Source organism: Rhinoderma darwinii, chromosome 1 (assembly GCF_050947455.1).
Source record: "Rhinoderma darwinii isolate aRhiDar2 chromosome 1, aRhiDar2.hap1, whole genome shotgun sequence".
Taxonomy (NCBI): Eukaryota; Metazoa; Chordata; class Amphibia; order Anura; family Rhinodermatidae; genus Rhinoderma; species Rhinoderma darwinii.
Window position 1 is genome coordinate 413247690 of NC_134687.1, and position 61141 is coordinate 413308830.

The following is a 61141-nucleotide window of genomic DNA, read 5'->3' on the forward strand; positions in this document are numbered from 1 at the left end:
AAAAAAAAAAAAAAAAGACACAAGGGTAAACTTGGGTTACCAGGATTTAAAGGTTCGAATTATTACGGGCATTGCTTTACATAACGTAAAGGCGATTTTGTACATGTACTTTCTTGTATATTTGCACTATTTCTCAAGTTGTGTTTGCTTATTTCTTTTACATTAAATATGTATAATACTGTTACCTGTCACAGCTGGCGGTTTTGTAAGGTAAATACCTACATGCCCACTTATGTTGGTAGGCCGGCATACGGGTGTTTACTTTAAAAGTTTACATTATTTTCAATATTGGTATTTATAAATAAAGGCTGTGGCCGACCCCGAGTCAACCCACGTTAAAAGGAAACAAGTATGGTGTCCTGTGTCAATTCTTAATGTTAGGTTATCCCTAGCTGAGTTGTTAGTGGGTCTAATGATATAAATGCAGTCCTAACACAAGCAGCTGTCTCTGCAACACACACACTGTTCAGTAGTTTTACTGGGGGGGAAAGGGCAGCTTCTTCAGCTCGCCACACTTCAAGTCCTTCCTCGGGGCCATAGCCCCCAACGTTGCCAGTACCTGCAGACAAGACTTCTCACTTTTTCCGGTGGACCTTGCCTCACACACTCACGGGCCAGCAGCTACCAATGACACCAATAAGATTATGCAGAGACAAAAAAACAGGGGGACACAAAGGACTGGACAAACGGGTAACAGAAGACAATGACCAGCCACAACAGGACAGCAGGCATTTATATGGAGATTGGAATGCACTGTAATTTAAAGGGGCAGTATCCCCCCCCCCCCCTTACAGTATGCCACCCGCTTACTTGAGTGCTGTCTTGTGCTTGCAGCAATCATTCATTATTGAATTTTAAAGACTGCCTAATGAATAAGTTCAAACTGAAACTTTTTTTTTGCTTGTTTTTCCTGTAACAGGCAAAGGCTAGTACATTGTAATATAAAGAATGTTCAGAAGATGGCGCCATATGCACAATATTAACCTATGCCGCAGAATTTAGAAACATACCCGGGTGCCAAAATGTTATAATAATTAGTATTTTGCGCTGATGAAATTACCGATGGTAGTTAGCTAGAATTGCGCCTAATGTGTTGAAACGTGCACACGTCTTTATAAATCTGGTGCATTTGGAGTTGTCTGATTGTTTGAATTTCTTTTTATACCACACTATGAGCAGCGATACATTTGCTTTACTAATGTGCGCCTTTCTTCACCTATGCCTTTGATAAATGGGTCTAAAAGTACATTTACAGCTTGACCACGGCAACTTTACTTTTACATTTTCTTTTTAGAGTGAGGAGACAAATGTTGCAAATTTGGCCAAATTTTACATGTGACTTTTTTACCTGTGCAATTTCGGCTAAAATAAGGTAAAAACAAAATAATAAATGAGGGCCATAGTTATTAATAAATATTCTCAATTAAGATAAACTCTTCGATTCTGATTTAAGATAAACGCATGATTTAATGTAATAATTTTAGGAACATAATTCAAATCAGTTTTTAAGAGAATTATAATCAGAAAGGCCCCCTTCAGATCATGTATATACCCTACGCATATCGTGTACATTGAAAAGCTTACAATAAATGTGTCCATAGGGCTATATTAGCCTTTTTAATGTAGCAGGGGGTCAAATCCGCAGCAATATCCACACGTAATGATTTTGCTGCGGAAACACCACAACAAATCCGCTACGTTTGTGGGTACCCTAAGGCTATGTTCACACTGAGTATTTTGGGGGAGGAATATCTGCCTCAAAATTCCGTTTGGAACTTTGAGGCAGATTTTCCTCTCCCTGTACGCCGATTTTCGCGGCGATTTTCGCGCTGTTTTTCGCCCGCGGCCATTGAGCGCCACGGGCATAAAACAGCGCAAAATACGCTTTCTCTGCCTCCCATTGAAGTCAATGGGAGGTCAGAGGTGGAAGCGCCCGAAGATAGGGCATGTCGCTTCTTTTTCCCGCGAGGCAGTTTTACTGCTCGCGGGAAAAAGACGCCGACGCCTCCCATTGATATCAATGGGAGGCTTTCTCGGGCCGTTTTTGCAGAGTTTTGCGACGCGGTTTCCGCGTCAAAAAACTCGGCAAAATACTCCGTGTGAACATAGCCTAAGGGCTAATCCTTTAATGCCTTTTTTATGATATGTATGTTTTTTGGGCTACTTATCAGTTTTGTAATATACTTTGATTAAAAATGTTAATGTAGATTAATCTGGATCTGAAGCAGGTTTTTATATGCAACGCCACAACAGCAGGACTTGTAAGTCCGCAAAAACAGATGGGTTTTTTTTGCCGTCCATAGTGTTCGGCAGAAAAAAGCACCGTCTGGGATTTAGTTCTCCTGCGAACTTTGCACTGCTCATGCGCCAAAAAGGACATGCGCAGTGCAAAGGGAAGAGTAGGCAGCCGCGGCATATTTTCAATCTCAAAATATGCAGCCACAGCCAAGTGAGCAAGTCTGAGTGAGGTTAGTGCCGGGAGTGGAGCACTCCAGTCACCTGACCTGAGTCACCTGACCTCACATCAGTGATGTGAGGTCTTTTGACTGACTCAGGTCAGGTGACTGAACTGGTTCATTCCCGGGCCGGCACCGGCCTCACTCAGACCACTGACCTGCTAAATGTGAGTCACGTCAGGCAGAGCAGAGATACCGCTCTCCGCTCTGGGGCCTATGTGGCCAGGGGCGCTTTGGGCCCTATGTGTGGGACTATCTACAAGGGGTGGACTGCGTGGCACACTCTACGTGGGGGCTGTGTGGCACTCTCTACAGGGGGGGCTGTGTGGCACTATTTACAGGGGAGCTGTGTGGCACTCTCGAGAAGGGGGCTGTGTGGCACTCTCTACAAGGGGGGTGGTAGTCTCTACAAGGGGGGCTTTGTGGCACTCTGTATAAGGGGGCTGTGTGGCCCTCTGTACAAGGGTTGGCTGCGTGTGGCACTCTGTACAAGGGGGGGGTTGTGTGGGACTCTCTACAAGGGGAGGTTTGTGGCACTCTCTACAAGGGGGAGCTGCGTGGCACTGTGAACAAGGGGGGCTGTGTGTTTGGCACTCTGTACAAGGGGGGCTGTGTGTAGCACTCTGTACAATGGGGGGCTATGTGGCACTCTGCACAAGGGGGCTGAGTGGCACTGTACAAGGAGGGCTATGTGGCACTATCTACAAGAGGGGGTGTTTGGCGCTATCTACAGGGGGCTGTGTGTGTTGGGCTATCTACAGGGGGCTGTGTGTGTTGGGCTATCTACAGGGGGCTGTGTGTATGGTGCTATGTACATGGGGCTCAACTGGGGTATTATTACTGTGTGGGGGCATGGTTACTGAGGGGATACTATTATTGTGTCGAGCACTAAGGAATTATTATTACCATCTGTGGCACTGTGGATTAATATAAATGTGACTACTCCTTAACAGTTAAGCGAGCTATTACATTTATACAGTCTTACGATTACAATCGGCCCTTTGAAAGCAACCATAAGGCTGATGTGGCCCTCGGTGAAAATGAGTTTGATACCCCTGACATATGCTATTACAACTGCTGCCATATAATGTGATTACAGAAAACAGGCGGCATTGCTCATTTTGGAGAGTCTATTTTACTTTCTTTATAGCAAAAAAAATGTTGCCATCATTTTTGTGACACTTGCAGTGCTGCTAACTATAGTGAACACATAGATGGACATGTGACACGTACTATAGCTCCATGGGCCTCCAAATTCATATGGAGGTGTACAGTTTTTTTCTGATTCAATATAAATTGTGCCATGTTTCATCACACGCTATATTGTGGAGTTATTCTCCTCTAAAACGATTGCTTCTAAGCGGAGAATCATTCTGAAATATGGAGCAGTATGTAGCGCCATACGTTTGCACGCGTATGCAGCTTCCTACACACGGTCTTGTTTTTTACGTTTCAGGGTGTCATAAAAAAAATTTAAATCACTGTTTGGTACATAACATTTAGCAGTTAATTTATAGACTTTTTTAAGCAAAATGCAAAACATTTAATACCACCATTATTATTTTTTTACCACAGTTATCCAAAACTTCTTAAATTATGTTTTCAATTTATTGTACAGGTTGTAACAATTACGGGAGATATATATGTATTTTATATGTTATATAAATTTTATTAAATAAAAAATAGGACCCTGGCATCCCGTGATCAAGCAGCTGACACCCACATACGCCCCCCCCCCCCTCCTGCTATGATGCAACGGAACGTCATGGTGTGGGAAGGGTTTAAGGGAGAATTGGATTTATGGCATGGATTCTGAACCACAAATGTGTGAAATTTACAGTGCATTACATATAAAAAAAAAAAAAAACATCCACGAGGAAAGCATACTGCAGATTTCAAAAATCGCATCATGCTCATTCTAGTGCGGAACTAAATATAAAAGTTATGGCTCTCAGAATATGTTGACACAAAAAAAAAGATTATTTAAAAAAATATATTTTGGAACACCTGCAGAGAAAGCATTGTGTATAGAGGATGTTGCAGTTAATGCCAAGCAAGGACTCACATCAACAGACATTAGCACTTCTTCTTCTTCTTCTTCTGAAGTGCAGTGGACTACATGTCCCAGCACTACTTGCTTTTGTATACCACTGCAGCCTAGGGGAAAAGCAGCAAAGGGGAACACCGATTGGCTGAGCAGAGAATGGTGGGACAAGGCTTTTGGGCAGGGAGGAGAGACAGTGGCCATCTTGGGGAGAGACACATGGTCAGGAGATAGGGAGACTGTGAGTGCATTGCAGAGAGAAGAGAGTCCTGCACTGGGGCACACAGCACAGAGATCCATAGACAGTCCTGACAGCCCACCAGCTCACTGTACGAGAGGAAGAAATGCTGCTGCAGCAGCATCACCTCTGCAAAACAACCTGAATCCAGGGAGGTACCCTGGTCTGCATCACAGGAGGATTATGCCCGACACTCCGTTGGCGTCCACACATCTGAACGCTGCGGCCCCAAGCTGGATCCTGGGGTAATATCATCTTTGAAACAAGAAGTAGCGAGTACACATTGTTGGAACTTATTGTGCTGAGATTGAGGACTTAGTGAGAGAACTGATCTTGAGAGGAATTTCAGTAATTAAGTTCACCAATGGTTCCTGAAAAGCGTGCCAACGTCCGCGGCAACAGGGCCCCAACGTTTGGACTGTTTTCATTGCATTACTGCAGCAATTAGTAAGGCCCCATGCACACGACCGTATTTTTTCCCTCCCGTAAATACTGGCGTAAATACGGGTCCTTTGTCACACGTTTTTAACCCTCATGTAACCCGTAGTTATGGACCCGTGCCCATAAATACGGGTCCGTTGTCACCCTTATTCCACCCGTATTTACGGACCTGTAAAAAAAAAAAGGAGGGCTGGAAATGATGTCACAATCATGTCCAAACCCCTTAAAAGGGTCACATGATCGCTCAGACGCCATTTTATCTGGCATTTGAGCATTGTGAGAGCTGTGTGGGATTCCTGTGCTAATATATTTTGGGATCTTGGCATTTTTTTTTCATAGCAAGGATGTCAGACACTCGTGTGGATGATGCTGTGCTGGCTTGTCTCGCGGCGATTTGAACAGCGACCTATGCAGGACGAGGAACCGTTGGGAAGAAGAGGAAGTATTGGGTTCACCCCAATGTCTCCCATAGGCCCAGGAAGGGCCATTTCCATACCCTATACGATGACCTGCGGAGGCACCCGGAGAAGTTTCACAACTTCTGCCGCATGTCGATCTCCAGCTTTGACCGTCTGTTGTCGGACCTCCGTCCTGGAATCACCTTACAGGACACCAACATGCGACGGTGCATCTCTCCAGAGAAACGGCTCATCGTCACCCTCAGAAAAACACATAATGTCCCCTGTGCCCATTCCTGCCATGCCCTGCTACAGTTAGTATAACCGTACTTGTCCCCAGTGCCCATTCCCGTCATGTCCTGTATAACCGTAGTTGTCTCCTGTGTGAACTGATGTCCGGTCACCCTGTACCAGCAGTACTAGTTTTTGCTGGGTTGCTCAACCATTTCGCAGATCATTCGTCTGACCTGCGAAGTCACCTGGCAGCGTCTGAGAGCGTCAGAGATGCCACAGCCCAAGGCAGAAGATAGTCTACGGATTGCTGAGGGCTTCTACCAATCTGCACAGTTTCCCAACTGTGTCGGCGCGCAGGACACATTCGTGTGAAGAAGCTGCCTCACTCTGGGTCCCTATATTACAATTACAATTCTTTGTGGTGCTGTTGGCCTTGGCTGACAGCGACTACTGGTTTGTGATTGTTGATATAGGGGCCTATGGGAGCTCCTCAGATGCTGGCATCTCCAGGGCTTCCCAAATGGGTGAACGTCTTCTGTCCAACAAGCTCACCATTCCTGAACCTAGACAACTTCCTGGATCTTCAGGATCAGCAGTGCCATTCGTCATCATGGCAGATGAAGGTTTTGGGCTATCACCCCATGTGTTGCGGCCATTCCCCCGCCATGATCCTGATGACCGGAGGCGCAATTTTAATTACCAGCTCACCCATACGAGACGGTGTGTGGAATGTGCCTTTGGAATTCTGAGCAACAAATGGCATTTATTCCAGAGCCCCCTTTAATTGGATCCCCAGAATGTGATGCTGGTTATCCAAGCCAGCGTCATTCTCCACAATTTTTGCAGCATTCACGAGTCAGCGCTACACATTGACCTGGACGATGAACCTGCAAATTCTTGCATCCCTGTGGACAACACCCTGCATGGAAGACCCGGAGCAGCAGGACTGTTGACGCGGGAATTCTACGCGAACTACTTTGTGTCCTCTGCTGGGGCAGTCCCTTGGCAGATAGATGCAATCCATGGCGGAACATAGTTGGATATGGGAAGTTGTCATTTTTTAATTGGTTCAGGACTGTTTCTTTTAGTTAGTGAGTTGATCCTGGTTGGAGTTATTAGTTAGGGACTCGCAAGCCAATGAGGACCCTTGACGTGGGTTGCGAGCTTGTATTTCTGCCACAATATCATTGTATGTTATGTAAGGTAATGATTAAAGGCATTGTGTGCAGAAATACATACCAATACCTCATTACAATTATGATATTTTCACTTTTTCAATAACTAAAAATGCAAACACAATACACAGAGTTCACACTTGACGTCGATGCAGTGTAGATACACACTGCATATACGTCCTGCAGTGGCATTTCTATAGGGGCCAAAGCACTTGTCCGAACGCTGTTTTCAAATCATTTGTTCCTGCTCTCTATCAAACTCTTCAATGGCAATATTGAGTAGATTTACAGGTAATTCAGCTTTTTCTGCCTTTCACTTCAAAAGTAGAGAAGGCTGAAATAACTATGATGCCTCCAAACATGTATGTTGGCGAAACACACGGAGCTAGAAGAAATGAGGGGAAATAAACTCTCCTACGTGCGCTGTGGCCACTTCCAAACAGAACATAGCCGGGGGACCCGGCATTAACAACCCGCTACATCAGCTATTATTTAAATAGCTATTCCCTGGATAGTCGTCAATTCTTAAGAGGCAGGATAACCACTTTTACATCAAACAGATTGTAATCTGCCTAAAATGTTTATAAAAATGAAAATGATCATTTTTGTTGTTGATTAAAAATAACACACGTTCACAAATGCATGTTGCTAAAATCCATACCAATATGAAGTATAATGTGGAAATCTACATACATTTTGGATACAGTACCACTAAACATACATTCCACATACAACGTACGTAACCATACATTAATCTGAAATGTATTGTACCTAATAAGCAAAAAAAAGAGACAACGCCAATTATTTTGGTGCAATAATTTTATAAGGTTAAAAAAAAAGCACCATTTCCAGAAAAATAACAAACTTTAACAGTCACATAACATTAAAAAACTACAAACAGGCAAAGTCCTCAGTAGAAGGCCCTGCCACATTACCATCTTGCGGTTCCCCTCCCTGCCATTGCTGGTAACTGTATTGGCCACTGGGAAAACGGCCGGGGGCACTGAACGTGGACCGATCCTTGGAGAATTGAGGCTGTAAGGAGGGAAGATATCCACGATAGGTGGAGGCACACGGCGGCGGTGGGGGTGGAGGGGTGAGAGGTGCTACATGCATGACATGCCCGCTCCGATGAAACTCTATTGCACTGCAGCGTTATATCGGAGCAGGATTGATCATGAAGGCCTCCAGGACTCCAAGTATTGCCGATTGGCATCGAAGTTGCCTTTCGCAAGGCATCCGTTTCAGGTGTAGAGCCACTGTACGCCAAAATACGTCTTCCACACTGTCCTCTGCTCGTCACTGGAGATAGGCCAGCACCTGGGCGTCTATGGACGACCTTGTCTCCTCTTCTTGACGTCTTTGATGTCGTATCTTGTTGTCCAGGCTGATCCGTACTTTCGACTTGGGTGTAGGGATTTGCGGACCCTGAAGGAGACTCCACCAACGTCACGTCAGAGTCCCCTTCCTGAAGGTTATCGGTAGTTCTATTTTAAAACATTTTTTATTGAATTAGTTCAATATAGCTAGCTAAAATATTATTAAAGCTTTTTTTAAGAAAAAAAAGAAAAAAAAAAGATGGATGGAGCTATGTGATGGTACTTGGGGGACATAACATATCCCCATGCGTATAAAATAAACACAATAGCAGGTCTACTAGCAACATATCAAGGTGTGACGAATGGGGATATGCGATGTCACACAGGTATCTGGGGGACATAACATATCCCCATGCGTATAAATTAAACACAGTAGCATGTCTCCTAGAAACGTATCAAGGTGTGACGGATGGTGATATGCAATGTCCCACAGGTACTTAAAAAAAAAATTGATTGCAATAACATTTGGCGGGAGGGGGTGGCAACTTACCTAGTTTGCGGCACTCTCTCACCGTAGCCGATTCCCATTCCTCCGGGTAGAGGGACTTAACGACCTTGTTCCAAGCTTGCTCTTTGGCGACTGTTTCTTTATACTCTTCCAGCAATTTATCCCATATCACCGGGTAGTCCTCAATGAAGAGAATGAGGCTTTCCACTTCAGACTGGGGAATCCCCTGACGTCGCCTAGCAACGCTCCCATAATTATGGGTGCACACACGTAGCCACCCGTAATTACAGGAGCCCCATAGACTTCTATGGGCCTGCCCGTGTCGTAATTACGGCCTGAAATAGGACATGTAAGCAAACGGGAAGGTACCCGTGGCCAATAGAAGACTAGGGTCCGTAATTACGGGCGTTTTTACGGTCGTGTGTATGGGGCCTAATTGTGTATTATATGCAGTTAGTTAGGAAGTGTGTGCTAACTATTACCAGCAGTACAGGACTCAGATAAAGTTGAACACAATTCTGAAGCAAGCAACCATCAGCCCCCTGCTTCAGAATAAGTTCAGAGTGGAGGAGCAGATGGAGCTCCCAGGCACAGCGCTACTTTAAGCGCTGTGCTCGGGGAAGCCCTTGACGTCACTGTCCATATATGGACAGTGACGTCAGTGGCTACTGATTGAGGGGAATCCCCGTTGCCGATAATCTGGCCGGGAATTCCGCTCCTAGAGGAAACCCCTGAGGTCACTGTCCATATATGGAAATTGACGTCAGGGGCTCCTCCTGGAGCGGAATCCCTGGCCAGAATTGGCAACGGGGATTCTGCTCAAGGAGTAGCCACTGATGTCACTGTCCATATATGGACAGTGACATCAGGGCTTCCCTCTAGGAGCGGAATCCCCGGTCTATGCTCTGGCTGGGGATTCCGCTCCTCGAGGAAGTCCCAATGGTGCTATCTATATGGGAGGGGTGGCGCTATCTTCAAGCGGGTGTACATGGACACTACAGGGAACACTGTGGTCCATGGGCACAGTGTTACTATCTACAAGGCCAATAACACAAGGGGCAGCTAAGGGGGCATTATACTGTATAAAGGCAGCTAGAGGGACATTAAACAGTATGGTGGCAGCTATGTTGGCATTAAGCTGTATGGGGCAGATTTGGGGGCAATAAGCTGTACGTGGGCAGCTATGAGGCATTATACTGTATGGGGTGTAGCTATGGGGGCATTATACTGTATGGGGGCATCTATGTGGGCATTATACCGTATGGGGGGAATTATACTGTATGGGACAACAATAGGGGCATTATGCTGCATGGGGGATGTCACTGTAAAGGATCTGCCAGACACAGCTTCTGTGTCAACGCCCGTGGTTAATCAGTCTGCACCTGCTCCTAAATCTGATAGAGTGACTCGATCATCTACCACTCAGGCTGGGAGGCTGAGAAGTGGGAGAGCCTATCACAGCCTGGCCAGACGGAGCTAGCTCCCGCCCTCTGTCTATTTATACTTTCATTTCCTGCTCCTCCTTTGCCTGTGATTCTGCCTGTTTCCTGGCTCTGCTGCTGCTGCTTGTACTATTGACCTCTGCTTCATATTGACCCTGGCTTTACTGACTACTCTCCTGCTCTGCGTTTGGGACCTCGTACACTCCTGGTTTGACTCGGCTTGTTCACTACTCTTGTTGCTCACTGTGTTTCCGTGGCCGACTGCCCCATTTCCCTTAGCTTCTGTGTACCCTTGTCTGTTTGTCTGTCGTGCACATATTGAGCGTAGGGACCGTCGCCCAGTTGTACGCCGTCGCCTAGGACGGGCCATGCAAGTAGGCAGGGACTGAGTGACGGGTAGATTAGGGCTCACCTGTCTGTCTCCCTACCCCGTCATTACATAATCACAGGCCATATACCTTTTCTACCCTGGTCCCTGACACAACTATGGACCCCCTTGAGACCCTGGCTCAGCAAATGCAGGGCCTCTCCCTACAGGTCCAAGCCCTGGCTCAGAGGGACAACCAACATGTTGCTACCCTGGTAGTGCCCCCCACCTCACCTCTTGAACCCCACCTCAAGTTGCCTGACCGGTTCTCAGGGGACCGGAAGACTTTTTTCTCCTTTCGGGAGAGTTGTAGGCTCTATTTCCGTCTAAGGCCCCACTCCTCAGGTTCTGAGAGCCAGCAAGTGGGTATAATTATGTCCCGGCTCCAGGACGGGCCCCAAGAATGGGCCTTCTCCTTGGCTCCTGACGCCCCTTGGAACTTTCCTCTGTTGATCTTTTTTTTCTGCTCTCGGGCTCATATATGACGAGACTGACAAGACTGCCTTTGCCAAGAGTCAGCTGGTGACCTTACGTCAGGGTAAGAGACCCGTTGAGGAGTACTGTTCTGACTTTAGGAAGGGGTGTGTAGCTTCTCGGTGGAATGACCCTGCCTTGAGGTGCCAGTTTAGATTGGGTCTGTCGAACGCCCTGAAAGACCTGTTAGTTAGCTATCCCTCTTCTGACTCTCTAGATCAGGTTATGGCTTTAGCGGTACGTCTTGACTGACGTCTCAGGGAACGACGACTTGAAAGTTTTTGTGCTTTCTCCTCTGGCTCCCCCATGATGGCTCCCGAGGTTCCGTTGCTTCGTTCTTCCACGGAAAACTTGCATGAACCAATGCAACTCGGTGCCTCCGTGTCTCCCCAACAACGTAGAGAGCTCCGCAGGAAGAATGGTCTCTGCTTCTACTGTGGGGATGACAAGCATCAAGTGAACAACTGTCCTAGGCGTAAGAATAAGCAGCCGGAAGAACTTCCGCGCCTAAGTGAGCAGCGGGGAGGTCACTTGGGCGCACAGGTATTTCCCGTAAATATGAAACCTAATAAGATCTTGCTTCCCTTTCAGGTTTCTTTTGAGGGTAGGTCTGCTACCGGCAGTGCCTTCGTGGATTCAGGGTTTTCTGCTAATATTATGTCTGTGGAATTTGCTATATCTCTAGCTATGCCATTGATTGATTTGCCTAAACCTGTCCCGGTAGTGGGTATCGACTCCACTCCACTTGCTAATGGTTATTTTACGCAGCATACCCCTGTTTTTGAACTCCTTGTTGGCTCCATGCATTTGGAGCAGTGCTCTGTACTGGTGATGCAGAGATTATCGTCCGATTTGATTTTAGGCCTTCCCTGGTTGCAGATGCATAATCCCACGTTTAACTGGAATACTGGGAATCTTACCAAATGGGGTAATGAATGCATGACGTCATGTTTTTCTGTTAATTTTATTTCTCTCCCTGAGGAGGTGGACACTCTACCTGAGTTTATTCAGGACTTCGCTGATGTTTTTTCTAAAAAGGCCTCCGAAGTGTTACCTCCTCATAGAGAATACGATTGCGCTATCGATTTGGTACGAGGAGCTAAGCTCCCTAAGGGTAGGATATTTAATCTCTCTTGTCCCGAACGTGAAGCCATGAGAGAGTATATCCAGGAATGCCTGGCCAAGGATTACATTCGCCCCTCTACTTCTCCGGTAGGTGCTGGCTTCTTCTTCGTAGGGAAGAAGGATGGTGGTCTTAGGCCGTGCATCGATTACCGAAACTTGAATAAGGTCACTGTAAGGAACCAGTATCCCCTTCCTTTGATTCCTGATCTCTTCAATCAGGTTCAGGGGGCCCAATGGTTCTCTAAGTTTGATCTACGGGGGGCTTATAACCTTATCCGTATCAGAGAGGGGGATGAGTGGAAGACTGCGTTTAACACGCCCAAAGCTCATTTCGAATACCTCGTCATGCCCTTTGGGTTGTGTAATGCTCCCGCGGTCTTCCAGAATTTCATAAATGAGATTTTAATAGACTACCTGGTGGTATTTCTTGTAGTGTACCTTGATGACATACTTGTGTTTTCCAAGGACTGGTCCTCCCATATTGAGCATGTCAGGAAGGTGCTCCAGGCCCTTCGGGAAAACAAACTGTTTGCTAAAACCGAAAAATGTGTGTTTGGGGTGCAGGAGATACCATTTTTGGGTCAAATCCTCACTCCTCATGAATTCCGCATGGACCCTGCCAAGTTTCAGGCTGTGGCTGAATGGGTCCAACCTGCCTCCCTGAAGGCATTACAGTGCTTCCTGGGGTTTGCTAATTATTCCAGGAGATTTATTGCTAACTTCTCGGTCATCGCTAAGCCTCTTACGGATCTTACTCGCAAAGGTGCTGATCTCCTCCACTGGCCTCCCGAGGCGGTCCAGGCTTATGAGGTCCTTAAGAAGTGCTTTATCTCGGCCCCAGTGTTGATTCAGCCTAACCAAATGGAGCCATTCATCGTGGAGGTTGACGCCTCCGAGGTGGGAGTGGGTGCTGTCTTGTCCCAGGGTACCAGGTCCCTCACCAATCTCCGACCCTGTGCCTACTTCTCCAGGAAGTTCTCGCCCACTGAGAGTAACTATGACATTGGCAACCGTGAACTCTTAGCCATTAAATGGGCATTTGAAGAGTGGCGCCACTTCTTGGAGGGGGCTAGGCACCAGGTAACGGTCCTTACCGACCACAAGAATCTGGTTTTCCTAGAATCTGCCCGGAGGCTAAACCCGAGACAAGCTCGATGGGCGTTGTTTTTTACTAGATTCAACTTTTCGGTCACCTATAGGGCTGGGTCTAAAAATATTAAAGCTGATGCACTGTCGCGTAGTTTCAAGGCCAGCCCTCCTTCGGAGGAAGATCCTGCTTGTGTTTTGCCCCCAGGTATAATCATTTCCTCTGTTGATTCTGACTTAGTCTCCGAAATTGCGGCTGATCAAGGTTCAGCTCCCGGGAACCTTCCTGAGAACAAGCTGTTTGTTCCCCTGCAATTCCGGCTAAGGGTACTCAGGGAAAATCATGACTCTGCCCTATCTGGTCATCCAGGCATCCTGGGTACCAAGCACATCATTGCCAGAAACTATTGGTGGCCTGGGTTGCCTAAAGAAGTTAAGGCCTACGTCGCCGCTTGTGAATTTTGTGCTAGGTCCAAGACTCCCAGGTCCCGACCAGCGGGCTTACTATGTTCTTTGCCCATTCCCCAGAGACCTTGGACCCATATCTCCATGGATTTTATCACCGATCTGCCTCCATCTCAAGGCAAGTCGGTGGTGTGGCTTGTAGTAGACCGCTTCAGTAAGATGTGCCACTTTGTGCCCCTCAAGAAACTACCCAATGCTAAGACGTTAGCTACCTTGTTTGTCAAACACATCCTGTGTCTCCATGGGGTTCCTGTCAATATAATTTCTGACAGAGGGGTACAATTTGTTTCATTGTTTTGGAGAGCTTTCTGTAAAACTTTGGAGATTGATCTGTCCTTCTCCTCGGCCTTCCATCCTGAAACTAATGGCCAAACGGAGAGGACTAATCAGTCTCTAGAACAATATTTAAGGTGTTTTATCTCTGACTGTCAATATGATTGGGTCTCATTCATTTCCCTCGCCGAATTTTCCCTTACTAACCGGGTCAGTAACTCGTCAGTGGTCTTCCCCTTTTTCTGTCATTTTGGGTTTAATCCACGGTTCTCCTCCGTTTCATCTGGTGGTTCCAACAATCCCGAGGTAGATGTCGTTCATCGGGAACTGTGCACAGTCTGGGCCCAGGTTCAGAAGAACCTAGAGGCGTCCCAGAGCATACAAAAGACTCAAGACAACCTAACCAAAAACCTCGCACCAAAAAATGGCATGTAATGGGGTCCCCTATAGCAATTAAACCTAGAAACGAACCGATTGGGACATATCCCTTAAAGAAATATTGTACTCAATGTAAAAAGTACAAAAAAATATCTTTATTAAATATAATGACAAATAACACAATAATAGGAAAAGAGAAATGATACAGCATACACGGAGACATATACAACAGGGTCAGATGTACAAGACCATGACCGACAGAATCAACCGTCCACTAATGACCTCAAACACGCTCGAATAATAATGAACAATACACAAGCCCAGGGGTGTGTGGTATAAATCCCACATATAGCACAGTGCTACCAGCTGGAAATAACAATATACAGAAGTACAATCATAGCCTATACAATATCAGAGCCTACACAGTATATAATAATACGTAGGAAGAGCAGCTTATAGGCATATAGCAGTATACATATGATAATACGTACAGAGCCAACACAATATATAATAATACGTGGAAGGTGCAGCTAGATAAATGTGCATATAATAATGCGTACAGAGCCAACACAGGTGAAAGGTGCAGCTACTGACGTATATAAATGGTATTATGGCTCAGATAGCCAAGAAAGGTATAGCTGCCACAGCTAGACAAAATAGCCCAATAATTTGTACAGGCTGAAAAAGCACGTACACATACCCTGAGACATGTGGGGAGCGTGAATGATCAGAAGAGCTGGATGGGTGAACAGACGCCTCGACGCGCGTTTCGCCCGATAGACCGGCTTCGTCAGGAGGCTCAAAAGACTCAGGCAGATAGAAGACGTTCTGCTAACCCCTTGTTTGTGGTCGGGGATCTGGTGTGGCTGTCTTCAAAAAATTTGCGCCTTAAAGTCCCGTCCAAAAAATTTGCTCCCCGGTATATAGGGCCGTACAAGGTCATTGAAGTCCTTAACCCTGTCTCCTTCCGACTGGAGTTACCCCCGTCTTTTCGAATACACAACGTGTTTCATGCCTCCCTCCTGAAACGCTGCTCCCCGTCCTTGGCTACCTCGAGGAAACCTCCAGTCCCTGTTTTCACCCCTGAAGGGGTAGAATTCGAGGTGGCCAAGATTGTGGACAGCAGGATGGTCCAAGGCTCCCTCCAGTACCTGGTCCATTGGAGAGGATACGGGCCTGAGGAGAGGACTTGGGTACCCGCCCGGGATGTTCACGCTGGGGTATTGCTCAGGAGGCTCCATCTTCGGTTCCCCAATAAGCCAGGTCCACCTAGAAAGGGTCCAGTGGCCCCTCATAAAAGGGGGGGTACTGTAAAGGATCTGCCAGACACAGCTTCTGTGTCGACGCCCGTGGTTAATCAGTCTGCACCTGCTTCTAAGTCGTTGTACAGTTGTACGCCGTCTCCTAGGACGGGCCGTGCAAGTAGGCAGGGACTGAGTGGCGGGTAGATTAGGGCTCACCTGTCTGTCTCCCTACCCCGTCATTACAGTCACGATGCGGGGTGTGGACCTACTGGGCTGTACTGCGTCTGGCCGAACAGGTACAATACAATGTCTATAGTCCAGAAAGGGTACCTGAGGCAATGCAGACAGTAGCGGTGATTCAGGCTTAAGATGAGGCTCCGGCAGCAGACAGGCACCCGGCGGGTGTGACACAGTAGATGCAGCGGAAGACACAACTCGACTTCAAGTCTAGACGGCACAGAGGCAAGGTAGCTGGGCTAATTGCAGATTCACTGCAACTGGACGCGCACTGGCCCTTTAAGGCCGTGCACGCGCGGGCGCGCGTTCCCTGCGGGAGACAGTCTCTGAGACAGTCTCTGAAACAGGAAGTGAGTGCCGGCGTCTCTCAGGAGGGAGATGCCGCCGAGAACTCACACGTCCATGGCCGCAGCCGTCAGAGGGTCCACGGCCATCGACGTTGCAGGGGCAGCTATGGGGCATTATGCTGTATGGGGGAATTTGTTTGGGTATTATACTGCATGGGGGCATCTGTATGGGCATTATACTTCATGGTAGAATCTGTGTGGGCATTATACTGTATGGGGAAATCTGTGTGGGCATTATACTGTATGGAGGCCTCTGTGGGGCTGTATACTGTATGGTGGCGGCTATGGGGGCATTATACTGTGTGGTGGCAGCTATAGGAGCATTATACTGGGTGGTGGCAGCTATGAAGGCATTATACTGCATGGTGGCTGCTATGGGGGGCATTATACTGTGTGGAGGCAGCTATTAGATATTATGCTGTGTGGGAGGCACTAAAGGAGCATGATACTGTGTGGGCTGAACCGGGTGTGTATGGATGGGTATTGGGTGGGATTAGAGGTGTGGTTTAAAAGAAAAAAAATTTGGCACGATGCACTGAGAGCGCCGCATCGGTTGTCCCTCTTTGTGATACTTGAAAGTTGGAAGGTATGCCCATAATATTTAATGGAATATTGATATGTGTTATAACAGCCAGGCTTCGCATGTAGTCCATTCCCACCACTAGGGGGTCAATTACACTGTAACTGCTTACTGTTATGTGATTTGTGCTCTATTTCTTTATTTGCATCATACTTATTCAGATCACCATTGTCTACCTTTTCCTAAATAAAACTGCTAAATAGTTTCACTATAATCGCTTGTGAGTGTGTACGGAGCTCAGGCTGGGGTTTCCCAAGTCGACCCCTGGCAGAAGAGGAAGATCCTCCTGCTTTCCTTTAGTGCTCCTAGGAAAATTCAGGTGGAGGCACTACGCCATAGTGAGGTGAGAACTACAATACAACCTGCCTACAGAGGACGGCCCAAAAGGGTGTTACAGTGGAATCAGAGCTGAGAACGACAGAAATAGCCGCCATGGAAACTTTCACCGAGGGAGAGGTGTACACGTGCTGTGAGGAGATGAGCGCTGCTGAGGAACATAGTTTTGTAGTGTGCAGAGAAGTCTTTGATGCGTCTAATGACGACATACTGCATGTAGTGAACAGGCTTCATGGGATTGTCCATCCCAAAGTGATTGACCGCCGTGGAGAAAAAGAGAGGCACTTGTCAGGAGCTCTAATAGCGACGGAAAGGGATTTAGAGAAAGAATACTTACCATCTGTTATAGCTTTGCCACCAGAATCTGGTCGGCAATGGAAGATTATATGGCCTATGAGGCCTGCAGCAACCTTGCATCAGGATCCATTCTTTCAGAATAGGAGGCCCAGTAGATGTTTACCTTCTTCTCCACCTCAGGCCAAGTCAGAGAAGACTTCTGCTACTGCTGATGTGCTGATGGCAGCCATGGAGAACTTAGTCAGCCAATTTGCAAAGATACAGCCTGAGGGGATCTACCGCCGTCTGACAACCTTCTCAGGTGTCTCCCCTACCCCAGCTAGAGAAGAAGGGTGTGACACATGGAGAAATGTTTCCCTGCAGTACCTAGAAGAGTGGCAGTGTACTGATATTACAAAGAAGCCGAGAATAGTGGAGAGTTTGAAGGGTCCGGCCAGTGGCGGATTATCATATGGGCGATTCGGGCGGCCGCCCGGGGCCCGAGGCTCCCAGGGGGCCCATGGCAGCCCGAACCGCACATCATCTTGCAAAGTTACTTATTCAGCGCGCTAGCGCTGCTAACTAACGAAGATGAGGGGAGGAGCAGGGAATTGGCCGGGAAAGGGGTAGGACACGCCTCCCTGACAAGTGCGGGCCGCCGCCATTGAGTAACAGAACAGCGAGGGACGGCTGTTCTGTTACTCCGAATCTGCAAGACGGTCGGTCACCGGCGCTGAGGTCAGTACAGCAGGCTTATCCTCCTTCCCAACTGGTTCCCGACCGCTGGCTGTATTTTTACGGCCAGCGGTCAGGGACGGGTCCTTAAAACCCGAGCCATAGACTTTCTACGGCTCGGGTTTTAACTTGCTGCCCGCGCGATCGGGTCTCCGGCTGTCAGTGACTGCCGGGGACCCTGAGGAAAACACAGAAGCAGCTTTCGCTGCTTCTGTCTTCTCCGATGTCTTCTTACACAGCGTTCAATGAACGCTGTGTATAGGAATAGAGACAGCAGCAGCGGCGCTGTCTCTATTCCTCCCGGTGATCATGTGACTGTTCACATGATCGCCGGGTGCCGTTAGTGGCAGGCTGCTGCTGGGTCTAACTAGACCCAGCACAGCCCTATTAGTGACAATCGTCACTATGAGAGGGCTGATTTCCCCTGTAACTGAAAAAATATATATAAAGTTCCCCAAAGGTCTTTTTTGACCTTTGAGGAACAGACCACAGTAATAAAAAAATAGGAAAGTAAAGTGCAAAATAAATGAAATAATAAATACACATAAAATACCCACCCCCAAAAAAAACCGTCCCCCCCCCCCGCCAATCATTGTTGTAACGCTAGCGCTGACCCAATTACCCTAATATAGACATGTAATATATTAACATTTACGGTAAACAATGACGATTACAAATAAAAGGTCTATTTTAGGGTAAAACTATGTTATTACCAAAAAAAATAGCTGAAACGTAAAAAAGCTTATTTTTTTACTATTATTTTCAAACTTTATGAATAAAAATTCTAAAATAGCAAAAAAGGTGTGTATAAAAACGCTAAAAAAAAAGAAACATGCATTGTCTACGGAAAAAACGTCGCAAAAATCACGTCGTTTTTATTTCTTTTTTATAAAAATGTGTGTTTGGTGCAACTTTGTAATTACGTTTTATTAAAAAATATTTTCACTTTTTGAGATACGGCTGCTTTGTATCCTGTATCCGTCAGGTCAGCAGGACTGACGGGATCAGTGAAACGGGCCCTGCGCTAAATTATAATCTTCGATGTGATAGATTTGAGGTGGATCCTGCGTGTCACTGATCCCGTCAGTCCTGCTGACCTGACGGATACAGGATACAAAGCAGCTGTATCTCAAAAAGTGAAAATATTTTTTAATAAAACGTAATTACAAAGTTGCACCAAACACACATTTTTATAAAAAAGAAATAAAAACGACGTGATTTTTGCGACGTTTTTTCCGTAGACAATGCAGGGTTCGTTTTTTATTGTTTTTATACACACCTTTTTTGCTATTTTACAATTTTTATTCATAAAGTTTATCTATATGGGGCTGTGTGTAACGCTCTCTACGGGGAGGATGTGTGATATATAGAGGGGGCTGTGTATGGCGATATCTATGGGGGTGTGTAATATCTACAGGGGCTGTGTGTGGCACTATGTACAGGGGGCTGTGTGTATGTGGTGTTTTACAGTGTGTGGTATTATATTCAGGCGCGCAGTGTTTGGTGCTATTATATTTAGGGGCACAGTATGTGGCACCATGATAACTTTATTTTCGTTTATAGGTGTGGAAATGTTGGAAAAGTGAGGAGACGTCTGAGTGGCAAATTCTGCAGAAATGAGTCATGGCCAGGAGAAGTCGTCATGAGTGCTGGACCGGATGGAGAAGAAAAGAGGAAGAAAACTACTAGAATCTGAGACGTCGTCACCTGTGAGTCACTAGATTTATAGAGAATCTGTCACCTCTCCTGACATGTTTATTATAGGAATCCTTGTATTTAACAAAAAGTCTTTCTGCGGTCCAGGACTGATAGACAATTCCCCTTGTCAGGAGGTTGTGTCCCTGCACAGTGTGATACTGTCAGTATGTAGGGACACAGCCCTGTGACAAGGGAAATCGTAACACTGTTAATGCTTGCCCAAAAAAGTAGTGTCAAAAATAGTTACGGCGCGGCAGGGCGGCGGTGAGGAAGGGGGGCCCAAGTTTGGGTAACAGCCCAGGGCCCATGGTCTACTTAATCCGCCACTGGGTCCGGCTACGGAAATGGTACAGGCTGCATGGCGAAGCAAGCCTCAAGCAACTTCCCAAGACTATACAGCTGCTCTTGAGGATGCTTTTGGGTCCCCAGAGGATGCCACAAACCTGCTTTATAAACTCTGTACTACATACCCAGATCCTGGTGAAAAAATGTTTTACTATCTTTACAGACTAGACAAAATGGTTCACAGATAAGTATCCAAAGGCGGGTTTAGCCCTGGAGAAGTTGACCGGTGCCGCCTTGATCAAGTACTACGGGGGATAACCATCATAGCACTAGTTTGCCCAGAGTCTGAAGCAGACCAGTGATCAGTGCCTATTATAGAGGAGACGAATGCGAACATCTTCCGTACACTGGCACAGTGGTGCAGAGAAATCGGGGGCAATAATTATTCACAGACCCCCACCATTCACCCTGCCTGTCTAGATGCTTACGTGAGAAAGTAGGAGGAAAAAGAAAGGGACCTACGTCCTGAATGTTTCAATCCCTGTTTTGAAGATAGTGACCTGAAGGAGGAAGAAAAGGGCTGGAGCATGGTGCCACCTTCTCAATAGGAGACTGGGATCTGGGCCTGCTACAAGGAGTGGAGCACCACATCTGATTGAATGATGAGAAGCCTTTCCGAGAGAGGTCCCGAAGGCTAGATCCTGCCAAAATTGAAGATGTCAGGCAACACCTAAGGGGCCTGTTAAATACTGGAGTCATCATAGAGTCCAGCAGCCCATACACTGCTCCCATAGTGGTTGCTCGGAAGAAAAATGGGGATATCCTGATGTGCGTGGATTACCGCACTTTAAACAGATGCATGGTTCCTGACCAGTACACTGTGCCCAGGATTGATGAAGCTTTGGATTGCCTACAGGGCAACCAGGGGTTTTCTGTGCTAGATCTCCGGAGTGGTTATTACCAGATACCCCTGAAAAAAGAGGATCAAGAGAAGACCGCTTTCATATGCCCCATTGGGTTCTTCCAGTTCCAGAGGATGCCCCAAGGAGATACTGGTGCTACCGCCACTTTCCAAAGGTGCATGGATAAGGTAATGGGAGACATGAATTTGCGGAAAGTACTGTTCTACTTAGATGACCTGATCGTGTTTGGGCAAACCATAGAAGAGCACAATCAGAGATTGTTTAGGGTACTGGATCGGCTAAAGAAGGCTGGGCTCAAGTTGTCCCTCGACAAGTGTCGATTCTGTCAGAAGACTGTGAAATATGTGGGACACATTGCCAGCCAGGAAGGGAACTCTACAGACCCAGCCATGGTGCAAGCTGTAGTCCAATGGCCCAAGCCCATCAAGTTGGGGGAGCTCAGGTCTTTTCTTGGATTCTGTGGGTACTACTGAAGATTTTTACCACAATACTCGAAGGTCACAAAGCCTCTAACTGCTCTCACCCAGGGGTATCCTCCTCCTAGAGGGACAACTCACTCTAAGAAGCCAGCTAAGCAGGCCTACTTCAAGGTTAATGGGCCGTTTGGAGAAAGATGGACACCTGCATGCGATAAGGCATTTGAAAAGCTTAAGTCCTGCTTAACACAGGCTCCGGTGTTGGCCTATGCGGATCCCAGCAAGCCATACGTGCTACATGTGGATGCTCCGTTGAGGGGCTCGGAGCGGTCCTGTATTAGGAACATGGTGGTTCTCTACGACCAGTCTATTACATCAGTCGAGGATTGATTCAGAGTGAGCGCAACTACCCAGCACACAAGCTTGAGTTCCTAGCATTGAAGTGGGCAGTGGTGGACAAGCTTACATGACTACCTCTATGGGGTACATTTTGAATTTCACACCGATAACAATCCGCTGACTTATGTGAGGACCATAGCTAAGCTTGATGCAACTGGGCACGGGTGGCTTGCATCACTGGCAGTGTACGAGTTCAGCCTGAAGTACCGTCCGGGCACCACCAACATCGATGCTGACGCCCTATCCTGTCTGCCCAGGCAGCTGCTGTATGACGAAGAAGAGGCCTGGATAGAGGTTCCTGCCCCAGAGCTAAATGCCATGTGTCGCAGACACCAAGCCAAGACTGTTTCTTTACGGGGCTATGCCAAATTCTTAGGGGTATCAAAAGAGGCTCTTCCATCATTGTTTTGTCAGTTAACTAAGGTGAACACTGAGTCCCTGCCTCAATTGACAAGAAACCAAGTAGCGAGGGCGCAACAGGAAGATCCTTCTGTGGGAGTGGTCCAGTGGTCAGTGAAAAGGGGCCAGAGACCTGAGAGGAATGCTCTGAAGACAGAAGAGTCCATCTTGCTTGCTCACCTGTCAGAGTTTCTAGTAGTAAGAAATGGACTGCTGTATCGAGAGGCCAAACAGCAAAATGGAGAGGTGAGAAGACAGCTGGTGCTACCTGCCCAGTTTAGGGAGATGGTCATGAAGGCTTTGCATGATGACCACAGGCATCTTGGCATTGAAAATACAACTGGTCTTGTTGCAGACAGATTCTACTAGCCAGGAATGGAAGCAGACATTGAGGTGCTCCTACCATTCTGAGCGCCAGCGTGTGTCCAAACAGCCGTTTAGTACCACATATAAGGTATTGCCATAATGTTGGAGTGCTTTTTCTCCTTTATGCCTTGTAAAAATTGATAATTTCTAAGTTTTTGGGAAAAAATGTAGATTTTCATTTTCACTTTCTATTTCTACTAAATTCAGCAAAAAAACTGTGGGGTCAAAATGCTCACTATATCCCTCGATAAATTCCTTGAGGGGTGTAGTTTGCCATATGGTGTCTTTTTGGGGCTGTTTCCACTGTTTTGGCCCTACAAGGCCTCTTCAAACCTGACATAAATCCACTAGGTGCTTCTTTGGCTCTGAGGCCTGTGTTTCAGTCAATTTCCACACTAGGGCCACATGTGGGATATTTCTAAAAACTGCAGAATCTGGGCAATAAATATTGAGTTGTGTTTCATTGGTAAAACCTTCTGTGTAAGGGTATATTCACACTTCACGCTGTAAACGTCCCGAAAAACGGCCGAAAAATGAGAAGCAGATCGACTCCAAACATTTGCCTATTGATTTCAATGAGGAAAATGGCGTTCTGTTCCGACGGGCCGTTTTTAAAAAAACGGCCGCGAAAAAGAAGTGCATGTCACTTCTTCAGCCGCAAAAATCGTGAGTGGCTTAAAAATACGTCTGAAAATCAGGAGCTGTTTTCCTTTGAAAACAGCTCCGTATTTTCAGACGTTTTTTGTTAAGCATGTGAACATACCCTTAGGGGTTGCTGGATTCATTTATTGGATTTATATATATATTAGGTTGCACGCGACATGATTGTATGGATTATACTGTATTGTACCTTTCTTGTATACCTGGCCAGGTGGTATTTTAAATTGTTATTCTAGGCAAGCCTGGGAATGTTTTTCACCTACTTTTCTAATATACAAATAATAAATTACTTAAAATATGTATAATTGTTCTACCCTGTCGCGTGCTCGATATATCCTGGATAGCTTTTTTCTTTTTTGTTTTTCCATAATATTACTTAGCTAGGACGGCACCGTGTGGCAATATTAGCTACATTTGTTTAGGGTTTCTATTGGATAACCTTCTATTGGATAAAAATTCGGTAGGTAAAATCAGTATTTAGTTGTAACAAACACCGACATTTTTAGAAAATGTGCAAAAATCAGCATTTTCTAAATCTAAAGAGGCTCTGTCACCAGATTTTGCAACCCCTATCTGCTATTGCAGCAGATCGGCGCTGCAATGTAGATTACAGTAACGTTTTTATTTTTTAAAAACGAGCATTTTTGGCCAAGTTATGACCATTTTTGTAGTTATGCAAATGAGGCTTGCAAAAGTCCAAGTGGGTGTGTTTAAAAGTAAAAGTCCAAGTGGGCGTGTATTATGTGCGTACATCGGGGCGTTTTTACTACTTTTACTAGCTGGGCGTTCTGACGAGAAGTATCATCCACTGTTATATCATCCATTGTTATAATCAGCGGGGCAGCCCCATACAACACGCCTACGACGCGATCGGTGGTGCCGATGGTGGTCATGGCAGCCTGGGTGCCTAATGAAGGCCCCCAGGTCTGCCATCTTTGTAGTCCTTTGAAGCACCACCTATGCCAGCATAGCGATATGCTGCAATACATTAGTATTGCAGTATATCATGCATGCGATCTAACGATCACTGGTTCAAGTCCCCTAGGGGGCCAATAAAAAAATTGTAAAAAACAGTTAAATAATTTTTTTTTGGAACGTTAAAAAAGCTGAGTATTAAAAGTTAACATAACTAGTATTAACGCATCCATAAAAGTCCGAACTATCACAATATGGCATTGTTTAAACCGCTCGGTGAACGCCGTAAACAAATATATATATAAAACACGCAAACTGCTGTTTTTTGGTCACCTTGGCTCCCCAAAAAAATTTAATAAAAGGTGATCAATAAGTGGCTTGTACCATAGTATTAGTAAAAACGACAGCTTGTCCCTCAAAATTTAAGCCCTCACATTGCTAAATTGACGGAAAATTAAAACAGTTATGACATAAAACATATTTTTTTTCTAAAAGTAGTAAAACATAGAACAAAACATATAAATTTGGTATCGCCATAATCGTATCAACCTGTAGAATAAGGTGAACATGTAGACATGTATGGCGTAGTCGCTGTATTTTGCCCATTTCGCCCCACAAATATTTATTTCCAGCTTCCCAGTACATTATGCGGTACAATAAATGGTGCCATCAAAAACTACAACTTGTCCCGCAAAAAAACAAGCCCCCCATACGGCTATGTAGACGAAAAAATAAAAAAGTTATGGCTTTTGGTAGGTGGGGAGGAAAATCGAAAATGAAAAAACTAAGATTGGCCATGTTCTTAAGGGGTTAAAAAACAAAATATCTAAATTACACTACCCTGTCATATTGGAATATCCCTAAATCTACATAGCATTGTGCTCCTTCCCTATTAGCTATGTCTCTTCTTTTGGGTATGTTCACACGGGTCAGATTTGCTGCGGAAAACTAAGTAGCAAATCTGACCCAGGCTTCAACGGGAAATCTGGTCGAAAGTCTGCAGCAAATTGTGTTTCATTTGGTATAGATTTTCGGATTGATTTGCAGGTGCAGACAACAAAAGTGGGGATAAAAGATAAGAAGACTATACTCACCTACCCTGTAGCGATGCCTTACTTCTCCCCCGTCTGGTCTCTGTGCTGCTGGCCTACTGGAATGAGGTATTTGTCCAATGTGACCATTTGCAGCCTGTGACTGACTACAGTGGAAATATGTTTTGAATTTTTTTTTGTATACTTGCTATTTTTGCTGCGAATTTGCAACTTTTCAACTGGAAAAATCGCGATATTTGCTGATTTTCACTTCCCCCATTTAACTCGATGGCTAAAATTCACAAAAAATCTGCGACCATTCCGCAACATAAATTGACATGCTATGGTTTAAAGAGAAACTTTCACCTGCCCATACATGTGCAGCTGTGTACAGCATGTAATAGGCAGGGCTGTACAAACCTTGTCTCACTATAAAAAAAAATCTGTTATTTAGATATCGGTGCCGTTATATTTGGTGCCCGATATGTAAATAACCCCCTGAACTGTCAATGGGGCATGCAATTGACAAGGAGGCACGTAACATAGCTGTGACACTGTCCACTCAGCTACAGACAGTGTCACAGCAAGAGCTGGAGAGAGGCGAGCGCGCGCACGCTCTCATTCTTCAGCTCTCGGCATACAAGGACAACAAGACTGTGTCTTGTCATCCTTGTATGCCTTGTATACAGAGAGCTGAAGAGTGAGAGCACTGCTGCACAGCGGCGGAGCTGTGCCCGCGCGTGCGGGCTCTCACAATCTTCAGCTCTCGGCATTGCTGAAGAGTGAGAGCACTGCTGCACAGTAGCTTCAGAGCTGTGCGCATACATGCGGGCACACGCTCTCTTCAGCTATGCCGAGAGTTGAAGAGTGAGAGCGCGCCCGCACACATGCACACAGCTCTGATCGGGCATTGGTAGCGAAATGCTACCGATGTCTTTGATAGTACAACCATTTTAAAATTGGTTCCCACTTTGCATTCCCTTTCAGACCAACATGACTACATTTGTGTTGTGTTTTTCAGTAGCTTGTATTGATCCTATAAAGCATTTTACTTGCATAGCCATGGGAAGCCTCTCACTCTTAAGCTATGCCGATAGAGAGCGCCCGCACGCATGGGCACAGTTCTGCCGCTGTGCAGCAGTGCTCTCACTCTTCAACTCTCTGTATACGAGGCATACAAGGATGAGAAGACACAGTCTTGTCGTCCTTGTATGCCGAGAGCTAAAGAGTGAGAGTGTGCGCACGCTCACCTCTCTCCAGCTCTTGCAGTGACACTGTCCGTAGCTGATTGGACAGTGTCACAGCTATGTTACACGGCCCCTTGCCAATTACATGCCCCATTAACAGTTCAGGTGGTCATTTACATATCGGGCGCCAAACATAACGGCACCGATATCTAAATAACGAAGGAGGTTAGGAAAACAATTATAGTAAGACAGGTTTTGTGCAGCCCTGCTTATTACATGCTGCACTCAGCTGCAGATGTGTGGGCAGGTGAAAGGTTCTATTTAAAAAATATGTAATGTAAGGCCAATCTCTCTAGGAGAAATTTTCCTCAGCGTGTGGATGACATTTTTAAAATCGAATCCACTATAATGTTACTGTAATACGCTGTGGATTTTCCGCCAGCAAATCTGGATGGAAAATCTGTAACAATTACGTTACATGTGAACATAGCCTTACACTGTCTTCCTTAGCTGCTTCACATGGGCATACAGTACATAGCACTTTCTTTTTTAAGCAAAACCATACTGAATGGAGGGTCCGTTTATCTACATTCAGTATATAGTCTATATGCTTATTTATTATTATGTGACTAGTTCACTGTTGTAAAATACCCTTCTATATCAAACATGAGAGCAGAGCCTGTAGAGCATCGTGGAATATGTTTATGATATAAAAAGACAGTTTTGTTATGTAGCGCAATTGAATAAGGTTCAAAAACACCAAACAATCAATGTATCAAAAATATGTGTTGGATGATATGATTTGGTCCTTATAATCCAGCAATAGCAACCAAAATTTCCATCATTTTGTGTCTATAATATAATATTGTTTGGAATCCTTTGCAAGCACTGTGATTACGGGGCAATAGCAGAGCAGGTTTAAGCATCACCACCAGTAGGTGACTCTTCTGGATCTCCGTACTACTAGCTCCTGCGAAGATCTGGCGGTGTACCTCATTAAAGGAAATAAAGGCTAATAATGACTATTGATATGTGCCAACTGCATTCCTGCCTCCCTGTATTACCAATCAAAATAGATCCCCTGTGCTCAGCGTAAATCCATGTTTTTCCTGGAGTGTTGTGGTAAAGAAGGTACGACAGACCTGAGGTTTTCTTTAAGTCTGGGGGGGGGAATCGCCACCAAGACAAAAATGTAAGGCTCATGAATAATATTAACATAGGCAAATCATCATCATGCTCAGTCACAACCAAAATGACGAAAGGGTGCTGGACGTCACTGCTTTTATATTCCAAAATGAATGGTGGAATCTGATTGGTTGTTATGGGCAATTACAACACTTTTCCCTTGCACTAGATTGGATAAATCTCCCCAAATAGTTTTTTAGTAAGTATCAGACACCTCTTGCAGCGGCTTATCATCTGGTAGAACGAAAACTTAGGAATGTTGAAATTCAACAAGCCGATCCTCATTACCCCCAACATCTGCCTTCAGGGTACAGTCAGTAGGTTACATTAGATAGAGTCTGGATCCACTGACATTATTCTAATATATATAGGCAACTCGGGTCTGTTGTCACACAGACTTTTTGTTACATGACAACTGCAGTGCATAGGTATACATTTAGGGCAAGAGTCCCATGTTCCTACATTTTTCTTTGTACAGACATGTTTATTTGAATTGAGAGAAGGCAAAGCTGCTGCCAGATACGGCTGAAATCCAACATGCTTAATCCTCCCCGCGCATCTGCCTTCGAAGGACTTTCAGGTTGACCGACTTATCTCTAATGTGTATGGCCATTTTAAATATCTGTCCTTGGTTTAAAGGGGTATTCCAGCCTAAAGCATTTTTCACCTAAACAGATCTTCAGAAGACCCCAGTCCCCTGTTCCCCCTAGTCACAAGACAGCAGCTAGAAGGAGTTTGAAGCAGCGGTGCTGCTCCATTCAGAGTCTATGGAAACAGCGAAGCTTAGCGCCTTTGTATGAAGCGGCACTGCGCATGCCCAGCCTCAGCTCCATTCAAGCTCCTTCTAGCTGATGTCTTGCAGCTAGAGGGGAATGTTCCAGCGATCAGTGGGGGTCCCAGCGGTCGGACCACACCTATCAGGTGGATGGGTGAAAAGTGCTTTAGGCTGAAATACCCCTTTAATTCTGTACTAAAAAGGATTCCAGTTAACTAATACTGTGCAGAGAAGGGGAGGGAGAATAAAGTGATTTGAAGGGCAGTAAAGAGCCAAAACATACAAATCCTATGCTTGTACCCCATAACTGAACCGTTTCCTGTATATTACAATATCGGCATTACTTTTTGTTGCACTGGTTGCCTTATCAATCTTCCCACTGGGTCTGTTTTTGCTCTACTCTTACTTGGCTACCTTTGACTCAGCTCAAGACTGCTGACTGCAATCTGCCTATTTCTATGACACACTTTTGGCCTCTCCAATACCAAAATACTTAAGGTCACAGGATTTCCTGCGGTACTACAAATTGGTTGAACACATATCCCTCAGGATCCTGTTGAGGCTGCGTATGTGACAACACTTTCAAATTATACATCTAGAGGACATCTGCTGTGTGGCTTCATAGTCACTTTCATTGATTCCCCTCCCAACCCCTTCTTCCCCTCACTGTCCCTTTTTTCCCCTCATTTCTCCCCCGCCTCTGTTTCCCCCCTGCAGAGATATTGTTCATGGCAAGAACTTCATGATATGCTAAATGAGAGGGGGATCAAAGAGACACAAAAGAATAGAAAGCTCAGTGGTACATCCCAAACTTGTTTTACAGGTTTTACTACCAATTTAATGAAACAGTTCACTGTTTATTTAGGGGGAGATTTGACATTTTCAATATATTTATTCCCTTTTTAAAGGAAAGATATTTGTGTAGCAACATTACAGATAAACTGTCTTATAGCACATGTATAATGGAGTAACTGCAATATTGGAACAATTCTGTAAAATCTTTAACAAAGTTATGATGTCACTTTACAGAATCAGCAGGTTGTATCATTTTTTTGTTTCTATGCATTTGCAAAGCATTTAGACTAGCATGGAGCTATCAAATAATAATTCTAATCAAATACATTTTATTCCTGCCATGTACAGATGTAGTGCCGCTGAGTTTCATGATGCAGCAGAGGTGAGCATGTCATTTGGCAGAATGTTCTGCGACATCAGACTTTTTTTTATATATGTGGTTTTTCATTGGACACCATTGGATAAAAGGTAAATTAACAATTCAATGCTAAAATAGTGCTCTACTTCTACTCCCTATGGAGATTTTCATTCTCAATAAAACCTTCAAAAATATTAAGCGCACCAATAAACACAATGATTAAGACAAGTTGGATTTTCAATACTGGACAGCAAATAATAATTATTATTCTGGAATATGAAAAGTTGCTGAACAAATCTAATACAGGTCTCTAAAACAATCTACGATTCCAGACTCTGTTGACTTCTTTCCCTGCCCCCATCCCAAGAACCATTGAGCAGACTAAAGTGAGTTTGCCATGCCTACTGTAAAAGTGACAAATCTTGCTGCTGTTATCTTCTGGGAAACCTCACACCAGGTTCCAGGGTGGACTGGGAACACTGATCGGAAAACACTGAAATACAGTAATTTCACGAGAATCCTGCATCTATCAGTAACTATAAATATTAGATTGTCAGAGGATCCTAAAGGACAGGATCTCCAGATCTCACACCTCCGGACATTCTCCATCTAGTGTAGCCAATGAGGTATATGGCTCCGATGAGCAATATTCATATCAAACGGCCTTCAGGACAAGCACCAGGATTGTAGCACATTGTAGAGGTCACATTTTAAGAGGGTCTAGGTATCCACCAGGGGCGTAACTAGGAAAGACTGGGCCCCATAGCAAACTTTTGACTGGGGCCCCCCCTCCCCTGGGTGTCACACAACCCCCCCCCTTGTAGATAGTGCCTTTTTTACAAACCCCCCCTTTTGATAACGCCATACAGCCCCCTTTGTAGATATCTACAGAGGGGGTTGTATGGCGCTATCTACAGAGGGGGCTGTATGGCGCTATCTACAGAGGGGGCTGTATGGCGTTCCCTACAGAGGGGGCTGTCCGGCGTTATCTACAGGGGGCACTGTATGGCGTTACCTACAGGGGGGGTCTATAGGGAATGCCATACAGCCCCCCCCTGTAGGGAACGCCATACAGCCCCCCCTGTAGGGAACGCCATACAGCCCCCCCTGTAGGGAACGCCATACAGCGTCGTCCCCCCTGTAGGGAACGCCATACAGCGTCGTCCCCCCGTAGGGAACGCCATACAGCGTCGTCCCCCCGTAGGGAACGCCATACAGCGTCGTCCCCCCGTAGGGAACGCCATACAGCGTCGTCGTCCCCGTGGGGAACGCCATACAGCGTCGTCCCCCTCCTGTAGGGAACGCCATACAGCGTCGTCCCCCTCCTGTAGGGAACGCCATACAGCGTCCCCCCCCCTGTAGGGAACGCCATACAGCGTCCCCCCTCCCAAAAAAATTCGACCTACAGTGTGTCCTAATAAAAGACATGCATCCCCTATCCACAGGATAGGGGATACATGTGTGATCGCCTGCAGCGATAGGGAGAACGGGGGACTAAAAGTCCCCCAAGTTCTCCATGACTAACCTCTGACTTCCGGCGTCTGTGTCGGCAGCTCTGTAGAAATGAATGGAGCGCTGGTCACGCATGCGCACAATCGGGACCGGCGCTCCATTCATTTCTACGGAGCTGCCGACACAGACCCCAGAAGTCCGAGGTTTGTGATGGAGAACTTCAGGGGACTTTCAGTCCCCCGTTCTCCCTATCGCTGCAGGCGATCACACATGTATCCCCTGTCCTGTGTATATCCTGTGGATAGGGGATACATGTATTTTGTTTAATGGCAGAGCGGGGAGATACCTCCCTGCTCTGCCGTACTGTTCAGTGGCGTCCCGCTGTAGCAGCCATAGCGGCTGCTAGCGGAGCCTCCGGCCATGGTGGGGGCCCGTGCCGGCGGACGACACGGGCCCCCTCATGCCGCGGGCCCCGTAGCAGCCGCTACTGCTGCTACGGCGGTAGTTACGCCACTGGTATCCACCTATATTAGCAAACATTATCTGTTTCAACATGCAGATGTAGTCAAATCTAGCAACAACCTAGTGATATCATTTTAAGATAAGGTAAGGTAGAAATGGGAACTGAAGTAGAAGCAGCAGCACATTTACATAGAGCAGAGTATATTCAGCATATATAGTCTATATAGTCCATAGTATAATAGTACAATAATAGTTATATTCTGTCCGTCTGCCCATCACGTGTGAAATAGTAAAGTAACCTCTGCTTTATCTATATCCTAACCATGGAATAACATTAAGGGCAGTGTGTTTACCGTATACAACTTCTACAAAGCAACATTCTTCCAACTGTCCTCCCTGGTAAGAGGAAGGTGACTCGGGGGGGGGGGGGGGGACTAGGCACCCATTTCACAGGGGCAATCAGTCAATTTCATGGAATTCCTGCCTTATTTGTCACAATAAGTGGGAGTTGGAGAAAGTAGGAGTGTCCGATTAGTAGCTGACCAACTGTGATGTGCCTGAGAGTTTGGGACAGGGGCTTCAGATAAAGCAAACACAGGGTGAGATTAAATATGCTACAGGGAGACAGACAAAGAAAGTTCCTAGCACATTTCTAAAGGGAGAATAGATAGATAGATAGATAGATAGATAGATAGATAGATAGATAGATAGATAGATAGATAGATAGATAGATAGATAGATAGATAGATAGATAGATGGAACGATATAAAAGAGAGAGAGACTACATATGTTAAGTGCCATCCAAAACTGAGTAAGAAAGGGAACAAAGGAGGGTCTCATCTATTGTGAAGGAGCAGGCACAGATCAGGTTCTGCACTTGTTCTGTAGACGTGGTGTGGCTGAAATGTCACGCAGGAAACAGAGAAAACCTCAGCAGCTCATCTCTGACTGTGACAACTCAACCTCTTCTGAGAATGGTAAGGACAGAATGTAATGTAAGGAGGGAACATTTCCCTGCCTGTCTTATTTCAAGTGTTATTAGGCTCATGGGAAAAGTTTGGCAACTTATATTGAAAAAAGTGATAACAACTGTTTTATGTAGACTCAGCTCCTCTAGTCCTTAGGTATAACTTGTCGCAGCCCGATAGGGGTATGCACATGGAGCAGGCACCAGTTTGTCATGTCATATCATGTATTTTCTGTATTATGTCTCAACTCTTCATGATATGAGGATGTGTAATCTGTGGCTTACATAGGACTGCATATATGTTTATTTGTTGTTTTTAGGGAACTGTCCAAATGTAAACAAACAGATACATTGAGCAGAATAGGTTTTATTAGAAGACTACATGTGATGCAGGAATCTGGCTCTATTAACTCTGCTTGTTAGGCCGAGTTTACACGGGACAGTTTGTTGCAGTTTTTGATGCATTTTTTTGCCAAATTGTAAATCCTAAAGGTAGGAAAAGTCTGAATGAAAGACATAAACAGCTCCTCTTGTTTTGGCTAAAAAAAGACACAAGGCTTCAAAAATTGTGAACCTGGCGTAATGGACAAATCTGCAAAATATTGGTGTAATGTATTTTATGAGGTTTTTTTTTATATTACATATGTGCATACAGTGTTGTACACCGGCTACATAGCACCGTGGTGTCACCTGTATCTCTATATTCTAACACTAACCGGTTTACAGAACTTTCAACTTCCAGAACTATATCATCAGGTTCATTCATCAGAACGAATCATCATCTTCTTCATTTACATACAAAATATTTAGGTCTACAGTTTTTTATTCTGCTATATATTATGTTTATTTTTAACTATAATATCTATCTACAGTATCTATCTATTTATATATTTATTTATTTATCTATCTATTTATATATTTCTCTATCATCTATCTATAACCTATCTATCTATCTCATATCTATCTATCTATCTATCTATCTATCTATCTCATATCTATCTATCTATCTATCTATCTATCTATCTAATATCCATCTATCTATCTATCTATCGATCTAATATCCATATATCTATCTCATATCATCTATCTATCTATCTCATACCTATCTATCTATCTCATACCTATCTATCTATCTCATATCTATCTATCTATCTATCTATCTATCTAATATCCATATATCTATCTCATATCATCTATCTATCTCATATCATCTATCTATCTATCTATCTATCTAATATCCATATATCTATCTCATATCATCTATCTATCTATCTCATACCTATCTATCTATCTATCTATCTATCTATCTATCTATCTATCTATCTATCTATCTATCTATCTATCTATCTATCTAATATCCATATATCTATCTCATATCATCTATCTATCTCATATCTATCTATCTATCTATCTATCTATCTCATATCTATCTATCTATCTAATCTACAGTATCTATATCATTATCTTTTTATCTATCAATCTATCTCATTATTATTTTTTAATATTGCACTATCCTAAGACAGTTTCTATTCCCTAACCTCTTCACAACTATTCTCATACAAATTCAAATTGATATATTTGATTCAAGTGCCAATTTTTAGCACAAGGAATTAAGGGAATTTCATTTTAATAAAACCTAAAATTGTGTTACGTACATCTGGGGTAAGACTTAAACAATCTAAATTCGAAATGTTATTACTTTTACTTACTTTTTATTATACGGATGCAATAGGAAGCAATTAAGTTACAGCCTCGGACAGCGCAACGTAAATGCTGTCATTTTAACATGGAAAACGTTCTTATTTAATTAAAGAATTAGGGGACTACTCAAAACGAATAGATTAAGACTTCATTCTTAAGTAACTCAAGTTTTATTTTTTATGAATGGACACCTTTATAAATGTACCTACATTGTGGAATTGTCGGAATGATGATTTAGATATTTCCTGTTAACTTTTTTAGCAGTTATTAGGTTTACTTATAAGGCCTGGTTCATACAGGTTCGCAGGTACATGAATGGATACCCCAGAAAGAAGTATATAGGTCTCCTTTCGAGCGCAGTCACACACGGCAGGTTTTGTTTTAGATATTTTCTGCGACTGAAGATCAGTTCCATTTATCTAAATGGAACTTGCAGAAATCCATGCACCTGCTGCTGAAACAACCCCATTGAAATGAATGGAACTGATTTTCATCCGCAGAAAATTTCTGCAACAAAATCTGTCTCGTGTCACTGCACCCACAAAGTTCTCCTGTGGTTGGGATCGGTTCATGTTTTTCTCTAGAAACGCAAGAGCGAACCACAACACAACAGTGCGTGAACTTGGTCTTAAAAAAAAAATATCCTGAACTTTACCATGAGCTGTAGCACTGTCAATATAATGTAGATTGAACAAGAATTATTACTTTTCCGTTATGCCCTCGAAAATTTATAACATGGTGAAAAAGCGCGAATTGTAATAGGAAACGAGAAAGTGCACAATGCCGCACTCCATAACTTTTAAACAATGTCCGCATTTGTATTAAACAAAAGGGTAGGTTTGGTAATGCATTATTCCCCAGAAAAGCAGACTTCTTAAAGGGACAGTATGATAAAATATCTATCCTGATCCAAAAATATAAAGTAAATATAAGAGCAGATTAGATGGACCATGTGGTCTTTTTCTGCCGTCAAACTTTGAATGTATTTATAAAATGAAATGTTGTCCCATTGTGTGAGAGCTCCCGGAGCTCACACTACATAACATACTATGCAATAAAATTTTGCCTTTGGGGAACCATAGGTTATTTTTTGCAGGCACTAATGTCTTTAGAATACCATAGTTTTAAACCCACACTATACAGTATAACAAAGTGTTAGTATTAAGGGTGTTTACATTATTTTACAACATTTAACATTTTTTCACAACATCTTAAAAGTCTAATATAATATATATTCAAAGTGCGTTTTATGGATTTTCCATACAATAACAATTCTGGAACAACAATTCAACTCTGCATGGTGCCGTTCTTCTGTTATTACTCTTGTAAATGTATGAATAAATTAGCAACTGCGTATTACCATTCCCCTTGTCAATAGGATGTATCCACTCACAGTCTGACGATATAAGCACTGATCGGACCGTGTCAGGGTGAGTAGGGACACAACTCTTTGACAAGGGGAATAGTAATACCCAGTTTTCAATTTATTCATATATTTCCAAGAGGAATAACAGAGGAACAACACAGAGAGAAAACTTTTTCCAGAATTTTTATTTTTATGGGGAATAGAAGTATTAATAAAAAAGACATGTCAGGAGAGCTGACAGATCCTATTTATATTAGCTAAGCATATAAATAGCAATCCCTTTATATAGTTTTACTATCAGACTCTGCCTTTAACCCTGAGGGTACAAACACACACAGCGTAAACACTGCGGATTTTCCGCAACTGATTAATTGCGGAAAATCCTTAGCGTATTACAGTAGTCGGAGCGTGGGTGAGATTTCAACAAATCTCACCCACACTGCGGAAAAATTCAGCCGAAAAAAACGCACATAAATTTACCTGTGGTGCGGTTACTTCAACCGCAGTATTGCCTTTAATGCTGTGTAATCGCAGCTCGTCTGTTGCGGGTTTTCCCATTGAATTCAATGGGGTGCTTAGACCCGCAACAAAGTCGTGTGTGTTGCGATATTTGCGGAGGAATCACAGCGATTTTGCCGCAAAAATCGCAAGTAACAAAGAAATAAAATAAAGTTATACTTACCCAGAGTTCCCTGTTTCTTCTCCAGTCCAGTCTCCTGGAATAACGTTTCATCCCATGTGATTGCTGCAGCCAATAACAGGCTGCAGTGGTCACATGGCCTGCAACGTCATCTAGAGAGACTGGAGAGGACGTCAGAGGAGGGAGGGGGTAAGTATGTGCGATAATTTAACCAGCGGAATTTACGCCCGAAAAAATGCACCACAGTGTGGTGTGGGATTTCGGACAGCATTCCCTGCCATGTTCAGGGCAGATACGCTGCGCAGTTTGATGCAGTGTATCCGCCCTGAATACGCCGTGTGTGTTCCTACCCTGAAGGTTTGAATAACACAGATTCCCGCCTATGGAGAATTCAAATTTGCTCCAGAGGAAGAGCACAGCAGCTAGTTTTAGAAGCTATAGAATAATCATCTAGTCATAGAGTTATTCAGGCTTCTTAAAAATGCATCGCTCCTGCTCTGTTTTCCCATCCAGTTTTTTTAGCAACAACTGGAGATCTGCTATATTCATTTAATTATAAATATAATATACTTTGTTGTGTACAGTATATTGTATAAATGAGCCTAAAGCAAACTAGGCAGTTTCCAGATTGTAACTATTTCATTAAGCAAAACACTGCACCCAGGGGGCCAAATGGCCTCTTTGCCGCATAAGAAGACACCAGTATTATGAATGGTGCCGGGTAGGTGGGGGACCCTATACCAAATTTTGCATTAGGGCCCAAGAGCTTCAAGTTCTGCCTCTGAATTCACCGGCTATGTACTATCAATCTACATGGAGCCAGTGTGCTTCAGCCCCATTCCTTCAAACCATTAAAACCTTATTGACACCTAATTCTGCTTGAAGGATTTCTGGACATCAAGAAGTGTTGGGGTAATTTTTATGGATGCTTGACTATCTTTTCTTTGCCACTCTCTACAAGACTTTACCTCTACTATTATGAACAAATAGTCCCCATTATTTGAGTTTGTAAATCCTTTATTGGAAATATCCCAAGAGGTTCCTTAATTTTTAAAGATCATTTCTACCCAAAACCTAAAAATGACGTTATGTTAGTAAAGGAAAAGACTGAAGTTTAGTAATTATGTTTGTTTTCCTTGCAGAAGTATTGGTATTTTTCTTTTTAGTTATGGTGACTATTACTGATAAAAAAATTTATTTTAAATCAAGTAACTTTTTATTAAAACAAACAGATTTTACATTTTTCACAATACTAGTGCATTCCAATTTTGACGACAGAAAGTGCAGCTATATTGGTTGTCACTTTTAAATTAGCTTCTCAACAACTGATGATGGACTGTCACTTTGTTGTTGATAGAACATGCTGACAAAATGCCAAAAATTGTTACAGTAGCTTTTGAAAAGTTGATCAAGATATACAACCAATATGGCTGCACTTACTGTTGTCACTTTTGTAAAAATGACTGCTTCAACTGGATAGAAAAATTTAAATATCTCTGTAAGTAAATTAAACCTAATTATCAAACAGTAGCCACTGTACTAACATATGATTAACTAATAATGTATGTTCTCACATATTGGATGGAAATCCTATTTGTTTGTTAAAGGGATTTTCCAGCCACTAAAAATTGATGGCCTATCCTCAGAATAGGCAAACGATAGCTGATGGATCAGTGTCCGACTTTCGAGACTCCCGCCAATCAGCTGTTTTGAAGGAGCAACAGCACTCGTTCGAACGCTGCTTCCCCTTCATTTCTGCTTACTCCCTGTGAACCTTCGACATGCATTTAGTGGCGATTCACAGGTATTGCAGTCTTCTTCTCCCATTCACTTCAATGAGAGAAAAGGCTGCAATACCTGTGAATCGCCGCCAAATGTGTGTCGACAATTTACAGTGAACAAGAAGAAAAGAAGGGAAGCACTGTGGCCCCTTCAAAACAGCTGATTGGCGGTGGTCCCGAAAGTCGGACACGACCCATCAGCTATTGATGGCCTATCCTGAGGATAAGCCATCAATTTTTAGTGTCTGGAAAACCCCTTTAACTCTATATTTGTATTGTACTAAATGTGTATATAATACACATGTATGTATGTATATATATATATATATATATATATATATATATATATATATATATACATACATGTGTATTATATACACATTTAGTACAATACAATATGTATGTATATATATATATATATATATACATACATACACTGATCAAAACATCTAAGGGTACACAGTATAACCCCCAAGTCAATTAAACTTCAGGGATATCAATCTGTCCAGTTAGGTGATTGTGAATCAATTTCACCTGCATTGGTGCAAACTATAGTGACTACAGGTGCACTGGAGAGGTAACAGCAAGGAAACCACCAAAAAGGGAATGGTTTTGCAGCTGGAGTCCACAGACAATTCCTCTCTCCTTATCTTTCCTGACTGTGTGACTCTAGTTTTGCATTTTGCTAGTATCCTTGTCACTACTGGTAGCATGGGACAGCCCATTCCGGTTGCACAAGTAGTCCAGCACCTCCAGGATCGCGCATCCATACTTGCCATCACAAGAAGATTTTCTGTTAGACTGGTTATCCACAGCACTCACTTGATCGGAAAACAGCTACTCAATTTCAGCTGGATGCAAATTCCAAGTCCAGTGATCCCTCCTGGAAAATCAATTGTAGCAAAAAACTTGAGGACAGCATCCGTATGGCAAAAGTAAAAAAGTGTTTATTAACATATCCCAATATCAATAGTGCTACGTTTCGAGTCCGCAGGAGTCTTTATCAAGCATAAGTATCATGTGTGAGTGTCCTCAAGTTTTTTGCTAAAGAAGGTTTTCTGTGTCCGGCCTCATGTGGCCCCAGTGTGTAGGCAGTTCTTGGATGATGAAGACATTGATGCCATTGACTGGCCCTCACATTACCCAGAACTGAATCCAATTGAGAACCTCTGGGATATTATGAATAAGTGCATCCGATGCTGCCAAGTAGCGCCACAGTCTGATTGGGAGGAGACCCCCTAGGGCACCATCCACCGTCTCACCAGGAGCATACACAGACGTTGTCAGGAGTGCATAGAGGCACGTGAGGACCATACGCACTACTGAGTCACATTATGAATTGCCGTGATGAAATTCCCACAAATTGGATCCGCCTGTGATTTCAATTTTTTACTTTATTTTAGGGGTGATTTGGAATTCTGCCCTCAATTGGATGATAATTCAGACTGAAAACACCTTCAATTAGAATCAATGACATTTGTCAAAATTCCATTCATATTCATATTCACTATGGAACTAATCTGCATCGATCTTAATTATGCTCTATCCCTTATGGATTTATTTTTTAAAGAAAGTGTGGTTTTTTGTTTTTTTTACTGAATGGGAAGCACACAACTGCAATTAAAGCCACAAGCAATAGTTTGCTTGTTGACAAGTTTTCATAAAGCGTTTCCAGTTTGTGTTAAAAATAAAGGTTAGATCCCGGTCTGCCACTAATACAGGTAGCCAAGCTTTCTCAAGAAAAGGACTGTAAATGTAACCAGAAGTGACACTTCACCTTTGAAGTTGATATAACATTATAATATAAATCTTTCCGTTAACCCCTTTAGGACACAGCCTGTTTTGGCCTTGTGGACGCAGCCGGTTTTTTCAAATCTGACATGTTTCAATTTATGTGGTAATAACCTTGGAGTGCTTTTACCTATCCAAGCGATTCTGAGACTGTTTTCTCATGACATATTGTACTTTATGTTAGTGGAAAAATGTTATCAATAAATTCAGTATTTGTTTGTGAAAAACACCAAACTTAAGAGAAAATTTGCAAAAATTTGCATTTTTCTAAATTTAAATGTATCTACTTGTAAAACAGATAGCAATACCACGCAAAATAGTTACTAATTAACATTTCCTATATGTCTACTTTATGTTGGCATCGCTTTTTGAATATCCTTTTATTTTTCTAGGACATTACAAGGATTAGAACATTAGCAGCAATTTCTCACATTTTCAAGAAAATTTCCAAAACCTATTTTTATAGGTACCAGTTCAGTTGTGAAGTGTCTTTGAGGGCCTTATGTATTAGAAACCCCCACAAGTCACCCAATTTTAAAAACTGAACCCTCAAAGTATTCAAAACAGCATTTAGAAAGTTTCTTAACCGTTTAGGTGTTTCACAGGAATTAAAGCAAAGTAGAGGTGACATTTACAAATTTCTATTTTTTGTCAGAAAATCCATTTTAATCCATTTTGTTCTATAACACTGAAGGTTTTACCCAAGAAACGCAACTCAATATTTATTGCTCAGATTCTGCAGTTTTTACAAATAACCCATATGTGACCCTAGTGCGCTAATGGACTAAAGGAGCACCTAGAGGATTGTGGGGCCTCCTTTTTATTAGAATATATTTTAGGCACCATGTCAGATTTGAAGAAGTTTTGTGGGGCCAAAACAGTGGAAACACGACAAAAAATACACCATTTGGCAAACTACACCCCTCAAGGAATTTATAGAGTTGTATAAGGAGCATTTTAACCCCACAGGTTTTGTGCTGAATTTAGTTGAATTAGTCCGTAAAAATGAAAATCTAAATTTTTTCCAATAAAATGTAGAAATTATTAATTTTTACAAGGCATAAAGAAGAAAAAGCACCCTAAGATTTGTAAAGCAATTTCTCCTGATTACGGCATTACTCCATATGTGGTAATAAACTGCTGTTTGGACATGGCAGGGCTTAGAAGGGCAGGAACGCTATTTGGCTTTTGGAGCTCAAGTTAGCTGGATTGGTTTTTGGGTGTCATGTCGCATTTGCAAAGCCCCTGAGACACCAAAACAGTGGACACCCCCCAGAAGTGACCCCATTTGGGAAACTACAGCCCTAAAAAGAATATATCTAGAGGTATAGTGAGCATTTTGATCCCACAGGCTTATTGCTGAATTTAGTGTAATTAGGCCGTGAAAACTTCTATTGTTTTTTATTCTTTTTTTTACGGCATTCACCGTGCGCTATAAATGACATATTTAATTTATTCTGTGGGTCGATGAGACTACGGCGATACCATATATATAGGTTTTTTATGTTTTACAGTGTTTGCACGATAAAATCACAGTTTTAAAAAAATTATTTCGTTTTTGTGTCGCTATATTCTAAGAGCCATAACTTTTTTATTTTTCATCAAGACAGCCGTGTGAGGGCTTGTTTTTTGCGGAACAAACCGTAGTTTCCCGTGCGGGATGAATTACATTATATTTTTATAGTTCAGGCCGTTACGGACGCGGCGATACCAATTATGCATAGTTTATTTTTATTTTTTCTATTTGGAAGGGAAAAGGGCGATTTTTTTATTTTATTATTTTGAACTATTACTTTTTTATTTTTGTACATTTTTTTTAACTTTTTTTAACTTTTTTTTTTAGTCCCTCTGGGGACTTGAAGGTCCAATTGTTGGATCGTTGTTATAATACCCTGCAATACTTATGTATTGCAGGGTATTATACCTATCAGTTTCAGACTGACAGGGGGCATATTAGGTCCTGGCAGGACCTAATCGCCTTCCACAGATGGCAGATTGGAGGCCTTTGTTATGCCTCCGGTAGCCATAGCAACCATCAGCACCCCGCAATCACGCCGCGTGGTGCCGATGTTGTTCAACTTAAATGCGGCGGTTGCTATTGACCTCTGCATTTAAGGGGTTAATCGTGGGCGTTCACCGCTGTGATCCGACCTGATGTTTTCCCCCAGTACTAAGGCTGCTAGTAGCCGCCTGTACTGGGAGATGCTGGGCTGCAGGGAATGCCTGTGCACTCTGTTAGGAGCACACGTAGATTAACGGGCTGCAGGCACAAGGACCAGTGCTGCAGCCCGTTAATCTACGTGGGGTGGTCGGGAAGGGGTTGTCCACTATAGAAAAAACTATTTCATATACCCTATTTGGGAATAGAGTTAATAGAGGGGGTCCCCTATTCAGGATCCTCACCTTTTGGACAGAGTGGAGAGCAGTTACAAAGAGCATTTCTCGCCCTGGGGAACCTGCCCTGTCCTGTTTTACACAGACAACACATTAAATTGAATGGGCACTGTGTCATGCTTTATTTTTCCTGTGGTGGCGCTGCAGGTAAACTGAACACTTCCTGCCAGGTTTCTCCACAGATTACTGCTGATTACTTCGGATCCCAGTGTGGGACAGCATGTGATCAGCTTATTGCTTATTCTAACAAGTAGGGATTGTCCAAATCGGACAAACCCTTTAAGTTGTTACTCTAATAACTCCAAATACTCTAGACTAGTGATAAACTGCCTTTTGTCAGCTAAATCTGAAATGTACTACAATCCTGTATTATCTTGTTGTATTGCATGGCATGAGCGAACTTGCACACAGCAAAGCCATAAGCAGCCGGTCATTCCTATGGATTGTGGCACAATCTGTTTCCTATTCTTACAGAATTTTACAGAAAATACATTGATATGCCTCTGCATAGATCTCTATGGGTGACATCTTATGGCTCTATACGACTCGGAGTTTGCAGTGAGCTATAATATGACTATGACACAAGTGATCTCTCATTATAATGATGTCCCATTCATTAAGCAGGCACCTGATACAGCTTACATTTATTAGATCACATACAAATCTTTGGTCAATAATTGGTCACATTGCAAACTCTCAGGGAAAGAGTAAAAAGGGTTCAATTACTTTTTAAAGTGGTATTATGGTTTCAGCAAAGAAAGCTTAAAGAGGCTCTGTCACCAGTTTCATACTTCCCTATCTCCTACCTAATCTAATAGGCGTGGTTTTGTAGATAACTATTGTGTTGTATTATTTTTTTTTAAACATTTATTTGTGACAAAGTTATGATCATTTTAACATTTATTCAAATTTTTTGTAAAAGGGCAACTGGGTGTTTTTTTTACTTTAACCAAGTGGGCGTTGTAAAGAAAAGTGTATGACGCAATCAGCATCATACACTTCTCTTCATTCATGTCCAGCTTTAGTCACAGCACAGCGTGATCTCGCGAGATCACGCCGTGAATTGACTTCCTCCCACAGTTCCTTCACCGGAGCGACGGGAGAATGACCAGACATCGCCTCCAGCCACCTCCTAGCTAAAGTCACTAATAAATGGTTTGTTTTTTTTAAAAAAACAACACAGTTGTTATCTACAACACAGCGCCTATTAGATAAGGTAGGAGTTAGGGAAGCATGAAACTAGTGACAGATCCTCTTTAAAGAAGCACTCTGGCAAAAAAAATTGGTTTTGCACATATCATGCTAAGGGTATGTGTACACACAAAATCTAAAATGTCTGAAAATACGGAGCTGTTTTCAACGGAAAACAGCTCCTGATTTTCAGAAGTTTTTTAAGCCACTCGCTGCGTTTTTTACGTCGTTTTTTAAGCTGTTTTTCTATAGAGTCAATGAAAAACAGCTCCAAAAACGTCCCAAGAAGTGACATGCACTTCTTTTTCGCGGGCGTCTTTTTACGTGCCGTTTTTTGAAAACGAGGCATAAAAAAAGCCCTGTCGGAACAGAACGGGGTATTTCCCATTGAAATCAATGGGCAGATGTTTAGAGGCGTTCTGCTTCCGTTTTTTCAGGGTGTTTTTTTGAGGCGTAAACGCCCTCAAATACGCTTGAAAACACTCCGTGTGAACAAACCCTTACTCACCAGCAACATTCTAGAAGTGTCATTTTTTTCTTCCTAGACCATTTGCATCTATACATTTTGAACTCTTTCATTATGGGCAAATGTCTCATGTGATCTCAGTCTGACCACCAGATTAGACTATGCTCTCATGTGTAGACAGGAGGTCAGTCTCTCCTGTCTGGTTGGCTTCTTGTGAACTACAGGATTACATCATCACCTATCAAATCCCTCTAGGCAGCTCTGAGACAGCTTCTATCCTTACTCGGCTCCACCCGCCTGTCTCTCCTGTATATCCCCCCATACATAGAGTGCTGCTGAAGAGATCATTTCTGCCCTATCTAAGGGACCATGAGCACAGTGATATAATAGGTGAGTCCATACACTGATTCTTGCATAGTAATAAAACTGCCAGAACTCAAACTGACTGTCTCTACTATCTGTGAGTGCTGTGTGCAGTGAATCCAGTGCATTTCTATGAGATGCTGCTCCTCACTGCTTTCCCGTCTCCTGCTTGTATGAGCTGACAGATAGAAATCAATTACTAGCAGGAGACAGGCTGAAGCTGCATCGCATACGATACACTGAGACATTCCAGTGTGAATATAGAAATTCTGTCACTGATCTATCCATTGCTGCACTTAGATAGGACGCAGAGCAAGTGCAGTGTGATGAGACTCCACCCTCTCTTCCTCTGCAAAGCCAGAGGTATGATGGGAAATGTAGGCTGCATTAGGGTAACCACATTAGAGAGGAAGAAGGAACCAATATGGCAGACAACCCATACATGGCATATAAACTAAAACAGGTATACACATGAACCTATATATATTTCTTTGATAAAAGCCTATGCTGCCTTATATAGACAAAAAAAAAAAGGTTGGCATGCTTCTTTAATCATTACATAATGAAAAGCTCTGCAATTTTCTAACATACTTAGTGCATAAATTCCTCATGGTGTGCAAGAGCTTTGCTTGCAGTCACTCAATAGGAACCTTCACGGTTTATTTCCAAAGGTTGAAAATCTGTCCTGGTAATGTGATGATCACACAGGTGTGCGACTCATTACAGAACAGTTATCAGAGCTCCCACTTGTATCAAGCCAGGCACCTGCATGATCATCACCTGTCAAAATACAGCGCGTAAAAAGACGCCCGTGAAAAAGGAGTGCATGTCACTTCTTGGGACGTTTTTGGAGCCGTTTTTCATTGACTCTGAAAAACAGGTTCAATAATGTCCGTAAAATATGCAGCGAGTTGCTACAAAAACGTCTGAAAATCAGGAGCTGTTTTCGCCTTAAAACAGGTCCGTATTTTCAGACGTTTTTGGTCACTGCGTGTGAACATACCCTAAGCAATGAATGTTCCTATTCAAAACAGCAAGCAGAGATCTATATTAGAAAAAAACTTTTTTATTTTATAATGAATGAGCTCTATATGCTAAAACTGGAAACCCCCTTTAAATATAGTCCATCTTTAAATCTAAGTCCAATTAATATTAATAAATATAAAAAGACTGTGCAGTGTAATTATTTTGCTAAAAAAAAAAATTAAAAGGGAGTTCCGAACTTATAAAGTTATGGCATATCGCTAGGATATGCTATCACTTTATGATGAGTGTGGGTATGACCTCTTATTTAGTGCTGTGTCCCCTTCACTGTTTTTCCCTGCACAGCGGTCCCCGGGTAACCCGCTGTGCAGGTAACTGCAGTACCTGTGAATGGGGCAAGCTGCACTTCCCTGCAGGGCCTGCACAGTCACGTGGCTTGGGAAAACTTAGAAGGGGATGCAATGCTAAATGTTCACTGGGTCCCCTTTCATCTCTGATAATAAAGTGATGACATATCCTAGCGATATGCCATCACTTTATAAAGTGGGAAAAACCTTTTCAATTAATCTTCTAAAAAAACGTTCATGCACTGTCTCGTACCAAAAGAGGCCACATTATCATCATCGCCTAAATATTTGGAGGAGAACATACAGAGAAATGGATTTGGAGGGGCCTAGGACATTCTAATATACAAATTTACATAAGGGCCTAGAAAGTGTCTAAGATTCCATTGTTAATTGCCTCTTACAATATGTTGGCATCCCACAAATACATAATATTAATGCAAGGCCACACACAGTGTGAATGAGATAAAGCCTTTCTGGCTTGTAGAGTCGGCAGCAAAGCTCGGATGGGAATTCAGGGGGGTTGGCTCCATTCTCAGCTCATTGGGTTGGGACACTTTCTTTGCATTGTCCCTGTGATGAGAGGGGGCTTTTGTGACTCACAACCTTAGTTCAGCCAGCTGCAAAATCTTTTTCCCAGGATCTGAATAGGAGTAAAAGTGTGAGTAAAGGAGGGGGAGAAGAACAGGAGAGGAGGGGTTGAATGAAGAGCATGCATCTACGCATAGGGCTTCTTCCGCTCATCTTATAAGGGTGGGCTACCTCACCTGGCCAGCTCATAAAGTAAAGTGTGCGGTAACTTAATAATGTCACATACTATACAATATATATATATATATATGTAGATATATTAGACCTTTACACAGTCGACTGTTCTGAAAAATGTTTAATAGATTGTTTAACTTCAAATATGTATTAACCAGTTAATTGTCAGCTTTTGGGACAATTCAAGTGGCAGATCCTCTCGTTGACCTCTTCTCACGATACAACCCCTGTCCATAAGTCTTATTAAGAAATATGGACATCAGCTCATACATGGTGTATCCAGATCATCTATGCATTACTTGAACTGCAATTCATTGGCCACCATGTAGTACTACATTCCCCCTGCAGCGGAAATGTCTGGCCAGTAGGGCTTCCCATCACAATGACAGCTGATTGCCGCAATGGCTTCTGTTCAAAAAGGGGTTGTCTTCATAACACCCCTTTAAGCTGCACGTGTGAATACAGCCTTAGTATCTCAGAAATTATAGTGGTTTTGTCCTTCCATTAAAGGGGTTGTTCCAGAATTAAAAATGATCACCTAGCCACAGGTAGGTGTTAATTTTCTGATAACTGGGGTGCCACACCGCTTCGAACTCGACCAATCGAACCCCACCAATCGAACCCTTGTTTCTCCCCAATGCTCAACCGCAGTCAGGAGGACATGAAATGGAGCCATGGTTGAGCATGCGCTCGGCTATTTCCGTCAGTCCCATAGACATTGAACAGAGCGGCGGGCACATGCTCGACCGCCGCTCCATTCAATCTCCTCCTCAATGTGGGGGGTGCAATGAGGAGGATATGGGGGTTTGAGGTCCCCTTTATCGCAATTGGTAGGGTTCCCAGTGATGGGGCCCCTAGCGATCTGACAACTATTACATATCCTGTGGACAGGTGATCGTTTTTTATTCTGGGAATTCACCTTTAAGTTATTGGATGAACCATTAAGGTTCTGTTCACACAACACAACTGACATGTACTGCAAGAGTTCCCACAGGTTTCCATGATACATACATATGCCAAAGTAATGCCATTTTGGCTATTCAGCACCGCAAAAAAAATATATTAAACTATACACTGCACACTGTACCTCATTTTCATTGCAGCAAATTGACCATACACTTTTGCCTAGCTTAGTTCACAGAGGGCTGTCGATTTGTGCAGTGTTCAGCTCCACAGTATGGCCATGTGTCACAGTGAAATTGCGGCAATACCCGGACTGCAATATTTTGTTGTACGCAACCTTGTAACCATCGGATAAGATGCAACCATTTTTTGTCATGGTTGAAATAGTGGTTTTACATTTTTTTTATCATAGGGAAACATTGAAGTTGCAGTGAAATTTTACCGCAAGTCGTAGGTGACGCTAAATCCTAGCTTTAGCGTGTGATCACATGTCCCAGAAAATCGGGGAGGCAAATATCTAATGCAACCTTATGTCGACTAGGGTTTTTAACGCGCTCACACTTTGTAATATCAATTGTGTTAAATATCTACAACCTAGAGTGGCTACAAAGGAGCATGGGAGAGGAAGGAGGTCAGACTTGCTGCAGCCATGTTTACACATGCTTCTCAGAGCACAGTTTCTTATTTTGATTTCCGTCCTGAGAGTAGTGTACATAACAACAGCTGGAGTAAACCTAGGTTCACTCCTTGTCTCACTTCTCTGCCGTGCCCCTCTGTGACCACTCCTAATGGAGAGAACAAGACCTTATGCTTAAAAACTGGCCTAAGAAAGGGTGTCAACCCATGGAAACCAATCAGATTTCACCTCTGATTTATCCAAAGCAAGTTGAAAAATGAAAGCAGTGATTTAATTGGCTAGGGTATGGGCGAACAGTTTTTATGCACAGGCCCAATGTAGAATACAATGTGTTAGTATGAGTTTAGGTTTACACATGCCATTTTAATTGCTTTTTTTGTCACCCAATTTTGTAGTCAGTAGCATTTTTATCAAACTTCAGCATGCTGAAAGTGTGGCTTTTCACGGCAAAATTATTTTCAATAGAACTATAAAAATGCCCAAAACGCACACGTTCGTGTGAATTTTGCCTTATGACTGCCATGAGGAGGAGTTTGTATGGAGCAGCGGTCAAGCATGCATGCTGATACTCCATATTAACTCTATGGTAGTTACGGAAACAACCAAGCACGTTTCTATGGAAAGGGGATGAATTATTTTTAGGTGGGGAAAAAACCTTTCAGGGTATTTTGCAATATTAGGTTAATAAAAAAAAATAAGGCTATATAATGAAAAGTCTTACCTACATTGATACTTTTTTGTGCCATTTCAGAAGATAAATTTGTGCTGGTGCTGCTCAGGGCTTGTCCACACGTAACAGAATTGCTACGTATTTTTTGTCTGGAAATGTGGACGGAAAATACGCAGCAGAATATAGTAGCAGCAAACTGGATAATTAACAAATCTCATCCACGCGCTGCGTGAAAATTTCCGACTAGAAATTGACCTGCGGTGCGTATTTTTCGTACCGCAGCATGTAATTCCCAGCTGCGGAAATAGGACTGAATTGCAGCGTTTTTCAGAGGAGATGTCACCATCTCCCAACATTGAGAAAAATGCACAAAAATCTGCACCCTTTTCTGCAATAAAAAAATGCAGGAAATAATGGGTTTTTTCCGCCGCGGAAATAGTTTCTGTGGAATTGCTGCAGAAATTTTCTGCAGCATTTCCGTTGCATGTGGACAAGCCCCAATGCTGATGTATCCTGCTTACATTGTGGGATCCAGTTCATATCACGTTTGGCTATCCTGCTTGTGTCCTGTTTTTTTCAGCCTGACACATTTTTCTGTCCTGCTAAAAAACAGGATCCAGACAGAGGGAAGTCAACAGCAACAGGATATGTTTTTAAACATATATTTTAACTTAAAACAGCATGAAGGCAGACACTTCAACACGATGAACAAAACATGAACTGGGTCTGAGACGTCAATCACACTTAGGGTATGTGCACACACACTAATTACGTCCGTAATTGACGGACGTATTTCGGCCGCAAGTCCCGGACCGAACACAGTGCAAGGAGCCGGGCTCCTAGCATCATACTTATGTACGATGCTAGAAGTCCCTGCCTCGCTGCAGGACAACTGTCCCGTACTGTAAACATGATTATACTACGGGACAGTTTTCCTGCAGCAAGGCAGGGACTCCTAGCATCGTACATAAGTATGATGCTAGGAGCCCGGCTCCCTGCACGGTGTTCGGTCCGGGACTTGCGGCCGAAATACGTCCGTCAATTACGGACGTAATTAGTGTGTGTGCACATACCCTTAGGGTATGTGCACACGACCTCTTTTCAGATGTAATGGAGAGGCGTTTTACGCCTCGAATTATACCTGAAAAGACGGCTCCAATACGTCGGCAAACATCTGCCCATCGCTTGCAATGGGTCTTACGATGTTCTGTGCAGACGAGCTGTCATTATACGCGTCGTGTCAAAATACGGCGCGTAAAATGACGGCTCGTCAAAAGAAGTGCAGGACACTTCTTGTGACGTTTTTGGAGCCGTTTTCTCATAGACTCTATTGAAAACAGATCCAAAAACGTCCGTAAAAAAACGCTGCGAAAACACCGCAAAAAAACAGAGTTGCTCAAAAAAGTCTGAAAATCAGGAGCCGTTTTCCCTTAGGGTATGTTCACACGATTAACAAAATACGTCTGAAAATACGGAGCTGTTTTCATGGGAAAACAGCTCCTGATTTTCAGATGTTTTTTCAGCAACTCGCATTTTCGCAGCGTTTTTACGGCCGTTTTTGGAGCGTTTTTCAATAGAGTTTATGAAAAATCGGCTCCAAAAACGTCCCAAGAAGTGTCCTGCACTTCTTTTGATGAGCCGTCATTTTACGCGCCGTATTTTGACAGCGACGCGTAAAATGACAGCTTGTCTGCACAGAACATCGTAAGACCCATTGCAAGCAATGGGCAGATGTTTGCTGACGTATTGGAGCCGTCTTTTCAGGCGTAATTCGAGGCGTAAAACGCCTCCATTACGCCTGAAAATTGGTCGTGTGCACATACCCTCACATGTAAACACATATACAATACACCCTTTTAATGAATGTAGCACAGGTTAAAAATAATGCCAGTTCAGACAGATGCCAGGGTCCAGTGGGTTTGGGGTGGTCAATGGAAGCCTGAGTAAGCATGTTCTACATTTGTCAAGCCATGGATGGGGTAGACGGGGTCCACTGAGACTCTATTACCCAAGGGCCCACACACAGACGAAGATGGCCCTGCCTAACCTTGCTCTTTGATATTAAGCATGCTAATATTTAATAAATAAAATAGAAATGTAACTAGAGGGTGTAAAAAATGATAACATTTTACAAGAACAATTCTGCTATAATTGAGACAAAATTCGTTTTTGAGCGCAGTATTTTGCTCATTACAGTGAAATCAGTGATTTGTTCTAATTAGCTGGTGCCGTAGTCAGTAATTCGCAGGTGGCATCAGCTGGGAATTTCTGACTTCTGGTTCACACTGAGATTTTTGGTTCACACAGTTTTTATTCAATGCTTTACTGTCAATCATTGTACAATTGTGTGCTGTGCCAAGCAGCAATAAATGGTTCGCAGACAATACATTGCATATGATGTCATCCCAATGGACATGGGTTTAAATAACATAATGTGGAATAATGCTGGGGGGCTTGTCCAGGCAGAAAAGCTGCAACGTTTTTCCTGAAGAACTTGTTACAGGCCTTGTTCACACAGTGCAGATGTAAAGCAGCTTTTAATGGGAAGGTTTTTAGCCAAATCCAGATGGATCCTAAGCCAAAAAGATTTTTTTAGGGCTAAAAAAAACAACAACTGCATTATGTGAACCTGGCCTAATATAAAAGTTTTTTTTGGGCTGTTATAACAAATTGCAGCAAGCAAAAAATGTAAATGAGGTGTCTAAAAGGTGCTTTTCACATGACGTTTGGGAGGCATGCTTTCCTATGTTTTTTTTTTTTTTTCAAAAGGAAAATTCGAATCTCAACACAAGGGAGAGGTGAAACATTCTTTGAAGTGTCACATTATCTGCACTCTCTTACCCGTTCTTACATCAGGCGTGGAGAGACGCAGGTAACATGCTGGGTGGTACAATTGTCGGGCAACCAAACAACGCCCAATGAGTCCCATGCACAGGTTCTATTCATTAGACTAAAATTCGGGTACACTAGACTTTTCAGGTGTTGCACAGTTTCCTAAGCAACTGTGCTGTCCCATGTGTTACCTGCGTCTCTCCAGATCAGATGTAAGAACAGGCAGGAGATCGAAAGTAAAGTAAAGTGACACTTGAAAGATTGTCGTCACCCCCCCCCCCCCCCCTGTGTTAACATTTGATCCTCCTTTAATTTAAAAAGATGCACAGGAGAGCAGAACTCATGAACGTGATCTGAAAGGAGCCTTAAAAAGATTTTCTTGAGGGTATGTGCACACGATAACTGCATTTACGTCTGAAATTACGGAGCTGTTTTCAGGAGAAAACAGCTCCTGAATTTCAGACGTAATTGCTCGTACTCGCGTTTTTCGCAGCGTCTTTTACAGAGGTAATTTGGAGCTGTTCTTCATTGAAGTCAGTGAAAAACGGCTCCAATTACGTCCCAAGAAGTGTCCTGCACTTCTTTTGACAAGGCTGTTATTTTACGAGCCGTCTTTTGACAGCGACGCATAAAATGACAGGTCGTCGGCACAGTACATCGTAAGACCCATTGAAAGTAATGGGCAGATGTTTGCCAACGTATTGGAGGCGTTTTTTCAGATGTACTTCGAGGCGTAAAACGCCTTCAATACGTCTGAAAATAGGTTGTGTGAACCCAGCCTGATATGAACACTGATGGCCTATTTGGGGGTCACAAAAAATCCAAGATTCAAAAAATCAAGGGGGGGCGGGAAGTAAAGATGCAATTTCATGCGATTACACATAACATTGCACTGCTGAGAATAGCTCTATAATACAGCAACTGATAGAGCAAGCCACGTTCGTTCGTTCGTTCGTTCGTTTGTTTGTTTGTTTGTTTGCTGGCGCTGGAGTAAAATGAGCCAAACTAATTAAGAGACGCACACCTTTTAAGAAATTTGGCGAATCTGTGGCGTGTCTGTGTGCCAGAAATTGAAGTATATGCCTGCTATGAACAGGAGTAGATTCACACAAAAAATTGCACCAATTTAGTAAATTTGCAACAAATTATAGGCGGTATCTCTGCTCCTCTGCCTAACCCTGCCAGTTTTTTTGCTACTTTTGAAAAGTGCTTCCGTGTGGTGCGCCTGATTTTCACGCACCCATTGACTTCAATGGGTGCGTGATGCGCGAACAACGCACAAATATAGGACATGTCGTGAGTTTTTCGCAGCGGACCCACGCTGCGCAAAACTCACGGACTGTCTGCACTGCCCCATAGACTAACATAGGTCCGTACAACACTCGTGAAAATCATGCGCGTTGCACGGACGTAATACACGTTCGTGTAAACAAGCCCTTAAAATGACGTAAATCCTCAGTGAGTTTTGTCTGAGGCATCCTTTTTAGTGTTTATGTTGAGTTTTTTGTTTTTTTTAATTAGCATGCTCTCGGTATGAGATTATTATGGTGTTTTGTCTTCAATCGGCTTTTTAATATTCCTTTAAAAAAAAAAAAAAACGAAATATAAAAAACCTGTGTACACCCAGCCTAAGGGCATGTTCAGACGTGGCAGAATTCTGCAGACACTCTCCGCATCAATGCCGCACATAATCTGCGTTGCAGATTCCGTTGCGCCTTTGCCTAGAATGTGAAGTAAAATGCTGCGGATTAGTCGTTGCGGATTCAGGTGCAGATCACACCCTGCTCTCTTTCAAACATTCCATCCTGGTCTGGGTATAGACCTCGACACACATAGGTCCAGCCAGAATGATGAAATATCCTGTTCGCGAAAGCAATCCGCAACGCAACACACATAACTGCGGATTTCATTGCGTAATCTTTCAACTTCATTGAAGTCAATGGAGAAATTACGCCACAAGTACACATCAAGTCCGCAACAGCCAATTCTGCACCGCAGCCTATGGTCCGCAGCGGAGTTGTCCGCAACGTCTGCACGAAGATAACTAAAAAGGTGTGAAAACCAATGGACAGACTGTCTGCTGTGGACTTCCAGTGCGGACTGTCCGTAGTGGAATTCCACAGCAATTCCGCCACGTGTGAACATATGGGTATGTTCACACAGAATTTTTTGCAGGCAGAATAATTTTGACCTGCCTGCACTTTCTTTGCGCCATTTTACGCCCACGGCCATTGTGCACCGCGGGCATAAAACGCCACGAGAAATGCTTTCTCTGCCTCCCATTGATTTCAATGGGAGGTTAGAGACCGAAACACGGGAAGAAATGGGAGACGATTTCGGACGTTTTTTAGCACGGTTTCCGATTCGGTTTCCGCGTCAAAAATAGCACCAATAACTCTGTGTAAACTAGCCCTAAAGGAGTTTTCTTTAACTAAGACATTGATGTGGGTTGTTGTTATTATTATGATTATTGATAATTACTAATAGTGATACGTGATCACAGGATAAGTATATGATTTTGTGATAAGATGGCAATTCCTTTATACATTAACTGCGGTCTGACCTTGGGTCATTTTTTTCCTATAGGTTTTTAACATGTCAGATTGTCAACTACAGGTCATTTATATGTGGCGACAATCGCTAAATGTTATTGAAACTGGACTGCAAAACCGTAGCATGTACTGTGACTGGGAGAGAGTTGCGCTCAAAGTGGAGACCAATCCAATATTTAGGCGAATAGAAGGCTTATCTTTAACTAGAAGCACATAAACACAGCTACAGCTTGTATAAGGTATATTCATTTCACCATATACAAGCTAAAAGCAAATTCCAAGAAGCAGTTACTTGGTGCTGTGTACTTTCTCTTCCCAAGCTGTATCTCAAAGACCTGGTACCCCCAGCCAATTCAACAAGTTTAATTAAGCTCGAAGAACCCGGGAGTAAATTAGCCAGAACAAGGGACAGTTACCATGAAAGGATTACCATATCAATGCTTGGAAGTCGGTCCCCTTGGCTCTTGTGTGAATACAAATCAATTACCAGGAGCTGTGAAGCTGGCTTTTCTCTCCAGAGTATTAATGCTTGACAAAAGCTGGGATACAAAGAGAGCCCTGTTAAATGAAGAGAGAGTGTGTGTGTTTATGTGGGGGCAGAGGAAGATCGAAATGGGGGCTCCATAAAAAATAAAGGGGGCTAATGTTCTAGGTTAGACTTTATTTTATAAATTTTATTGTCTGAAAATGTATTATTTAGCCACTAACAAACATCCGGATGTGAATAGTGTGCAAGTAGTTATGCAGGTGTAAAAGAAGCAAGAACTTTAATTTTTTGAAAAGAAAAAAAAAAAGACTATTTAAGAATGTATAGAATGTATTTCAATTCCATTCCTGGATATGAGACTTTTCCAAATGTAATTTTCAATGTAATCTTTTCACAGGAGACACAGGTGAAGAAGTTCAAGTATGCAGGAAATGTTGCGCCCAGTTTGATGAACCTTCAGAATTTGCCAGGCACATGGAATGCTGCCCACTTAACAACCATATTGTAGTAATTGTAGAGAACCAAGGAGAAACCAACAGGAAAAACCAGCAAACCAGTATCAATGAGGAATTTCCTTCCCGACCTAGCTCTCCAGAAAGTGTTGGCTCAGGAAAACAAACAATGGTGACTGAACAAGATGAAAGAGAAGCATGTTCTCAAATGATAGACTATTTGAAACCAAAAATGGACAAAAAAGGTGTGGGCCCATCTCAACGATTTCTTATTCCCAATGGGGGATTGATTATGGAAGGTCTCTCAGGACCAAAAGCAGGTCTAGCACCAATGAGTCAGGAAGCTGTCCCTGGAGGTCAGACTGCGGCAGCTCCCATTAACATTCCTATGATCCTGGAAGAATTAAGAGTTCTACAGCAGAGACAGATACATCAAATGCAAATAACAGAACAAATATGCCAACAGGTACTTATGCTTGGATCTCTTTCCATGACTCCATTAAATCCACCGACATCTCCACCAGAAAAAAACAATACTACAAAATCTTTACCTATTTTTAGTCCAACAAAACAATCTGAGTCTGTGCCTGACTCAGCAAAAATATTTAGCAGAGATGAAACACCCAAACAGTCCTTTCTTCATCTATACAATCCTATTGGACAGACATTTGGAGCCAGGAGTATTGCCAATTTAAAAGACAAATTCATGGATGGGTTCTGTGACAAATCTGCAGCAGGGCAGGCAACTATTTCAAACTCCCCAACAAGCCAACTCATTACACCGCATGCAATTTTTCCACCAGGTTTACCCAATTTACCAACTGGATTATTTTTAGGGGCAAGAGTACTGGAGAATGCTCCAAGTCTTTTAAAACAGAAAAACAATGAATCACTGCGTGGAGAAAGTCAACAAGAAAGAGCATCAGGAAAGCATAAGTGCCGGTTTTGCGCAAAGGTTTTTGGCAGCGACAGTGCCCTCCAAATTCACCTGCGGTCTCATACTGGTGAGAGACCATACAAATGCAACATATGTGGAAACCGCTTTACTACAAGAGGCAATCTGAAAGTACATTTCCATCGGCATAAGGAAAAGTACCCTCACATACAAATGAACCCACATCCAGTTCCTGAACATCTGGATTATGTCTTGACTAGTAATGGACTCCCATATGGCATGTCAGTACCTCCAGAGAAAGCAGAAGAGGAAACAATAGAAAAGAAGCCAATAATACCTCCAATAATGGCCACCGAGGGCTTAAATCTATTCTCTAATTCAGGTACCCAAGGATTGCCACCAGTTCACAAACTGGTACTCATGAAATCTGGTGATGTTTCTGCACTAAAAGGTCTGAATGCTTGTCCAAAGGCAAAGCCTGATGAAAACACACCTCCAGCAGAAAGGACAGTTACCGGAGGAACAGATGCCACGGGAAGGATGCAAATTAGCAAGTTGGTTACCTCCCTTCCTAGTTGGGCATTGCTTGCTAGTCACTTTAAGACTGGAAGTTTCCCATTTTCATATGCTGTAGATCCATTAGGATACTCAGAGACTTCAAAATTGCAACAATTGGTAGAAAAAATTGATAAACAGGTGACGGCACCAAATCAGTGCGTCATCTGCTTGAGAGTACTAAGCTGTCCCAGGGCACTTAGACTTCATTATAATCAACATGGAGGGGAAAGGCCATTCAAATGTAAGATATGTGGCCGAGCTTTCTCAACCAAGGGGAATTTAAAAGCCCACTATGTAGGTCATAAATCAAGTTTATCTTCAAAACTCCAAAATTCATGTCCAATTTGCCAGAAAAAGTTTACTAATGCAGTTACTCTCCAGCAGCATATAAGGATGCACCTTGATGGGCAGATTCCTAACGGAGACATTGCCCATGGGGATGGCAAAACAGAATCAATAGAAGACAAAAGTACACCAGACTTTTCAGATGAAATGAGTACCGATGAAGACTCTTTGGATGCCAGTGAATCAGAAAGTGAAAAAGCAGCATTAGTAGAGTCAGAAATATCAAGTATGGATGATGATGCTGCAGCCTCTGTCAAGAAGAATGAGGAGAATGACATATCAGCTAACAACAATGCTGAAACTGTTGCCGAATCAGAACAAATTACAACCACAGAACCAGGCTCGGAAGAAGATAAGGAAAAAATAAGTTGCGAACAGCTACACAATGATGTGGAAGAAAAAACGGAGGTGGACAAAACAGTGGAAGTTGTCAACGATAAACCCGAAGCTGATAAAAGCAACAATGAAAAGAAACAACATTCAGAGGCAGATATGAGCAACATATCAGAGCAGAGCTCAAATAAGAAGGACACGCACATATGTAATATCTGTTCTGAAAAACTGCCCAACAAAGAGTTACTGGAGGACCATATGAAATGCCACACCAAAGATGGGCTATTCCATTGTTTAGTTTGCAAGCAGAGCTTCCTGGAGGCATCCATACTGACGAAGCATATGGTCCAAGCACACCAGGTGAGCCAAAACTTCCCTCCTCAGCCAATCGGCAGCCCTAAACACCCAAGTGCAGATTTGCCAACTCCAGCCCAAACATTTCTGGTGAGCGCAGTGAAGAGTGAAGTATTAAGCCCAACCCAGACATTGGCATTGGTCCAGCTTCCACGGCTGACAGTGCCCTCTTCCCTGTCCCCTCCTTTGAGACGCAGCCCTAAGCAGCATCTGTGCATAGTATGTAAGAAGACGTTCTCCTCGGCCAGTGCTTTGCAGATACATGAGAGGATACACACAGGAGAGAAGCCTTTTTCCTGCAATATGTGTGGAAGGGCGTTCACCACACGAGGGAACCTAAAGGTAGGCTCTCCATCTAAATTAACTATTCAGTGAAGATCAAACTTGTAACAATCACTGAATTACACAAACCAACACTAAAATTCTACTGCACATGTAAAAATGTTCACATAATATGCCATCATTTCAACGTACATCATATTTTGAGAAGCATTTATGGAAGCACACAGCGTTACCAGTATTAAATGTAACATCTGTATTGAGTTTACTATAATTCGAACCATAAAACACCATGAATCTTTCTATATTAGCAGGGACTTCAGGTAAGTATTAAGGTTTGCTCGTAATAAATTAAATTAGTTATATAAGTTTCTTAAAAGCAAGATATATATAGATATATATATCTATATATATATATACAGTGAAACATCTCCAAAGGACCACCTCTTTGAGAAGCCCCCCACCTAATCCAGACCTGATTTCTTTTCAGTTCGACAGTATATCATGCATACTTGCCCTCTTTTTTTAAAAGACCACCGGCCTAGAAGACCACTTTTCAATGCAATTTTGGGTGGTCTTCTCAGAGAGGTTTCACTGTGTATATATATATATATATATATATGTTGTAGCTAAGTAGCTTAAATTGAGCAATGTCCCTGAGGAAGCGTTATTTTGTTGGTTCAGTGGTGGTAGACATGCTTGCCTTACTACTTGAGTGACTACTTTTGTCTTTGTGCACATTATTGCCTCATGCACACGACCGTGTGCGCCGGCCAAGTCCCGTCAGTGATTGGAGGAAAGATAGAACATGTCCTATCTTTTCTCAGCTTGGAGACTCGGATCATTTTTCACGGACCCGATTCACCCGCTTAAGTGAATGGGTCCGGAAAGACTATCGGTTGCCACTCGGATGGCGTCAAAAACGGTCCGAGTGGCACAATGGTCGTGTGCATGAGGCATAAATAAATTGCTATAAGTATATGTAACATTTAAAATTTAAAAGCCCACATTACTAGAACTTGTACCTGAGACTTGCTTCAATATGGATGCCTCAAGTTCTACATGTAATTTATTACTGTTGTAATATTTTCTAACCTTCCTTTTCCACTGCAGGTCCATATGAGTACACATGTGTGGAATAGTAGCTCTTCCAGAAGAGGAAGGCGTCTCTCTTTGGATAATCTTGGCCCCTTGCTCTCAGGAACCCCAGTGAAGCTACAAGACTTCCTGTCCAGAGATATTCCTACACAACTGGTTGGAGTTAGCCCGTTATCATTCTGGAATCAATATACTGCATATCTTACTAGTGGACCTCCATCATCAAATGGTAGCCTTACCTCTCCAACTGCTGTCATCACACCACCAACTTTGATTGGCTTACGAGCAGCTAAAATTGGGCACATTCCTGCCGGAGGGTTAATAGAAGTAAAAGAAAAAAATCCAAGTGGTGCAGAGGTTTTATATGAGAGCTCAGGAAAAGAGGAAAACTAGAAGGCTGATCTGAAAATAGATGACTTAGGACTGTTTTTATATATATATATATATATATATATATATATATATATATATATATATATATAGTAGCCCAGAAATCAACAGTGAGTTTGGGGACTCACTCAGACAAGGGATTTATCAATGTACTGACACTGTTTCACTAAAAAGTTTGCACTGATCTCTATTAGCTTCCCCAGTAAAGAGACATAATAAAGACTTCCCAGAGATTTGCAAAAAAAAAAAAAAGGAGTTGAAGCCCCAGTTAACTAAACCCAATATTCGGTTCTGATATAATACGGTTTTTACAAATGTTTTCTTCCTAAATTGGGTTGAAACACAAATACATGGGGCAGTGGAAAAAGCTGGTTATTAAGAATCAGTTATTGAACTAAAATTATCAGGAAACATTCAAGGACATTATCAAAGGATGAAACAAATGGCTGCCTTTCCTTTTTTTTTTTTTTGCTTGTAAAAAATGAAAACCGAAGATTTCCATGTGTAAAACGATCCACTGGTGAAGTAATCTTCCACTTGGACTGAAGACACATAAACATACTCATCTACAAGGACGAGCGAAACCTACATAATGAAAATGATCCATTTAATAGATGAACAGTAGAAGTAGCCATAACTTTCCTGTTACCTCACTCTACAAAATGCCTTTCTCGTTTCATAGTCTTTATCACATAGAAGGTGCCTTCTACAGCAATGTATACTCAAATGACTATAAAGAGAAATATTTGTCCTGATCTGGCAGTAAAGGTAAAAGTGTAATGCATTCAGTACAAATAATCATGGATTCCAGGTGCAAAACTACAGGGAATGCAGAAGTTGTGGTCGCACCTGAGCCTGAGGGGGCCCAAAAAGGCCAGTACAATAAATAATGTATTATGGTTGGGGGTCCTGTTAGCGAATTTGCATTGTGGCTCAGAAACTTCAACTTACCCCTCTGATTGATTCTTTGCATACCTGCGTGATAAAACAGATAACATAGTAGAAGCTGCTTAATACATCTGCAATGTGAGCATCAGCCGTAAAAAAAACAGCAACAGGTTCTTCCCACGCTCAGAAAGAAGGAAAACGCCTTCAACACAGAGCAAAGAAAGTTATAAAAAATGGGACAGATTTATCAATAATGCTGCTGGGGCGGGTTTGGGCACTCTAAGGGTATGTTGACATGGAAAACGAAAAACGGGCGTAAAATACGGGGTTGCTTTCAAGGGAACACAGCACCTCATTTTCAGCCGTTTTTTATGCATTAAGCGTTTTTAATGCGTTTTTTACGGCTGTTTTTGGAACTGTTTTTCTATTGAGACAATGAAAAACGGCTCCAAAAACAGCTGAAGAAGTGACATGCACTTCTTTTTTACGGGGCGTTTTTTACGCGCCGTTTTTACAAACGGCCGGGTTAAAAAACGCTCCGTGGGAACGAAACGCCGTTTTTCCCATTGAAATAAATGGGCAGATGTTTGGAGGCGTTCAGCCGCTGTATTTTTAACCATTTTTCGGGGCGTTTACGGCCCGAAAAACGGCTGAAAATAGGCCGTTTTGAACATACCCTAAGGGTATGTGCACACACACTAATTACGTCCGTAATTGACGGACGTATTTCGGCCGCAAGTCCCGGACCGAACACAGTGCAGGGAGCCGGGCTCCTAGCATCATAGTTATGTACGATGCTAGGAGTCCCTGCCTCGCTGCAGGACAACTGTCCCGTACTGTAAACATGTTTTCAGTACGGGACAGCAGTTCCACGGAGTAGCAGGGACTCCTAGCGTCGTACATAAGTATGATGCTAGGAGCCCGGCTCCCTGCACTGTGGTCGGTCCGGTACTTGAGGCCGAAATACGTCCGTCAATTACGGACGTAATTAGTGTGTGTGCACATACCCTAATACTACACACTGTTATAAAACAGCCTCAAGCTCTAGATCGGGTCTATTCCATTTCTCAAAGCCAAAATTCTGTCTGCAGACTTATATCAGAAGCTGCAGCTAACAAGCCAACACATCTGTCATGTTCCCTTTCCAGGGAATAATCGAAATAAGACTTAGATGTCATAAGCAGTCTAAAGAAATGTCTCAGCTAGACGATAAATATGGCGCCCACAACCT

General features: G+C 43.1%; 1 protein-coding gene across 2 annotated transcripts; it reads left to right on the forward strand.

Moving 5' to 3' along the window:
• The first annotated feature begins 32023 nt into the window (after positions 1-32023).
• Positions 32024-60640, forward strand: SALL2 (spalt like transcription factor 2). 2 transcript variants are annotated; one of them, XM_075828949.1, is made up of 3 exons: positions 32024-32461; positions 54716-57597; positions 58648-60640. In XM_075828949.1, the coding sequence occupies exons 1-3, from the start codon at positions 32389-32391 to the stop codon at positions 59023-59025; spliced, it is 3333 nt and encodes a 1110-aa protein (XP_075685064.1). In that variant the 5' UTR covers positions 32024-32388; the 3' UTR covers positions 59026-60640. The 2 variants fall into 2 exon arrangements, with proteins under 2 accessions (XP_075685064.1, XP_075685066.1); XM_075828951.1 differs by having other exon boundaries at positions 32028-32461; positions 54716-57261.
• The last annotated feature ends 501 nt before the right edge of the window (positions 60641-61141 follow it).

Excerpts from the sequence above, each read along its gene's own strand:
- SALL2 (XM_075828949.1), top strand. The coding sequence starts at position 32,389 with ATGTCACGCAGGAAACAGAGAAAACCTCAGCAGCTCATCTCTGACTGT. Across the intron at positions 32,462-54,715 it reads CTCAACCTCTTCTGAGAATG|GAGACACAGGTGAAGAAGTT; the intron begins GTAAGGACAGAA and ends ATCTTTTCACAG. Across the intron at positions 57,598-58,647 it reads CCACACGAGGGAACCTAAAG|GTCCATATGAGTACACATGT; the intron begins GTAGGCTCTCCA and ends TTTCCACTGCAG.